Source organism: Gossypium arboreum, chromosome 7 (genome assembly GCF_025698485.1).
Source record: "Gossypium arboreum isolate Shixiya-1 chromosome 7, ASM2569848v2, whole genome shotgun sequence".
Lineage (NCBI taxonomy): Eukaryota > Viridiplantae > Streptophyta > Magnoliopsida > Malvales > Malvaceae > Gossypium > Gossypium arboreum.
The window spans coordinates 99,063,654-99,134,708 of NC_069076.1; the positions used below are offsets into that span (position 1 = coordinate 99,063,654).

Below are 71,055 nucleotides of genomic sequence, written 5' to 3' on the forward strand. Positions count from 1 at the left end.
CACACACGAACCGCCTACAATTGGATTACTAACACGTTAATCTAACTATTCAAATACGAACTACGATTAACCCCTTACAATATTCGCCAACCACACCTACAGATCGAGTAAGCTTATAAGAAACCAATAAGCAACTAATTAACAAATTTTGTCGTGTTTACCACATAATCATAATTTCACCGCAAGTTGTCTTCCGAGCAACAATCACTAAATCATTTATAACTGAGCTACGAAACTCCAAATCAAGTGCCGTTAATTTTCCCTGAAAATAGACTCATATATCTTCTATCCATAAAATTTTCAGAATTTTGGTTTATCCAATCAATACCAGATTTTTCTCAAAGTTTCCCATGCTTTACTGTTTGACTAATCGACCTCTCTTCATTACTTAATCAAATTTCTCATTGTACGTAATTCAAAATATGTTCTTGTTTATTTTATTTGAAATTCTTTTGTTGATTTCTAATTTTTACAATTCTTTACAATGGATTTGATTGGAATAACTTTAATTACATAATTTATTCAGCTTCTAATTCATCTCCCACAATTTATGGTGATTTTCCAAAGTTACGTTCGTCATCATTCCCCAAGCGATTTATTACCAAATCACTCTTTCACACATACCTTGCATGCATGTTATTTAAACATGTATATCACCAATCAATCATCACATATCTATGATTTTACTTAAGTATAATCTCCATTTCATCATTTTAAAGCACAACATGTTAGCCGATTTTTCCCTTTAGCATCTAAGGCACATGCATGCTCATTTGTTTGGCTCAACTTCACCTATCTTCCATTTTTCATCAAAAGAACATGAAACAACAACCATTTCCTTCATTTTAATTCATGACTAAATGCTCACAATGCAACTAAAACCAAAATATGCTTCAAGAGTTAAGGTAGAATCAAGAAGAACTCATGAACCTCAAAATAGAAGCAAGGTACCAAGAACTTACCTTCAATTCTCCTCCTCCTAGTGACCGAATACTCAAGAGCTTTCTCCTCTCCATTCTCTTCTCTAACTTTCGGCTATGATGAACAAAGGTGGACAAAACTTTGTTCTTTTTACCCCTTTTTCTTTTAATAAAATTTCATATTTCATCCATTTAATTCTTTAATACAAAAGACATTAAATGCCCATCATGGAACATTTACCTAAACCATTATCATGGAACATTTACCTAACCCATTATCATGGAATATTTACCTAATTTATTATCATGGAACATTTACCTAACCCATTATCGATTTGTACCATGAATTATGGATATGAAGTGCTCATATTGTTTACAACAACATGATGGCTGACCACTTCATGTAAAATGGGAGGTTTGTCATGCAAATCCTCCTATTTTGCACTCCTATTTATTTGGCCACTACAAATTAGCCTATAGCATTTTCAAACATTTTCACATAGGCCCTATTTCATAATTTCACTCCCTTTTCCTTATGGAACAAAAATTAACTAAAATTACCGGGTTCTATCTTAAGCTTGGGCCTTCTAGAGGTCCACAAACATAATTAAACCTATGCCAACATTCACAGAATTCCTAAAAATTGGGGCGTTACACTTAGTAGATCTCTATGCAGTTTATAGCATTGTTGAGACAATAGGGGTAAGTATATTTAACACTAAACCTAAGAGGATAAGTGTCTTTTAACCAAAAATTACAATAAAATAATTATTAAATTGTAATTTCAATCCTATTAATTTGATAGTTAAATTCTACAATTAGTCCCTATATTATTCACAAATTGTTAATTTGGTCCTTTTATTATGATATTAGTCATTTTTAGTATTTGTATATTTCAAATTTTACAATTTCAATCCTGGCCCAAATGATAACCTATAAATTATGCTATTTTCTAAAATCTTATACGGCAAATGTATTATCGCATGTATAATGTCATATAAGCTATTTCAGTGTTGTTTAATAAACTAAAAATTAAGTGTTGAAAAACTAAGTATTGTAAATTTAAGTTATAAAATCTATTTGATATATCACTTAAAGTCAAGTACAAAATATAATTAAACTGTCTTATATATATTTTTTGAATTATGGAAAAATATTTTACATTTTATCCTTAATTTTAAATATTTAAAATTGAATTAATTAATTAATTAAAATTATTTTCCATTAAATTTTATTTGAAATTTTTATAGGGTTATTTTTATTATGGACTATCAAGCACATGTAAAAAAAAAATCATTGAAAATATTTTTTAATGGTTTATTAGATAAATGCTTAGGATGTGTTTGATAAACTAAAATTAAATACTAAATTTTTACTATTAGATTTTAAAAGTGTTGAGTTTATATTAAAAATTATTTGGCAAATTAGTTAATATAAGTTCTGAATATAATTATGTTGATTGATAAAAGTAAATAGTGATTTTTAAAAATAATATTTTTAATTTTGATGTTACTAATATAGTATTTCATATTATTTTGGATGAAAGATAAATATATTAATTTGAATATTTAATTTAAAAAAGATAATTTATTTCAAATTTTTAATAAAATAAAATTAACTAAGTATTTTCTATATTAAGTGATAAGTAAAAATTAAAATGATTATCAAACACATTTAAAATATTAAACATTAAAAATTTTCAATGTTTATCAAACACACCCTTGGGTAATAAATTTAATAACTACTGTTTTGAGTCAAGACTGAAATTTTAAAAATCGACAAGTATTGACACTAAAAATGATCAAATTAAAAAATAGTTACTAAATCCATAATCTACACATAATAAGAGACTAATAACAAATTTTAACTTACTGAATTTAAATGCTACTATTAGCTCAAAAATATCAATACTTAGAAAATCTGAAATGAAAGCTAGTAATATTGAAAATAAAATTTACACAATAATTAATTACAGTGGTTTTATGTCAATTGCCTACCTTTGTTGACTTCTCTTGTTAAGGATTTCCTCAATTCTCTCATTTAGAAATGATTTTCTTCAATAACAATATATAACTTTTGTAATCTTTTATCTTTTGAAAGTTAAGATAGAGCCACTAATTTCCCCCTAAAATACGAACGAGAATACTAATATAGTAAACTTAGATTGACTTCTCCAATGTGCAGATTTGCAAGTTAAGCTCTCTTAATTATAAATAAACACTTGAATAAAGACATAAAACTCTACCCGACAAGTATTTATGTATCATGTGTGAATATGAGAAGAATAAATATTGAAATATAAGCTTTTCTATCCTTGAAACTTGTCTCTTGTCTTATTTGGAATATATGGAGTATAGATGCTCATGGATTAGGTTGGAGCTTAAAATTTTCAATTTAGTTCAAGTCAATTATTAAAAAAAAATTAAAACAAATATATATTAATATTACTATAAAATTTTTATAATTAAATTAAAATTAAAATATGTTTATTATTTTTGAACAGTGAAACAAACTATTTAAATAAATTTTGGATAAGTTAAACTTGAATTTTTTTCAAAATTCGATATTGATCCGACCCATTAACATGTCTAGTACAAAAATTGTATTTAAAGTTGTTGGATAGAGTAAATAATTTAGTTTAGCATAATTTGAGTTGTTATATTAATATTGATTTTTTCTTTATTTCCCAACTTGGAGACTTATAGGTAGGAGATAAAAAAAAGTTAAAATATGTTAAAAGTTGTTAACATTATTAAATTTTTTTAAGTTATTAGTGTAATATTTTGAAATTAAAAGAAAACCTTACATAATAGTGATGTAATAAGAAAATGATATTGTAATAAATTTAATAAAAAATTTTAACAGTAGTAACATGTCCACGTGCATTTTTAAATTTGAAAATAGATGAACTAAATTCTTTAAAATAAAATTAGGAGACTAAATTTTAAATATATGTAGAATAAATGAACTTAGAACATGTTTTAACCATAAAAAGCTTCCATAAAATAATGGTTAGATTATATTTTTCATCCCTACCATTATTAATTGAGTTAGTATTTGATAATTGATACTTTAGAAGTTATTTTTTTATTTCACAGTCAACCTTAAACAATTGTCATTTGTCTTTTTTTAATATTTATTTTTAAATATTTTATTATATATTTATAAGATAGTTGTTGACCCATTGACCCTACTTGTAGAGTATACAAAACAAATATTTTCCCATATTAATTTGCATAATCTAATTTGTCAATAAATTGACTTTTTTTTATATCAAAATATATATTTTTCCTTTTGGTTCCTTCTTCTATGCGGTATAGAACGCAGCCCTTTGGAATTCGGATTTTAACAAATTTAATTTAAGGCCAATAATGCATGTAAAACAAACTAAGAAATAAAATAGTCCAAGACTAAGTTGATTTTTTAAAATGATAAATTAATAAAAAGAATATTGTTTTGATAACCACAATTTCACTTCTTTTAACCATATATAGAATTCTGCATAAATCTCAAAATTGTATATAAATTTTGAATTTAAGTAAATTTATATATGAAATGTTAATTTAATTTAATTTTCGTAAATTATTAACACAATTATTGACTTAGTACCATTTTAAATATATATTGCAATACCAATAATTATATATTTAATATAGAAATAAATTGATGTAAATGTGTACAATTGAATAAAATTAAAGTTTTATGTATGTATTTGAACCACAATCAAAGTTCCATGTGCATAATTACACCAAATTAAAGTTCATATATCAAATTATACATTAGATCAAAGTTAATCTATAATTTTGAAATATCTTTGTTTGTTTAAAATCACAGTAGGTGGCTCAAGTAATTTTTTTAGAGGTGTTAATGATTTAAAAGAAAGATCAAATTATACAAAATTGAAACAGATGAGTTACATTTTGCAAAATTAAAAGTTGGGCCGTTTTTTTTTTTAAATTTGATATTAGTAATGATTCATTTTTATTATTGAATGGGCCTAAGACCGGGTTGAGAATGATGAGATGGGGCGGGCCTTAAAACCAACACCTTTCAAATATAACCAATCCTTTCATAAAATGAGAACATCCTTAACCATCGTAAGTTTTAATTTATCTTTATACCCCAAAGGGCCCAATTTGAAATTCCACGAAACCGAGATAGCTTAGAAGTTAGAAAAACAGTGAATTTTCCGGGAAAAGTTTTTCACTTTTTTCCTTTTTTGCAGAGAAGAATTAAAAGTTAAAGCTTTAATTCTCCCATTCGAGAGAGAAGAAGACGAGGACTGAAGATTAGAGATGGGAAGAGCCAAAGCAATAACTTTAATTATTCTCATTCAATTTATATTGCTGCATGTCACAAAATCCCAGGTTTTTTTTTTAAATTTCTCATTTTGATTAGAAATATCTAATATTTACTTCAGTAATTTAATCTAATGCCTCATTTCAATTTCAGCTCCTTTTTCTATATTTCATATGGGTTTCCACTTAATTTCTTTTTTAAATTCCTTAATCCAATTTAGTTGGTACTTACATATAAGTTAGGTTATATGAACTCTTCATTTTCTTGAATGTATCAGTGCTTCATATATATGGATATTGATAGAAAGCTATGATCCTCCAAATATATGGAAAAAAATCGAGTATATTCATGTCGGTTGTATATTGTATATTCGAGACCATTACTTCAGTTAATTAGATTAGTTGTGTGTGCGTGGGTGTGTATATATATATATATATATCCTAACTATCAAAGGGTCATTTTTGTTAACAAGAAAATTTTTATATGAAGATATGCATGATTCATTTCTCTGTATATGTCTCCTAAGCCTGGAGTTCAATGCTTAGTTCTGGGACAGTGTTTGCTTGTATTTGTATTTGTATTTGCATTCTTGAAATCAGGGGCGAAGCCAAGAAATTTTCTCTAGGGGGCCAAAGTTAAATATAAATTATATAAGAGCTAAAATGTAATTTTATCATTGTATTAGCTTATAATTTTACTGTTTTTTTATTAGGATTAAATCATAATTTTATTATTTTTGGGAGCCAAAGTGCAAATTTACCATATATCAACCTAAATTTAGAGAATTTAAAGGGGTTAAAGGGAAAATTTTCCATTTTAAGTGGCCAGGGCCCCTGCCAGCCCCAGCACCCCCTCCCCCCGTTCTGCCCCTTCTTGAAATGAAAACATCAGAATAAGTTAAGATGCACCGTTTTTCCAACCTGACCTTTTGTGTTTTCTCTTCTGTTTATTGTTATGCAGCAAGGCTTTGAAGAATCTTTGGCTGCGAGGTAATGCTGTTTTGAACTTGTTCCAGTTGGGGAGATGGGAGTTTGAGTTGATTCGTACTAGTTGCCTTTTTTTTGTGATGACTAGTGATCATGGGTGTTGGAAAAAAATGTGGTATCTTCTTTCATGAAGTTCTGTTGATGATATCATCATTATCCTTATTCTTTAGGACTCTTAAGCAGGAATCGCATGATACTCATGAAGTACATTGTTCCAGAGAAAGAAGTAGGGCTGCCTGGCAGATTATAGATGATGTAAGAACAAGATGACTCTTTTAGGTTGATGAGGAGTACTTTTTTCATTTAGATGTTCTGCGTCGTGCTGATGAAAATGTTCTTCATGTTCACCTTGTAGTATTTGATGCCATTCGTTGAAGAAGAAGGGTATCAGATTTCAGCTGACTGTAGGCTTCATCCAGACAACGATCTTTTTAGGGATCAAGAGCGACACAAGATTCATTTGGATGTAAGCGAGTGGCGGTGTGGATATTGTAAGAAAAGCTTTCGTGCTGAAAGATTTCTCGACCAGCATTTTGACAACAGGCACTACAATCTTCTAAATGTTGTATGTTAGACTCCTGTTCCTTTTCTTGCAACAAATTGTAGGTCTTTTTCTTGTGCCATAACATAAAGTGCTTACTTTTCTGTAATTCTGTGATTTCAAGTTATATATTGTTTCCAAATTATGGTAATCCTCTATATTATCTTGTGCTTTGTTTCTTTCACTAATGCTTCTACAGGTAAAAGTAACATGGAGGCCCTTGTACTAGGAGCCGGATTGCGTTTTTTTGCCCCCTTTACTAAAAAATGGGCAAACTAGTCCCTGTACATTAGATTAAAGAGCAAATTGGTTATTTCCGTTAAAAATTTCATCCACTTTTACTGTTAAAAACTAGCGTGGTCGATGGAATAAATAGACAGTGGCATGTGACATGCCACATGTACGTCATGCTGATGTATGGGGACCAATTTTTAACAACAAAAATGGAATTTTTAACAAGAGGATCAGTTTGCTCTTTGATCTAATGTACAGGGGCTAATTTGTCCATTTTTTTGAGTAGAGGGGGTAAAATGCAATCTAACTCCTAGTACAGGGGCCTCCATAGTACTTTTACCTGCTTCTGCACTACATTTCTTGACATGAATAGCATTACGTATTAAATTGTTTGCTAAACGTCATTCAGTTTAGGGTGTCAATATCTCTCTAATCTTCATAAACAAATTATGGTTCATTTTTACATTGCTGACAAAGCTTAACCGATCAATTCAGAATCAAAGTAAGTGCTTGGCTGACTTATGTGGAGCATTGCATTGTGACTTTGTGATAAATTCCAATTTGCTCAAGGCCAAGTGCAATCCTGCTGCTGCAACGAGGAACCGCCATCTTTGTGAGGTTGTTTCTAATTATTGTCATTCCATAATTTGTTGATTCCAATGTTCTGGCTCATTTACATCTATTCTTTCGTGTAAGCAGAGTCTTGCCAATAGCTGTTTTCCTATTAGTCAGAGTCCATCTGCCAGACGCCTCCATGGTATATAAATATGCCTTTTCATATATCCTGAGTTCTGTTATTTAAAAACTGATAATGTTGTAGTGACGTGAATATCTTTCACTTAAAATGAGGTACGGTCATACTATTGCTAATATCTCTACTTTTATTTGCATTGTCCCTTGAAGAATTGTTTCTGCGCCAATTTTGTGATGCTCACACTTGCTCTGGAAAAGCAAAACCTTTCCCTAGAGGAGGAAAGGTAAGCTTATTTTTTAAATCGTAATTGGTTTAGTTTGGAGTTGGGTTAAAAGTTGAACTTTGCATGGATGACTGGGGTTCAATTTTTGGTGAATATACTTGAGAGGTCTTTCTATTATAGGGACCTAATTAAATTAATCCCTCTACTATTAAATGAATCAATTTAGTCCCTGTACTATTAAAAAGAATCAAATAAGCACAAATTGGAATAGAGCTAACATTTACTGTTTAAAACATATCATTTTCTGTTTAACAGGGATAATATTTGTTAAAGTTTTTATGGTCCTGTAAATGAAAATTTTTGTTTGGTATTGAGCTGCAATTGAAAAAAATAAATTTCAAGATATTTTTCATACAGTAAATGTTAAATCTGTTACAATTTGGACTATTTGATTCTTTTTAATAAAGTATAGGGACTAATTTGATTCATTTAATAATAGGGGGACTAATTTGATCCGGTCCCTATAATATAGGGACCTCCCAAGTACTTTAACCTTTGCTTTTTTTATCATAAATCCCATTATGCTGCCTAGATTAATCGCCTTGTGTTTTAGGATATCCGCAAAATCTCCAATAAATTCAAAGATAGTGTGACTATTAAAATGTAATACTAAATTTCCAGAATGTCATTTTCGGAAACTTCTCGTTATCATTTATTCAAAATGATGTAGAAGTCCTTTTAACTTATTTATACTATTGACGAAATATGATTTAACATTTGAAATTGCTATTGTTGTTTCAGAAGCAAACAAATTTACTCTACATGGCTACATCAATACTACTTATGATGCTGCTTCCTCTTTTCTATCTTCTTTATTATTTATATCAAAGGTAATTTATATACATACACTCACACAAAACGAAGCTTCCAAGATTTCTGCTTGACTGAGTGTCTGCAACAATATTTATGACTTTTATTTATTTTGCAGAGACATGAAGCAAGAAACCCAAGTGCTAAGACGAGTGTCACAAGTTGGACGGAAAGCAAAACCTTCATAGTTGGTAATTTTCTTTTGCATTTTGCTTTTGAACTTTATCAATCAGTTGTTGTGGTAGATTAATACCAATGGCACCAGCTTTGCATATTAAACTTCTGATACAACTCTCCACTTTTCGGTTAGCAACACTTTGATTTGAACAGCTTCCAAGTTTTTTTGGGGGGGCATAAAAACAAATTTAGTCCCTAACGTTTATCTATTTTGTCAGTTTGATCTTTATTCTTTTTTTTAAGATCATTTTGGCCATCAACCTTCAAATTTTAGTTAAATTGCTTTCTTTTAGATGAAAATATTAACTAAACCATTAAATTTTAACAGCACTGATGTAACCACTTATGTGGTAGTCCATATATATTTCACTGTTAACACAGATAATTTTTCTAAAAACTTTTATGAACTTTTTTGAAATTTGGTGAAATTTTAAATATTATTATTATTTTTTTTGACTTTTTATGAATTATACATGGACTACCATGCAGGTAGCCACGTCAGTGCCATTAAAATTTTAATGGTTCAGTTAACTTTTACATCTAAAAGAAAGCAATTTGACTAAATTTTAAAATTTGAGAGCCAAAGTGATCCAAAAACAAAAGAATTAGGGTTAAAGTGACCAAAGAGGTAAATGTTAAAAGCTAAATTTATTATTATGCCTTTATTTTTTGGAGTCTAAGATCCCCCAATATGGGAAGGTAGATTAGGCCTCGACTATTCTAGAGTCTGTCTACCCCAAATGGGGGAAAACTTAGGAAATTCTACCATGAGCTTCATTAGAAAAAGCTTAGGAAAAGTTTTTACCAAAATATTTAACGATTTACCAATATTTCTAAGGATTTACTTTTCCTAAGTTTTTTAGTGAAGCTCATGGTGGAAAGAGGGACCGAGCTTTTTGTCACTTGAACCAACAAAGCATTGGTTTCTAAGGGTTTGGTTTTGCAGATCTTGTTTTTGACATTCATGTTGGTGGGGAGAAAAACTTGGTTTAAAAGGAACTCAATTAAATATGAAAGGTGGTGTGGGTGGGGCTATATATATATGTATATGAATATTGGTTAGAAAACAATCAGAGGCTGTTTTCACTCCCTGTTATCCAAATAAAAGAAGTACAAGAGCTGTTTAGTGTTAGTTTAGCTCATTATCTTGTGCTTAACAAATTGTTGCCATAATTTAATCGGTTTAGCTTATGCTTGGCAGGTAACTTGTTTAGTGTTATCCAAATAAAAGAAGTACAAGAGCTGTTTAGTGTTAGTTTAGCTCATTATCTTGACCGTCCCCTTAACTTTCCTTCGTTTTTGGTTGCAGTGAGGAAGATGATAAAACGATGAATATTACTTCCTTCGAGTCAGAAAGTTGAAATACAATGTGTTTGCATCCTTTGAATGTCACGGAAATTTCAGTGGCATGAATGCCAATGCCAGTGCCTCTTGATACCGACGTTATGTTTTTGATGATGGCAGCAAACAGGTGTTGTACAATCTGATGGAATGAGTTAACTTAAATCATTTGAATCGCTTCGAGACTGTTGTAGAGTATGCCGCAAAGCTTGGACTATGGTTAGTTCTATAAGGGTTATAAGGAGTTTCTGAATAGAGGCTAATAGTGTTTTGGAACTGCAATTCAACCTTGACTTTTGGACGTTATTGATTCAAGTCAATTGTTTTTTTTCCTTTTTTCAAGTCCATTCAGGTTAGAGAATATAAGCAGATACTAATCCATGTATTTGTATCGTCTTTGTATTAATTTTTCATGTCATAATCGTGTTTAAAATATTCAAACATCGAGCTTAATATTTTGCTTTCTGTTACTTAAGTTTCCGTTGATGGTTGAGAGAATTAGACCTATTAATTGGATTAGATAGTTGTCTGAGAAAAAAAACACAGAAACATGATTCAAAATCATTATATAATATATTTTAGTATTAAATTTAAATAAAGAAAATTCTGAATAATTTGACTCAAATTTGTACGTGGCTAAAATGTGTTATTAGTTCTTCTAGTTTGATAAATTTGAGATTTAATCACTGAAAATTCCAATCTAATCATACAAATAGTAAATATTTTTATCAAAATTTATCAATTTGACATTTTAATTAGATTACCCACATGTGACATGATTAATAGAAAATAAATATAAATATATTATATTGATAAAATTTAACGAAAATTATCAACGAAGATTATAATTTAACTAAAATTTTAACTTTTAAAATATAGAATAAATCTCAATTCTATAAAATACAAAAACAAAAACCATAATTTAACCTTTCTAAAATCCTTTTTTAAATTGCAATAGTGTCTACCAAATAATTTGATTGTTGAACAAGTATAACGTTTGAGATCAATCGATGAACTTAAAAGAAAATAATTTAAACACAAAAATATTTCAACATGTAATATAGCATACAAAATTATAAATTGATATCTGTTACTAGAATTTTACACAAAAGCATACAAAATTGGTGTTACATTCAAAATTAGGTTTTCCTATGAAGTCAGATATTTAACCATGTAAGGGCCGTCAAGCTCATACCCCAATTTCCTATAATAATGCCGGGTTCCTACACCAGATATCACTGCTATTTTTGTTGATCTATGCTCCCTTCTTGCAATACGCTCTGCTTCTTCCATTAGAAGTGTACCATAACCCTGCAAAAAAGAAGAAGATAAAGCTACTTACGTTACTCGGATTAGATTTGACTCTCAAGTATTAGAGCTATCAAGGGTACATTTCCGCTAAATTTTAAGGATGAAGTTAGACATCTTTGCTCGCAAGCTACTCAAGTTTGACTTTAAGAAAACTCAAGTGTGTTTTGGTCATTATTGAGCAGACTTTTGAGTATCTTAATACTCAATTCAAGCAGGCTGCTTGCAAGTCATGTTTTTAATATTTTAGTATTAAATTACTACCTTTCCCTTAATATGTACATTTTAAACCCAAACCCTAAAATTTGTTATTTAAATATAAAAATTTGCATATGAACGAGCTGTCTCAAGTCTCAAGTCCAAACTCAAGCTCGAGTATATAAATCATGTCAGCAAGCTCTAATTGAGCCCAACTCAAATAGTTCAATTTAGTTCGAGCTGAGCTCAAGCTTCTGTAATAGTACTCCATCGAGCTAGAGCCAAGTTTCAAGTAGTGAATCTCGAATATAGCTTCTCATTGTTCAAGCTCGGTTTGGCTTGAGTACAGCTCTATTCAATTTTATTGAAGTTTTTCATTGTGTTTGGTGGGTTATATTTCCATGCTCGTATCCAAATACGCATTGGATATGAGTGTCGAACATGAATATTTCAAAAACATGTGAGAAACCGGAGCAGTATAGGTTACTTCATGACCTTTCTATTTTATTGTGTTCAAAACAAAAATTAAATTCGAAATGTAGAACTTGAAGTGTATCCACCTCATAGGGAAACTTTTATTCAACTTCCTTTCTAGGGTAATTTTTAGAACTAAAGATTTTAACCATTACCTGGTGTTGTAACTTGTCAGCATCTCTGCCATGAACTGGAACAGCAGTTCCATATACATGGAGTTCACGGACAATAGAACATTTCCCCATTAGTTCAGGGCAAGTAGTATTCTGGCCACACTTACGCAGTCGCAACAACCCAACAAGAATATCCTGTATCATCGTATCATGTTTCAGCACAGACAAACTGTTACATAGAGAACATTATATCAAATATGTACACACAGTGACACAAACAGCAATAGAGAGGGCCTTGCAGTACCTGGCGTGTATCTTCATAAGACAGAAATGTTTCCCAGCTTTCATTTGCTGTATAATCACGTCGAACAAGCTCAACTTCTTCGGGTTTAATTTTGTGGTGAATATCCTGTATTGAAATAAACATGCCATTATTACACTCTCAACAGGTTATTGCTTTTTAGCATGAACAGATTCTGAGGAACAACATTGTCTTGTTACCTGAATTCCAGCTTCACGCGTTCGAACATCTCGGCACTTCAAGCCCAAGTCATCCATACGAGCTAAAGCTAGTTCACGAAGATTTCCCTTTTCAACCCCAGAGGTAACCAAAGGCATAGGAATATCACGCTGGACCCTATAAACACGTGTCCAAGGCGGTACCATGGCCAAGATCCTTGCCACAATGTCCACAAGCTGCTCAGGCGGGTAATTTCGGTACCTGCAAAGTAAATAAATAGAAATTTTATTTCCTGTCGAAACTTGAAAGAAACCGAAAATTCATAGATACCCATGAAATCATTAACAAAGAAATATAAATAAGTAACGATACCTGCCAGTTTTCCAAAGCTCATAAAGGCCAGTTCCACGGATCACAAGCGTGGGATATATTTTAAGCCCATCAGCTCGAAATAAAGGGCTCTCGAAAAACTCCTTGAAACTTTCCAAGTCCCTCTCGACACCAACATTAGGAAGATCGGGCATCATATGAGCAACAACCTTCAAAAAAGCAATGAAAAAAGTTCAGCAAGGAGTGGATCCAATTGAAAGAAGCTGAATGCATAAATGCAAAAACTGATAATTAAGCCACATATGGCATACTCCGTGATAATGAAAATTTGTTTTAGTTGATTTGATATGTGATTTGTGCCGGACAAAAAGATTGATTTCATTTTTTCAATGGCTGTGCTGAGAGGGAAAAGACAGGAGGGAGGAGGATGAAGAAGATGAAGAATCTAGGGGTGTAAAATGAATGGAGAGTTTAGTAAACAATTCATGAACAGTTCGGCTTCTATTCGTTTAACAAGCTAAATAAATGAACATGAACAAGATTTTGAGACTCATTTATTGAAGGAACCGAACACGAGAAAGTCATGTTCTGGCCATTTATATTCATTTACATCCCTAAAGAGGATAATGGGGGATTCTTTATACTAAATAGAGGTAACTAGGGGAAATGTAACAATCGTTTCGCTTGAGAGAAACGGCAGAGCGTTGAGACAGATACCTTGAAACCAGCATCCTTTGCCAAGCAAAAACAATCAGCCACTGCAGCTACGGTGTGTCCTCTATTAGTGTCACGAGCAACATCTTCATATGTGCTTTGAACTCCAATCTCCAATCGTGTACAACCATAAGAAAGCATTTGACGCAGGTGAGGACCAAGGCAATAGTCTGGCCTACTGTAGACCAGAAACAGAAGAATGAGAACTCCTATTAAATATGTGGTGTGTTTCAATCAGTGAAATAAGTAAAAAGCAAACAATTTTTCTTTACATATTTCAGACACATAAAATAACACATTCAACTTTACAATCTTTTGTTAAACAACTACTGACTCCTACTTAATGATGTAACTCGTACTTGGGTACGAGTGTTGGATAAAAATACGTGCCCGATACAAGTAGGTTTATCCCCCCCCCCCAGTTAATTTCCCCTTGTATTTTGAGGATCCTTGGAGGATCATATCCCTATACTCATGTTGGACATGGGGTACTTCAAGAAAAATGAAGAAGTGGACCAAGATAGCTGCCTAGTTTTATGCGACATATCAAGCAGCAATATATATATATATATATAGAAAGTATATTAAGGAAAGCATTAATACTGGTAAATGTCTTCCAAACAAACACTATACCAATTTTGAGTCTGAACCACTAAAAAGTAAATTACACATGAAAGTTCTCGACTGCAAAAAAAGATGAGAATATATCTCAAAATGCAACATGATAACTCACGTTTCAATTGTCATTCCAATGCACTTTACAGCACTATGCTCAGAGTAGGTAACTGCCTCTTCAACATTGGCAGAAGTGTGACCTGACAAAGCATCATGAAGATTCCTAATAAAATAGTCTCGGTAATCTGCCGGCAGTGACATGAAGGTGCCACCCATCAAGATGAATTCAACCTACAAATATCCAATAATCATTTTAACAAATGCCAAAGTGTTTTCAAACTATAGATCTCAATGCAATAAAAACAAAAGCAGATACTTAATCCAGGGAATAATTCGAACCTTATCTACACTGTGACCCAGTCGCTTCAGCTGATCAATCCTGCTTCTTGCCTGGACATATGGATTATACCTGGAATCATCATAGACCAAGTTTTTCGAAGAATTTAGACAGACAGTACTAAGCAAATGCAAAAATCTCATCTCTTTTCTTCTTAACAATCATGAAACCTCACTGCTGCTAAATTCAGCATGACATTTGGATTCTCAAAAGCTAGTCTAGCAATCAACAGAATCGGAAGCTAATTTAACCAAGCAAAAACGTGGCCCTCTCACCCCCACCATTCCAATTCAACCTAATGCCAACAGCCATCTCCCATTGATTTCAATGAATGAAAAACTAACTAAATATTCTATTTTCAAAAGTTTCTTTAAGGTAGCTTTTGGGAATTTAGATTCCAAATTTTCAACCTGGATTTTAAAAATACTGCAAGTTGTGTGATACATAACACATACAAAAATAACATTCCTGATTATTTCTCAAATCCATGGACTCATGTACCTATTTAGTATAGAATTTGAAATTCCTATAGTATCTATGAATTTGACAATATTCATATTTTTATACTACTCAAATTTCAAATAAATAATTATACTGAATCTCAACTAATTCATCAGTATTTCATTCTTACAATTAATATTTCAAATGAAATCCTAATCGAAAATATTAAATTATTGTTCGCAAACCTAACGTAACATGAAATCAGTAAATCAACGAGCTCGACGAAGCAAGGGAAAATGAACATCAAATAGCTTACCTCGCTCTAATTGCTCGCATGCTAGTTGGCTCATATCCCGTATACGACTGAGTACTATACTCAAAATCCGAATCCGGTCCGCCGGGGCAATAAACACAAATATTCCCTGTAGTCGCAATATGCGGGCACCGATGTGGCTTCGACATAACCGCCACGACCGCGATTCCGGAAGCGGTTCTAACCGGTTTGGCGCGAAGCTTAGGGAGTAAAGACACGCGCTCCGACTCGGGAAGTGCAGCGATCATCTCTACCAGCTTCGGTGCACGTGCGAGTCCATATTTCCGACACGCGGCAGATTTGATTGCGTTTAGATCCACTCTTTGGTTCTTCCTTGAGAGTTCTACCATGGAGTTGACAATTTCAGCAATGGCTCGTACTCGGGCCTCTTCCTCGGTTAGACCGTGGGCTTGAAATCCGCCCCGACCGGGGCGCGGGAGCTTCTTCAGCTCCGGATCTATGGCGGCAGTTGCCATTGTACTATGAACGTAACTGAATTTCTGAAAATAATGCTCGACGCGAAGTAAAGAAAGGGGTTATAACTCTAATAAACCTCAACACGACAGCGTTTGCTATAACATCTGACTTATATAATAGGTCAAATTAATGTTTTGCTCACTCTATTGTGCTTACATTTTGGATTTAATTTGTCCACTTTAATTTGACACAATTGGATCCCTATTTTTATAATATCATAATTAATTCAAATTTGATAAAATAATAATTAATTCAAATAATTAATATGGTTAATTATTCTAATTGAAATTCAAAATAATTTTTAAAGACACCTTTTCCAACATAAAGAAAACTATTAAATATGATTAATTAAAAGGTAACTTTTAAAAAATTCATATCAACATTTTTAATTTTTAATTATTTTAATTCAATCTTCCTGTCTACCAGTTATTAGATTTAACTATAATAATATAAGAGTATAAAATCAAGGGTAGACACCGCTTAGAAAAATTATATATTTTATTTTTAAAATATTTATATATTATAAATAAATAATGATAAAATTATACATTCACCTCTTAATTCATAACATTTTAATTTAATCTCTTCTAAAAATTATAAAAATATTATTTAATATAAAATAAAATTACTTTTTAACTCCTTTTAATTGAAGAATCATGTTAAATTAAAATATGAAAATTAGATATCGCAGAGTAAGAGGAGCCAAAATCATAGTTTTGGCAATATAATATAGAGTCCTTACTCCATGCTCCATAATCTACAAACTTGACTTGGTTCAAGCGACAGCGTTTCAATAATTTTGAAATATTCTGTTTTGGCTTCGGCGGAAACGGAGAACTGATAGGAGTCGGCGACGGTGGAGATGGAGGCGGCGGCGGCGGCGGCGGCGGCGAAAAGGAAGATAGAGGTGGAGAGCAAAGTGATCGAGAAGGTCGGCGAGGTGATAAGGGAAATAGAAAGAGCAAAGCACGTCGAGCAAGTGATTTGCGCTCTTCTCTCTTTAGCTGTTCTTCTCTTCCCCATCGATTCCTCTCTTCTCTCAGGTCACTCCTTTTCGCTCTTCTCTTTAACCTTATAACAATTATTGTCGGGAAATGTTTCTAAAATATTTATACATATATATAATTTTTGTTTTTTTGTATTACTATCATGGAATTACAGGGAGCATTGACGAGCATTACAAAGACCAGGTTTTCTTCTTATATTCGTTTTTTTAAATTATTTTTTTTATTTTCTTTGAATTTTCATTATTTTTGTTTGTGCTTTGTTAAAGGTTATTATTGCAAAAGTTCATGCTGCAAATGAAAGGGATGATTGGTGGAGGGCATTTTATCAAGGAGCTGCTTTTCCAACACTGGCTCGTGTTTTGTTGCTTGGTAATTTGTATTCTTTTTCGAAGTTATCACTGCTTTGGCAAGAATCAAATCCACTATTTTTCTTATATAAAATCTGTTGTTTGCAGATGTTGCTTCCAATTGGCTCACATGTTTCCCTCTTTCAGCAAAGAAACATACCTATGATGTTTTCTTTGTCAATGGACTTTCAACTGAAGTTGTACAGGTTTTGGTTCCTCACCTACAGCTGACCAGCAGTGATGTTTTCGATGTTAATGTTGTTCAGTCAAATGTAGAAAGGTAAGCTGGGTCTTCTGTTTAAATGGATTGCTATATGTGTAATTTATTGGATTTGGTATATAAGTGTAATCATTCATTGTACCACATCTGGAATAGTTGAAAATGATACTATTGAAGAGGTTCCGTTGTTTACTCTTATGAAACATATTATGAGATATGATAGTAAATTCATAGCATACCTTTGGACATGTTTTGAATTGATGACAGGTTGCTTGTTCTTTGCCTTCTCGACAATGATGGGGTGTTTAAAATGGCTTTAGACTTAGCTGTTTCACCCCATTCAGAAGATACTATAAATGAAAGGCTCAAGTCAGTTGTGTCTAGGGTAGCACATATCGTAACATCTATTCCCGACAAAGCACGATTGAGAGCCCCGCCTTTACTCTCATCACAGTATCCTTTATTTCTGCGGCACTAGTTATTCTGTTTATTTATTATTGTCTATCCATATGTTTATTTCAAAAATGCCTTTTATTAATGATTTTCCTTTACAAAAGTATTATAGTTTGTTTTTCAAGCAGATCACTATTCAACTTCTGATTGGCATGGAAGAAAGGCAGGCCATCACTGATAAAAGTGAGATGGATGTTAACCTTTCATTTCTTGGAGAAATATTTTCCCGTATCGTTCGACGTGGATCTTCAGGTAGCGAGATATTTCAAGCGGTAGTGTTAGATTTTCTTTCTGTCATTTTGCTTATTCATCTCCATTTTAGTGAACTTGTGCTCCACTACGAGTTATATATCGATTTTGTTAAGTGAAGAACAATTTGTATGAGTGTGACTTTCTACTCTTATCCATTCTTTAGTTTTTACTCCTCACTCTTTCAGATAGTTCAATAAGTAATACTGTGCTAAATAGATGAGTGTCATTTGGTATAACCTGAGTTTCTAATTTGTGAATGCAGAAATATTTGTTCATCTAAGAATGCATCTCATGTCATATATGGTTATTTGATTACATACTGGTGTTTGTGCATTTACTATTTCCTAGTTCTAAATATTTATCTTGCATCTTAAATGCTGCCAAAGATGATGAAACTTTTATGTAAGTTGAAGCTGGAGAAGCCAAGGTAAATGTGAAGATTATGCATGGTGATACTAGGATCTTCATCTTGAAGAGGCAAAAGGAATGTGTAATTTAAATCCAAGGTTATGGTGTAGGGTTAAATTACTAAAGGAACATTCAGTGTTCTTAATTTGAAAATTATGGTAAACAGGCATGAGGGTCCGGAATCATGAATGTTTGTGCACTATAGTTTGGAATGTCACATAGCATTAACTACGTGAAATTTAACTGTGCTTCTTTTAAAGACATGCTACCCAAGTATTCTGTTCATTACATTACATTCAGCTGATAGGGATTTCTTTAATTTCTTTTTTTCTTTTTCCTCTTTAGGTAAGCAAGATGGTGGTGAAATTGACACTGAAGTAAATTACATTCATTGCTTGCAGATGTGCTGTTAAGTGAAGTAACTCCCCAGGTTCTCAGACATGTTCGAAGTTGCTTATCTTCAAACACTGATGTATTTGAGTCAAACCCTGAATCTCAATTTTGGTTGAAGATAATGGAAGCAATAACAGATTCCTACACTGTTGAAAGAATTGCAGAACAGCTTTTGCGTCAGCTTGCAACTGAGCATGCAAGTGATATTGAAGCTTACTGGGTTCTTTGGATATTGTTTCATCAGTTACTAAAATCTCAGTCATCAGTCAGGTTGGTGAACATTTGCTAGTTTATACCTTCGATCAAGTTTAGCTGATTATTTTAATTGGGTTGTTCCTTTCATTGCATTTAGGCCATTCAGAATCAGAAGGAATGACAATCTTATAGTCATGAATCATTACAATTAACGGCACTAATTAGGATAACTTGCATGCATATTGATGGTCTGAAATACAATAAATTGGAGAATGAACCTTTACAATAAATTGGAGAATGAACCTTTCTTTTCTTTTCCTTCCTGTATATTTATCTATAAATAAATTCAAATTGGATATTAATAATTTGAAATTTGAATATCCAACCGTAATCATATTGTTGTTTTCTTTTGGTGAGCTGTGCTACATGCAATTGCAAATAGTTGTGTGATGCAGAAGTATTTCATAATAGATAGATAAATAGTGTAGCAGATTGTTATACTTTATTGTAAATCGATGCAATTTAGAAATTCACTATATAGGTGGCACATTGTACTGCTTTGTTTCTTTTTATAGCTGATCTTGCTTTTCATACTTTTTTCTCAGGTCCATGTTTGTTGACAAGTTTTTACTGTGGAAAGTATTTCCTGTTTGTTGCCTGCAGTGGATCTTGCAATTTGCTGTTTTTGAATGCTCACCCATTAAAGATTCGTGGACTAAAGGTCATGAAACCACCAATGGTCTCTTAGACATAGTGCAACGCCTGGCTGCCGTATGGTCAAAAAGGGACTTTGTACAATCAGCCCCACTAGAGCAGCAAGCTTGTATCCTTTACTACTTCCACAAATCAAATTAGAAGTTCTCAATTTGGTTGACAATTATTGAACATGCAAGATATAGAAACTTAAAAATTTACCAGGGGAATCAAAGATTCATATCTTGTTTTAGTTATTTTCTTCTAAACCATACCAACACCTCCAACTGCATCCGTCCATCCATTTTCATTCCTTTCTCGCCTTTTTATTTGTCATGTTCTGTTTCCCTTTAACTTAAAAACAGATATAACTGCTGCTTTAGGCCTTTGTCTGGAGAAGATGTCCAAAGAGGAACTAGATAAAACAAAGGATGCAATGCACTCAATTCTTCAAGGAGTCAACTGTAACTTCTTGTAACTTTTGCTTCCAAATTGTCATGGATTTTAGCTGGTAACTTACTTTTGCACTAATACTTTTAACAGGTAGGCTGGAGAGCCCTGCAGACCTAGTGCGAAAAATGGCTAGCACTATCGCTTTAGTGTTCTCTAAAGTAGTTGATCCAAAGAATCCTCTATATCTTGATGACAGCTGCAATGGGGAGACCATTGACTGGGAATTCGGATTAACCACCTCTGAGAAAGGGAGATTGTCAGTCTCAAATGCAGAGAAACAAATTGATGAAACTGGGACGTCAACCAGCGCCACTTTAAGTAAAGACTTAGCACGTGCAGCTGATGGTGGGAAAGGAAGTGGGGTGAAGAGTAAAAGCAAGAAATCCTCAGAGTTCTGTTTGGTTGATCCAGATGAGATTATTGATCCAGCTACTCTAAATTATGAATCAGTCTCTGATGAAAATGATGATGATGATGCAAGTGAGAATTCTGATTCATGTGACTCCTCTTTGCAGCCATACGACTTGACAGATGATGACACAGATTTAAAAAGAAAAATTTCACAGCTGGTTGATGTGGTTGGAGCCTTAAGGAAATCTGATGATGCTGATGGGGTAAGTGGTTTGAGTTCACCATTCATTCTTTTCTTCACGAAGATGATTCAGTTTGCATTATCTATGAGGTATAAATTTGATATGCAATATGAAGACTCTTCGGGTAAAATTTGCTAGAAAATTTGATTTCGGCTACCTAATTGAGTTTTTATTTTCCTTTTTATCCTTTTGGTTGCTCAAGTTACTTGGTTTATAAGCTTAAACATATATTAGAAATTGTTCCCTTGTTGGAAGTTATATGGCAGATATTGATTATGAACACATTTAACTTATTTCTAGAGAATCTTAGTGGAAGGTCTTAATTGGTAATGTATGTTTTAACACTGCAGGTGGAGAGGGCTCTAGATGTTGCTGAAAGTCTTATACGAGCATCACCTGATGAACTAACACATTTAGCAGGTGATCTTGTTCGAACTCTTGTACAGGTTCGTTGCTCTGATGTAGCTGTAGAAGGCGAGGAAGAATCAGCTGAAGAGAAGCGGCAAAGAGCTTTGATAGCATTGGTTGTCACACGTCCATTTGAATCTCTTGATACCCTAGACAAACTATTATATTCACCGAATGTAGATGTTTGTCAACGCATAATGATACTTGATGTAATGACTCTGGCAGCAGAGGAGCTTGCTAATGCTAAAACTATGAAACCTAAACATCAGAAAGGGCCCCTCATATCAACCATTTCAGAACCTCAACCCTGGTTCTTGCCTAGCAATACAGGGCCTCCTGGCACTGGATCATGGAAAGAGGTCTCAGACACAGGAACCCTTCTGAACTGGTCGATCCGAAACGAAAGAGAACTTCCACTAAAACCCGGTCAGGTCAAGAGAGGAAAGACTTGCCGGTGGAACCTTAGATCAGGAAATATACATGAAAGCCAAACTGAATGGTCTCAGAATAAGTTTCCTCTCTATGCAGCAGCATTTATGCTTCCAGCTATGCAGGGATTTGATAAGAAAAGACATGGTGTTGACTTGCTTGGTCAAGACTTTATTGTCCTTGGAAAACTCATCTATATGCTTGGTGTTTGCATGAAATGTGCTTCCATGCATCCCGAAGCATCTGCATTGGCTCCTCTTCTTCTTGATATGTTAAGAGCCAGGTACTTGACTCAACATCAATATGTAAATGTCCTGTCATGATTCCAGATCTTAGACGTAGTAGCTTTTATGGCATCAGCTGACTAGTGTCTAATAGTACATATAGATTGACAACCTCATCGGATATTTTTCTCATGGTCATGATGGATGTATGTGCATGCATGCAACTGCATTCATGGTGGTTCATATTTACTATTCATAATACATCAAATCTTTATGCGTACATAATTTGCTAATCTGCCATTTTCCACGATTTTGTTAACTCAGGGAGGTGTGCCATCACAAAGAAGCATATGTCAGGAGAGCTGTCCTTTTTGCAGCATCATGTGTGCTCATTGCTCTTCATCCTTCTTCTATAGCATCTTCCTTGGTTGAAGGAAATATCGAAATCTCTGAAGGGCTTGAATGGATTCGTACATGGGCCCTTCACGTTGCCGATTCCGACCCAGATAGAGAATGCTATACGGTAAGCAAAGAGTTCTTACCACATTTTTCAGTTTCTTATCTCATCTCTGCTTCAGTTTCAAGAGATATCTCTCTGATCTATGCCTTTTTAAGAATGCTTAAATATTTTGTCCAAGTTCATTCATTTTTGTAAATGACTAATCCAATCCCATTTATGCATGTTCGGACCGGTGGTTGAACCTTCAGACCACCGGTTCCCAATTTATCTGGTCCAACCGGTTTGTCTGGATCAATTGAATAAATTATTAAAAAATCTTAAAAATATTTAACAAATAGATAAAATAGGTTCACCCAATGGTTCAATCGGGTAACCGGTTCGCAAGTCAATCAGTCCAACCCCTTATTCTAGATCAATACCTTGGCCATTCCCAATCCGGCCAGCCAATCCAGTCTAGTTTTAAAAACAGTGTTCATAGTATTTTTAATTTTTGAGCTTAGGCTAGTAGCCCGGCTCTCGGACAAGTTTAGTGCCTAGGACTGCATTTCATTTACTTGGTTGATTTATTAGAATCATTATGTTGTTTAATGCCAAAGTTTAATTCTGATTTTAGATGGCTGTATCATGTCTCCAACTACATTCTGAGATGGCCCTTTTAGCTTCCCGAGCGCTAGAGTCAGCCGAAACTACATTCAAAGCCAAGACTATTAGTCTTTCATCCAATCTTTCGAAAGGAACAATCAAAATCCCCAACTCCAATATCCGATACTACTAGATCCATTGCTTGTCAATGTAAGTCTTTTCTCACTACATTTAAACTTTTCCCATTTTGCATATAATTATATAAACTGCTCGAAATCATCTTCGTGTTTATATAAAACCTTGTTTCAGTTTATTTCAGTTGGTTCATCTTAAAATGTTTAAATTTATGATAACTTTTCCCTATTTATAAGCTCTCTTATGTAGGTAGAAGTGCCATAGCAATTCTTGTATTATACTTTGAATTTACATTTTAGTCTCCTTACTTTAAAAATGAGCAAACGAGTTATTAAACATTAGATAAATGAGCAAACTGGTCCCTCATTAAATGCTTACGTGGAACTTTATATTAATTAAAGTTGAGCAAAAAAGGAATAATCCATTTGGAATTTTGAGTTAAAAGCACTTAATATTAAAACTGACCCATACATTGTGAATCTTCATCTACTTTGTTTAATTCGGATCAAAAAACTCAGAAAAGGCTCTCCTCCTTTATCACTCCCAGTCCTTTTATTTATTAAACCTTTTGACTAACAGTTTTTGTTGTTGATTGTTATTGTTAACGGTTATTGAGTTATTATGATGTTGATGTGACAATCCATGTCGGTGTTCATAAAATTATTAAAAATTTTAGTTCAAAATGAACTTGGATAAATGAGCATCCAAGTTTGTTCGAATCTCGTTATCCATTTGTGTAGATTTATTCTGGATATAGTTTTTAAATTACAACAAATTTTAAAAACATATAAAAATTACAAAACATTATAAAAATTACGAAAATAAATGAAAAAGGGTAGTTCTTGCTATCTTACAATAGGTAAATCCTATTTTTTAACAAGTTTTTAAGTTCTTACCGTTGTTTTCTTCTTCTTCTTTTTTATCTAATTTGATAGTTGTGACATCGGTAATTGATATGCTTTTATAATCATTTTCGGATGGAAGATGTAAAATTATAATGTTGAAAAACATATTTATTGTTTTGATTAAACATGTGCCTAAAATAAGAAAACAAGACTTATAATAATGAATTTGTTTAGTACAGATGATAAAAGGATAAGGTTTTAAATCATATGGCCATGTGTTCAAATTTATGGGATAAGAAAAGTTTTTTACATTAACTTGAACAAATGGATTTATAGCAACAAAAGCAAGGACCATCGTCTTTAATTTTTTATATAAATTAAAAGACTATGTTTAGAATGAATTTAGATAAACAGATGCTAAACTATAATTGTTGAAATTGGATTGAATAGGTCAATGGAGTTAGTTAACCCGGATCAATATGAATTGAGATAAAAATCAGTTGAGTTGGTGGCTGACCCAGTCGAAATAGTTTAATAGATTTTTTTTTTTAAAAATTGAATTTATAATAATTTATCTAATTGAAATCGGATCGATTGAATTGATTGCCTGATCATTTTGATCATCGGTCCGATTTCAAAAATCATAGTTCAAGTTTAGATGAATTAGTTATCTATTTGTCTGGATTTATTCTCGAGCATGTTAGCATAATAATGATCAATGATAGAAATTGTTAGCCAAAAAGCTTAATTGATAAGTCTTTAATATTTTAGGGTTTAATTATTTCATTTTTCATATACATTGCGTCGGTTTTAGGCTTATTAAAAAAATTTAACCAATATTTATACATTGTATAATTTAGTATTTTTTTACAGTTTTATTTTTCTTTATGACATTGAGGATTAAATTTAAAACAATGAGAAAAGATGAAAATTATTATAATGAACTTTTGGTTGTTTTTATTTTTGGTATATTTTTACCTAACTTAGAGTTTTTTTTTTTTTGCTTTTTAGATGAAAGAGTTTTAAAAAATGTAAAAGAATATTAAATTACACGATATTTAAATGTTTGAGAGTTAATTTTTAAAATCAATACTAAATTGATACAATATATAAATATTGAGAGTTAAAGATACTACGTCAATGTTTGAAGCTGCAACACATCTTTTCTTTAGTGATCAAAAAGATAAAATCAAATAGTTGAATAATTATTTTGTAAATATTCATAATTGAGTGACCAAAAATGAAATGTATCAATAGTTGAATCGCTACAAGTCGAATTTACCCAAATATAATAGAACTTGAGTAAAGCAAAATTTAAAGATTGATATTGTAAGTGGGAGCCAAAGCCAGAAGAATCACAAGTCAGCATCAATGGCGTTTTCCCTCACTTCTCTCTCCAAATCACTTTCCTCTCTCCTCCGTTCCCAACATTCACTACCAAATCTCCCCCAAAACCCACCAAATTTCGCCCCGCCGGTTTCTCAATCGGACCCCAAATCAACATCCATTCGCCTTTCTTCCTGTTTTACCACACCGGCCGATGAAACTAATGCCATAACATGCCCATCATTAGCCTACGCCAATACCCTTTTCTTCAAATCGGGTCACTACAACGTCCAGGTGGTGGTGGCCGACAACGAACCGGAGGATAAGCTGTTGGGCCGGTTCAGGAGAGCCGTGTTTAAAGCCGGTGTTATACAGGAATGCAAAAGGAGGATGTTCTTTGAGAGCTCACAGGAAAAAAAGAAGCGTAAAGTAAGAGAAGCTTCTAAAAGGAACCGCAGAAGGTTTAGCTTTCCTTCCCCTTTTTCCCTTGTTTCTTTCATAGCTTTTAATTTAACCACAAAAAATTCAGTATTGGGGTTTATTATCTGTGCTTTGAGTTTGATGTTTGTAGTTTTGGTGAATTTTCATAGTCTTATATTGGGATCATCGTTTTAACTCAATAGGCAGAAAAAATTTTCTGATCTTCAAATTTGAATTTTGAATTTTTTTGAGGGCTGAAATGAAATTTTATCATTGTATTAATTTATAACTCTACAGATTTTAGAGGGACTAACATCATAATTTTACCATGTTTGGAAGCGCCGGCCCTGCTTTCGAATATGCTTTTTTTGCACAAATTTTTTTTCTTGTGTTCGCAGACATGGACGATTTATTTAATTTTTCAAGTTAATATTTTTAGTTATAATTGTTTAGTTTTATGTTTCGGAACTGGACTGATTGGTCCTGGAATATGTCGAGTATCGGGTCAGGAACAAGAGATTAGTCTAATTGACTCGCAAATTAGTAGGAATCAATTAGTGGTTGAACTAGTTTAAGAGATATTTTCTATTTTCTATTTTTATAAATTTTTAATCGAACTAATCGGATGGATGGTTTGAGCGGGTTTGATCATCCGTCTGTTTTTGAGAACCTTATTTTTAAATTTTAATATTTTGATTATAATTCCTTTATTTTTATAAGATTTTATGATGTATATTGGGTGGAACTTTGTAAAAGATAATACATGCATCTCTTTTTTTCCAGAAGAGCTTATTTCAAGGTGGAGTGCTAAAGTATTAAATGAAATTTGAGGGTGAAAGTATCATGGAATTTTTGCATTAGGAGTAAGATTTAATTTTATTTTTTACCTAGAAAATAGATAAATTAGTGACTGTACATTAGATAAAAGAATAAATTGGTTTTTTAAAAATTATTTATTTTTACTGTTAAAACTAGCCTAATCAAATAGTTATATGTGGTGAATGATATATAGCTTCATTTTCACATATAAAAGTCCATTTTTTACAGTAAAATAGATGGAATCTCTGATCTACTAATTGCTCATTTAATGAGTAGAGAAGTAAAATGCAATTTGCTCATTTCTCGAATAGAAGATTGCTCCTCCTCATTGCCATGTCAAAACTTTGGTCTCTTTGTTTTTAATGCTTAAATTTTCAAATATATATATTTTTTCCTTCTTTCTTTTGCCTACAATAACAATGTTGCTATATATATATATCCTTAAAATTCTCATATCTATTGTCTATTTTTGAGTGAGTTGTCTCTTTTCATGTTGCCTAATTTTCTTTTGAATACATGGTGGTTGGTTTAAACTTTTATAGAGAATCTTGTTGGTTTAATTATGCCCTGAGTTTCTGTATTATTCGAACTTTTGAAATTTAGTCTTTCTACTTTCATTTTTAGGAATTTAGTCTACCAATTTATCTGATTTGAAAATTAAAATTAAAACCAAATTGATAACACCACTAATGAAATTCTATTAAATCTGAATATATGACATTTTAATATTCAAAGTTTTGATTTAAAATTATAATTCAATTGATAGCACATATTTAAATAAATTTAACATAGCTCAATTAACTTGTTATTAATTAGACTTCATTTTTAAATTAGCCAGGTAGAGAGATTAAATTCTTGAAGTTAAAAATCTTAAGGATTAAATTTAAAATGTTTGGAGAGAATAGGGACTGGAGACATAATTAGACCAATGTTTTTGTGCTTTGCAGGTTTCTTTTTGGTCTATTTATGCCTCTAATCACTCTACTCTTAGGACTTTCGAAATTTAGTCCCTTTGCGTTTTAATTTTAAATTAAAGTTCAATACTTCTATTAAATTTGAATATATGTTATCAATTGGACTTTAATTTTAAATCAAACAGTATTCAAATTTAACAAAAATACATTAATAGTATTATCAATTGAACTTTAATTTTCAAATCTATTTTATTAAATTGTAATTTTTTAATATAAGTTGTAAGGGTTAAATGTCCTAATCTTATCAAATCTAATTAATTTTTTTAAAAAATTAAATTAAATTTAAAACCGAATTTCTGATTTTTTTTATTAGTTTTTTAACTGGTTCAACTGACTATTACTTATTAGTCCAATAAAAAAAAAACTCTTAGTTGAGTGGTATATACTGGTCTGGATGAATCACCGCTTCTCCATTCAACCGACTGATCCAATCGAATCAACATTGGTTTTAACTAATATGGAAGTTATGGATGGCAATGAGAGCTTTTTGTTTCTTCATTTTTCTTAAAAAATACTTGTCATAACCATATCTGATGCATGTTTGAACATGAGTATATAGATTTGTCTGTTCTAAAGCTCCTTCGAATACATAAAATTCAAACACCTAATGGTTTTAGGCATTCACATCCAAATCCGAATAGCATAGTTTATTGAATGATCTGTTTTGCTTGTTTTCAGACGCCCGAAACCGAAGGATTCGGCACAATCTAGAGAGGAAACCAGTAAGAAGGATGAGGATGAAGAAGATAATTGGGAGCTTCCTGAAGGAGACTTGCCTTATTAAACCATATTTCATCTTAAATTCTATATCATTCAACCTAATTTCAGGTTATAAATTCTTGATTTTGGCTTAATTGAATTCTTTCCAGTTTTCAGGATTTTCATTTTAATTTATGTTATTCCGAGTTTTCATTTCCTTTTTATGTATATATCTATGATAAACTTGGGTACAGATATGATTTTCAAATATATGGAACTTAAAAGGTTAATTTCAATGATCAATTATCCTATTATAGGTGAGTTGCGTCTAATTTGATCAATTTTAATTTTGTATTTTTAAATTTTGAAATTAAATTTTGCTGTGTTTTATATTATGTGTAAGTTGTGAATTTTATTTCATGTTTTCCATCTCATTATTATAGTGTTTATACTTTTTAAATTTCAAATTTCAGTTTTGACTTAAAACGGTTGTCATTAAATACATTAAGTAAAATAGTGTGGTATTTTTGTAGGTAATATATAAAAATAACAAGTTGATATGATATTATACATATAATAATATATTTTTCATATAAGATTTTGGACATTACATGGATCGTTGATTACCTATTAATATATAATGTCTTCTTCATTATAATTTGACCATGTAATGTAATTTAATTTAATATTTGTCTATAGATTTTGTTTTACTTGCAAAAAGAAATTGAAAATATCATACAAAAATATAAAAATCTAAAAATAATAAAATATTTAAAATATGAGTTACAGTTAAAAATATACAATAATATTAAAAGTTAAATGCAAAATGATTATTTAATTTACAAAATTTTAATATTTTAAAATTATTTTAAAATTAAATTTATGATCATTATATTATTATATTTTTAATTTATTCTCTACTAAATTCAAAATTGTATTTGAGTATCCCTGATTTTCTTTGAGTCGGTTATGGGAGTGAAAGTCTTATTTTAAGTTAAATATTTAGGACATTCCTATGTTACACGGATTTAATTAAATTATTCTCCTATTATTAAATAAATTAATTTGGTTCCTATATTATTAAGAAGAAGAATCAAATAAGTTCACATTTACTATATAAAAATATCTCGATATTTTTTTCAATTGTCGTTTAATTCAAGAAAAATTTCATCTATAGAATCATAGGAACTTTAAAAATATTAACTTTGTTAAACAGTGAATGATATAAATAGTAAATATTAATTTTATTCTAATTTGACATTATTTGATTCTTTTTAATTGTATAAGGATGTTGAGTGTTTTAGTGTGAATATCCCTCAAAATGATTAAGTTGTCTATTTATATGACACAGTTATTGTTCATGAATGTGGCGTCGTAAATAGGTCCATATGCATGCCAACACATACTTTATTCTAAGATCAACACTTATTTTCTATGAGTGGGTTTTTTTGCATAGTAGTGCGAACCCACATCGTACAAGCCCGTGAAAGGATGTGAACACCTCACATGTGAATCCAAGATGCGAACCATGTAGGTTATGGGTCATACCCAATCAAGTAATTGGGTAGTGGGTGAGTAATGATGAACACCATAACAAGAGATTAAATTGATCTATTTAATCAAAGAGGGATTAATTTAATCAAGTCCTGTAATAGAGAAATGAATATATTATATATTAAATTTCATGTATTAAAATTATATTTTATAATATTAAGTTAAGAAATCATTAGTAAAAATGAATTGAAAGCAACACAAAGCAAAATATGATGCAAAATCTATATTACTATATATATATATATAAAAGGAAGCCCTAAAACCTTCTGTTCTTTCACACGCAATTATATATATTTTACATTATTAATATAATAGTTAAATTTCAATTTCTATCCTAAACTACATTTAGATTTAATATTTAATTTTTATGCTTTAATTTTATATTATTTGACTCTCTATGCTTAAAATGTTATTAGTTAGTCTAAATATTTTATTTTTGTTAAAATATTAACGTGATTTTTAAAATTGTTGATATTGTTAGAATTATTTATTAAATTCATATCCATTACAATGTCATTTTTTCATCATATAGTTATCAAGTGAATTTTTATTTCTTTTAGAATGTCACACAAGTAAATTTTTTATTTTTAAAAAAAGAATTTTAACAGATTTACAACTAAACCTAAATTTTTAATTTTGAAAACTAACTAGACAAAATTCTTGAAAATAATAGTATAAGGATTAAATTCTGATAAAAAATTTAGAGCATATTATAATATTTAAAATTTACCTCTATAATTTTGTCAAAAAAAAAACCCAATGGTGTGGGGCTACCTGTCCAAAATTTGAGAGGATTTGGTAAAATATTAGGTTTGAAAAACGGGTTTAGACAAAAATTAAGTCCGTTTAAGTTATGGGCTAAGCTCATGATTCAACATTTAAAACACCTAAGCCCAGCCTAGTTTAACCTGTTTTCTATGTTTATAATATAATATATTATTTAATTTTTATATATTATTTAATTTCTATCACATAAAAGCTAATGTTTTAATGTAAATATGAAAAAAATATTAATATCTCTATATATAATTTTAATAAATGAAAAGTATATAAAAGTATTCAATAATTAATTAAAATAATATAAATATAAATTTTAAAAATAAAAAATAATATAAGTAAACCTAAAATAAATTTGAGTTAATCATTTATGAAGCCAAACAAATTTGAATAAAATTTTAACACATATTTTAAATCGGCTCAAAATAAACATAAAATATATTAATACCGAGAAGAGATTCAACTATCTCATGATGACCACTAGCCAAATAGAATACAAGTAAATAAAATACTATTGTCGTGTCCCTGTCACTTGCAATCCCCGTCTATTATTGCGTATAAAGTTGTAACAGGGTAAGCAAGGAGAAAAATTCAATACGGTAACAAGTTTATATTTTGATTATTTAATTTTAAAAATTAATAAAATAATAACTAAATTATTCATGCAGACACAAAATTATTTTTATGTATTTTATGTCAATAAATAATTTTAAACTTATAAAACTATTAAAAATAAATAATAAAATTAAAAAATCATAAAAGTTCATGAATTTCAAAAAATTAGCATGGAGTAGTAGATTGCCATGCAGATTGAAATATTAAAAATTTAACGTTTTAGTTAGTATTTTCGTTGAAGAATATCAAATTGACTCTTTTTTGAAAGATTGATGATTAAATTTGACTCTTTTCAAAAGAATAAGGGCTAAATTTAACTAAAAATGGGAAAAATTAACCCCAAAAATGTAAAAGTTGAGACTAAAATTGAAATTATGTCATTTTTAAAATAGCATGATGATATGGCAGTTAAAAAATTGTATAATAAAAATTTAACCATCAAATTTCACATTATTAGTTTAATCATAATTTTAAAAATTAATTCTCAAAATTTACAAATGATCTCAATTTTATCTTAATTCTAAAAGATTCAAAAATATATATAGAAGTACATGAATATTTTCAAAAATATATGATAAATTAAAATTTTATATTAATGTTAATATTAATATTAAATAAATATAAATATATTAATATTAAATAAAATAAAAATCCCCCGACCATCTTTCCGTCCTTCCCTCCACCACTACCGTCACAAGTCCATGGGGTATAAAACCTTTTTTCCTAAACTAGCAGTACAGTACGATTATTTTATTGAATGTTTTTGTACTCAAAAGAGTAACAACAACATTAGGTGGGTAAAAACTATTGAGAGAACTTACTTTTTAAACAATAACAAAAAAAACATGGTTTTAATTTTTTTTTTAATTTTACTCGAAATTTGAGAGAATTTATATAAAAATATTAGGCACTGAAAAATAAGATTAGATAAAAAATTAGACATTTTTAAAATGTGGGTTAGACTCGGACTTAAATTAAGCTCGAGCTTGATCTATTTTTAAATTTATAATACTTTATATTATGTTATTTCGTATTTTATGTAATTTAGAAAATAGTTAAAAAATAAACTTATACTAAAGATATAATACTAATCTAATATAAACATTAAAATAATGTTAATATGACTATATAAAAACATTTAATAAATAAAAATATATAAAATTATTAAATATTAAAATAAAATAAATATGTTTAAAAATTTTAAAATAATATGGGTAAGTCTAAAATGAGTTTGGATTAGTCTTTTGTAAATATAGACAAGTTTAGACAAAATTATGTTAATACCATATTTCGAGTCGAGCCGGATTTACATAAATATAAAATATGTTAATATCATACTTAAATCTAACCCGAACCCGATCTATGAGCACATCTAGTTTAAATTTCATACGAAATATATTTGAATCCTTGTAATTAAAATAAAAATACCCTCCCGGATTTGGGGTAAGCCTCATCAAATGAAGTATTGGAAGAAGTAATGGGCAACAATTGCAAATCCCAGTCTTTTTCTTAACTGGGAAACTTATCAGAAAACTTTCTACATATTTCAACACTGTCTCAGCTCCAATCAACCCTAGTTTCCTTCTATAAACTTCCACTAACAAGATCACTTAAGATCCCATCCAAAGTCAATCCTTTTAAATCTCCAACTTGTAAAACCACTCCTCTTTCGCCTTCTCACCCATTGCACTTCTCCAAAACAGCTTCCATTTTCCTTCAGTTAACCCTAACATGAATTTGCAGCAGCAAAGAGGGAGAGGGACGGGAGTGGTGGTGGTGGGTTTTCTATTTTTTAATATTAATATAAAATTTAAATTTATTATTATTTTTGAAAATATTTATGTATTTTTATATATTTCTTTATTTTTTAGAATTAAGACCAATTTGATACTATTTGTAAATTTTGAAGGTCAATTTTAAAATTATGATTAAATTGATATAATATGTAAAAATTTAAGACTAAATTTATTATTATATTAATTTTTAACTATAATGTGAGCTTACCATTTGTGATTTTGACAAAAGTGGCTAAAATAACCGATTTATATAACACAAATGCTTAAATTACAAACTTTTTATTTTGAGTGCCTAAAATAAATTTCTTTTACAGTTGAATAACTATTTGTGGAATTTACCCTTTTAAAAAACATATTTTAAAAAACATGAAAATGTGATCAACAAAAACAAAATGTCCCAAATTAAAGACATTGATATGTCATTATTACAGACAAGATCGTACATTGAAAATAAGATTTTTTTTGATAATATACCCTTACATTAATATACATTGTTTAAAGGATCTCATATTATTTTTAGTTAAATAAGTCTCTAACTTATCATTTTTTTCATGAAAGTCCTTGATTTTAATATTAAAGAAAATTAATTCGAATTTTTAAATTACTTTCTATTTTTATGTTGATTTGATTTTGATCATAATAGTTTATTAAATAGAAATAAAATAATATTAATATTCTTGAAAGTAAAACGAAATAATACTTAAATTGTTGAAAGTGCTTATATATAAAACACACTTAATCACTCTTTTGAAAATTTTAATTATTTTTTAAATTTTCTATTGGTGTTAAAAGTGTATAATTTCATTACATTAACAAGAAATTAAGATAAGAGCTTAATTTTACTTTAATGATAAAAATGGCTTTTATGGGTAAAATCATAGGGGTTTATTTAACTATTAAAACAATTTAAGGACTTGCTTAAGGAATGTGTAATAATATGTTAGGCCTAAGCACGAGTTATTGGCTCAAAATATCTCACTTGAGCTTGGACAGCCACGTTTACTACTTAATTCTCATAAAAGAAATATCATAGTTGGATGGCCTTCTATTATAATTTATTGCATTAACAAATTTTGAAAAATAGTAAGATTTGTTTGTAATAGTGAATAAATCTCGTCTCTAGCATGTTGATGACATGAGTTCAAAATTTATAATTCTCTTCTTCGTTGTAATGATAGAATAAAAATAAAATGATTGCATTTATTTGATTTGATTGTTATTTTTAGAGGAGAACAATATTTGGTTAAAATGAAGAAAATTGACTACACTGACACAATCGGTTTAGTCGATTTCAGTTTAGACGATTTAGGTTGTCTTTTCAATTATGGATTCTTTTTTGTTAGTTATTTTATTCAGTTATCGATTTTTGAATTTCCAAACCGTCTTGACCGAAAAAACCTGACTTAATTTAATACTTTTGATTATTTAAAATAGGATATATTTTGCTATTAGCCCTTGTAGTTTTTGAAAGTTGTGGATTTAATCCATGTATTTAATTTGATTAGTTTTAGTTCCTATATTTTTCAAATTTTCAAATTTTAATCCTCACCAAACAATAATTGTTAAATTTATTAAGTTTTGCTATTTCTAAAACTGATGTGGTAAATATGTTATCACATATGTAACGTCATGTCAACTTGTTATTTTCACATATTACTTACTAAAAATCTAATTAATGGGTTAACAACTGTCATTTGTATAAAGGCTGGAATTTCAAAATTCAAAAGTATGACAATTTTAAACGATCCAATTGAATAATATGGATTAAATATGTAATTGTACGCATAGTATATGCCCAGTAATTGAACTCAACAGAATAGATTTAACTGCTACGGTTTGAGTCATGACTAAAATTTCAGAAGTTGAAAAGTATAGGGACTAAAATTGACTGATTAAAAAGTATAAGGATTAAAATTATTTAAATTAAAGTACAATAATTAAATCCACAACTTTTGTAAAATATAAGGACTAATAGTGTAATTTAATTTTAAAATATTTTTAAAAATATATAAAATAAATATATATTATTTAAGCCCAATAACTAAAGTCAGCTAAAATTAATTAACCAACCAAACTGATCAACAAAAAGTTAGTTCAATTACGTTGATTCTTGAACTTTAATTTGATTGAGTCGATCTTTGTAGATTATAATTAGTTAAGTCTGTTTAATAAAAAAATTGGTAAAAAAAAGAATGTTGTCTCCTAATTATATTTTGGGTAAACTACATTTAAGGTCATTAAATTATGAGTACTTTTACGTTTTGATCACTTAACTTTAAAATGTTACAAAATGGTCATTGAACAATTTGAGTTTTTTAATTTAAGTCAATGAACTATTCAAAAGTTTTTATTTAAATCATTGGATTGTTAGTTTTTTTTTTTTTTTAAGTTTGAGTAGTAAACTCCAAGCGACGATTTGACGATCGATACAGTGGATCAATACACATCAACAAGTAGAAAAAATACTTTAAATCTAAGTCGATTTGACAGTCAATGCTAGAGATCAGAGAAGAAAACTATTTGTATTTTGGTTCGCAAATTTGTGACATTCAAAGTTGTTTCATGAAAAAAGATTGAATTATAGAAAAGAAGGGAAATGAGAGTTTTCGATTGGTGCAAACAAAGAAGGTCGCACTGATTTTAACAACCTAATGACTGAAATGAAAACTTTCAATTAGTTCAGTGACCAAATTGTAATTTTTTTAATTAAATGACCAAAATGAAAAGTTACCTATAATTTAGTGTCTAATGGTGTAGTTTCCTCTTTTTTTTTTTTTTTTCTTTTCATTTGATTGTCGCTTGTCACTATTAACTGTCCCCATTGGTCTATTTGATTGGGAAAAAACAAAGAAGTACATCCAAAAGCAAAGCCTTGAAGACAAGGAAGAAATAGACCAGTCTTAACCCTTTCACGAATTGCAATAAGCAAAAATGGTCACCCCGAATCCCACTTTCTTCGCTTTCTCAGCCAAGTTTATAGCTTAAACCAAGGTTAAAATATGCCTATAGTCCCGTACTTTTCTAAAATTAGAAATGTAGTCTTTATAATTATATTTTCAGGAATTTAGCCATTTTACTTTCAGATTTCAAAATTCACCATCAACTTTTAATACTATTAAAATTTTTGGTTAAATTGAAGTTAATTATAACATCCTTATTTAATTACATGACTACTAAGTGAGTAATTTTGTATTTCAAAATATCATAACAACAAGTTTAAAAAATAAAACAATATTAACAATTGAACCTGAATTTTAAAATCTGAAAAGTATAAAGATTAATTCTTAAAATAAAAGTACAAGGACTAAATTTCTAATTTCTGAAAAGTACAAGGACTATAGGCAATTTTAACCCTTAAACTAATTGCTGTTGCTTCTACTTCACCCTTTCATGTCTATGTAAAGTTTTACTGTTCAAGGGTCCCGTAATAAGAACCCAAGCTCGTAGTTCTTTTATGTTATTCAAAAACCATATTCCTTGATTTTTTTTTCATTACTTTATTCATCAGTTACAATTACTAATAAGCCCCAAAATTGAGGGAAATTAAAATGAATGCATTGGCTTTTGGTTATGATTTCAAAGAGATTCAAGACAAGGTTTCTCTTCATTTAAGACCTTGGCATCGTTCATTTCAATTCTGGGTTCGAGCAGCTGATATTTATACTGGCTATAAGGTCCTTTCTTTATCTTCTTCTTCTTCTTCTTGTTAATTTGATAGTTTTTGATTGTTGGGTAATTGTTGAAATGATAGGTGTTTCAACTTCGAGTGAGTTTGGTGAAGGATCCACAAAAGAAACAAGCAATGTGGGATAAACAACATGAGCTTGCTGCTGATAAAATTTACGCTATGTGTTATGATCTTGGTGGGTTTTTCCTTAAGGTATACACATTGATTGGTTTGAAAATGGTTCAAATTTAAATGGGTTTCTTTCTGTTTTTTTAGTTTCTTTTCTATTTGATTCTTATTGATTGATTTAGCTGTTCTTAGTTCTTTAAACTACAGTCTTTGCTTTCGTGTTCTTTCAGTTCAATTAAAATGGGTTTGTCTGTTTTTACTTTTTCTGTACTGTTTGATTTTTATTGATTGCCCCTTCTGTTGATTCTGCTGTTCTTAGCTCTTTGCAAATTACAGTCTTTGCTTTTGTGTTCTTTCAGTTCAAATTTAAATGGGTTTGTTTGTTTTTACTCTTTTTTGTACTGTTTGATTCTTATTGATTGCTCCTTTTGTTGATTTTACTGTTCTTAGCTATTGGCAAACTGCACAGCATTTGCTTTTTGTGTTCTTTCAGTTCAATTAAAGACTGAATTTTACCTGTATATTCAAATTTGTTTATGTTCCTTTTGAAATCCTGTTTTACTTACTGATATTTCCCTTTTCACTTTGGTACTGAATACTTTTATTGGTAAATATATCATGGAGACTCCTGTACTAGTAGTTAGATTGCGTTTTGCCCCTTTTACTCAAAAAATAGGCAAATTAGTCCTTGTAAGTTAGGTCAAAGAGCAAATTGATCATTTCTGTAGAAAACTTCATCCATTTCTACTATTAAAAACTGGCGTGGCTAACGGAATAACCAGACAAATACACATGGTGTGCCACGTGTACCTTATGTTGACGTACAAGGACCAATTTTTAACAGAAATGGATGAAACTTTTAACAAAAGGACTAGTTTGCTCTTTGATCTAACGCATAGGGACTAATTTGCCTAATTTTTTAGTAGAGGGGGTAAAATTCAATCTGACTCATAGTACAAGGGACTCCATGGAACTTTTACCTACTTTTATTCCCAATAATCGAGTCATGGATGTTGTTCATCGGTAGGGTGATATATTGTAATTTGTTGTCTGTTTTAATTGCTTGGTGGATGCTTGAATTGAATTAGATTGCTCAGATTATTGGAAAACCGGACCTAGCCCCAGCAGCATGGGTGAAAAGGCTTGTTACTTTGTGTGATCAAGCCCCAGCAACACCATTTGATGCTGTTCAACTTGTTTTAGAGGAGGAGTTTGGTCGAAGCATCAGTGAAATTTTTGAGAATTTTGATGTAAATCCTCTCGGTTCAGCATCGATTGCGCAGGTATTACTTTTTCATTTCTTTACCTGGCTTGAAGTTTTATATGAGCATGCTGGGAAGGGTATAGGTTTATGTATTTAAACATATAAAATCTTTGAAGGTTGAACATTTTCATTAAATAAGCTTCATGCTTGCCAACATACAGCAGGATATGGCACATTTGCTGTTTTATTGCTACCATAAAGTTTAACAGTTTTGTGGGGTTCTCGGGTTCCAGAAATAGGATAATGATTACAAGAACCGAATGGATATACCTTAACATATGTTCGTATCTGAATTAGGTTCATCGAGCAAGATTGAGAGGTGATAAGAACGATGTTGTTGTTAAGGTAAGTCTCCTTGAAAATGATTTTAAAGCCTCATATGTCCATGTGATTTTGACCATTCAAGTTTATGGCAGGTGCAACATCCGGGAATCCAGGATCTTATGATGACCGACATCCGTAACTTGCAAGCATTTGCACTGTACATTCAAAAGACTGATATCAAATTTGATCTGTTTTCCGTTACCAAGGAAATGGAAAAACAGGTATCTGTATTCACACTGATGTTCCTTGCAAAACACATCTATCCTTCTTTTATGTACTTTTCAGATTATGTAAAGTGAGAGTATCGCTCCACTTGGATTTGGATTTCTTTGTTCTTCTGCATGTCGTTAATTATTTATCCTTTCTGTTGTCAAGATCGGATATGAGTTTGACTTTCTAAGAGAAGCCAATGCTATGGAGAGAATTCGCCGTTTCTTATACGAGAATAACAAAAAGACTCCGGTCCTGGTTCCAAGAGTGCTTCGGGGTTTGGCTACAAGGCAAGTTCATTTTGTTCTAATTCTTCATATTGCTTGTACAGGTTTGTCCTAGGACTATCCAAGGATATGTGGAAAAGATGTTTGAAAATGCATTACATGTTGTAGTTTAGGACTTGGTGTTGTCTTTATTGGTTTGATGGACAAGCATAAAGGCTGTACCGATGTAGAGTAATGAGGTTTGTTATCCAGGTTAATGTTGCATCATTGACCCTTAAAATGTTTTAGCTTTTTAAACAAAACCATGGCTTTAAAAACCAGACCGGCTAATTCAACAGGTTGAACCAGGAATCTGTTGGTTTGGCAGTTCAACTTTATAAGTTGAATTGGAAAATTTTAAAGACTGAACCATAAAAAATCAGAAATAGATAGTCCAACCGGTTTGACCTCCTATTCGCTTTTTTCGACGATGGATAAACCATGTAACGTTTTACCTATTTAGTTAAAGGTATTGGGATCCTGGAAGGACAATAATACAGTTGATAGACTATCAAGCTGCATTCTTTAGCAAGAAAAGAGGAATGGCTTTTGAGACAAAGGGATTACGGATCTCAGCTCCTTCTGTATTTATGTCTATTTTTCTTCATGTTTTCTTGATGATGCATTTTATATTGTTTTTTTTTTCTTGTTTTATTGCTTCATTACAGTGCTGTCATTTCAGTAATGCGACGTTTACCTGTTTAAACAGGAGGGTTTTAGTGATGGACTATATCGACGGAGTCCCAATCTTGAATCTTGGTGATGAAATGGATAAAAGAGGAATAAATCCTGGTGGTAAGATGGCAACTTTAGCAAAGCAGTAAGCATCTTAAATACCAAAGAGACTATTGGGTCTCTTGTCTCATTTGTTCGTACTGTACCAGCTATACTCTACTGCATTTATCTTAAGTAACTCTTGTGAATGCAGGAATATACTTAAGAGTTTGACACTAGCTTATGGACAGATGATACTAAAGACCGGTTTCTTCCATGCAGATCCCCATCCCGGAAATATACTGATCTGTAAAGGTTCAGAGGTGAGTTGTCTGTCTTTTTTCTTTTAAGATTTTAAGTTCTATTATAAACTTCTTTCTGTAGAATTGCAAAGATGAAGTAGAATTGAGAGATGAAGAATTTCAAAGAGAAAAACTCTGTAATTTTTCTTATTCCATAAACATGAAACTGCTAGAATTCAAGGGAGAAAAATGAAAACAAGTTTGCCACTGTTTCCTCAATTATAATAATCAAATCGCTCTAAATGCGCAACCTTCATACCTTGGAAATATTTTAATGATCCTAGGTCTTTGATCTCAAACTCCTTAGCAAGTACTTCTTTTAGGTAGTTGATTTCTTTAGTATAATCCCCAGCAACAATAATATCATCAACATAAACAATGAAATAGCAACTTTTCCATTAGGAGAGAAATTTGTGGATAAGGTATGATCAGCTTGACCTTGGGAATACCCCATAATTGTTAATTTCATTTGTGAACTTGTCAAACAATGCTCTAAGAGATTGCTTGAAACAGTAGAGAGACTTTCTAAGCTTACAGACTTTGGTTGCATTGCCTCCTGTATCAAAGCCCGATAGGATTTCCATATTCACTTCTTCTTCCAATTCATCATTGAGAAAAAAAACATTTTTTACATCTAACCAATGAAGAGGCCAGTCTAGATTGGTTGCTAGAGATAGAAAAACCGAAATAATATTAAAGCTTTGTTTAGCATTGCATTTCAAACTTTCTTTTCAAGCCAAATCAGCTTTTCGACTCATAAGCAATGCTAATTGCTAAATGACTAACTTTTACCTTCAAACTAGCTTTTCGAGCCAAACCAAAAAGCTAGAAAATCCAGGTTTTGGCTTTTGCAAAAGCCCATTGGTGAGAAATTATAAATCCACTCTTCTCATTTATGATGTATATTCAAATTAAATGCTACAAAAAAATTATATTAATTGGAAAAACCAAGGAAATAATCCAAGGAAGTCAACGGCGATAATTGGAAAGACCACCTCTAGGGGGTGTGCTTCATGCGCTGGCATGTGGATGAGTGTGAAAATCCTTTTGGCGGCGTGTGAGACTGAAGCACAAAGAGAGAGGCTGCTGAACTTTTGAGTTTTGCCAAAAATAAGGCTAAGGATCTCTTATAGGTGGCAGTGAGAATAAAAGCACGGGCTAAGTGTGCAAGTACCAAAATTTTGAATTCTAGCGTTTAAGAGTCTCTTAAAAATTCAAAATTGGACCTCTAAATATGGAATTATAGCACCAATACCATGAATAAACCTGAGTATTTTCAAGAGAGTTCAAAATTTAGAAAAAGGTTTAGAGATAAAACTGATTCTTACTCTTGAATTGAGGTGGAAAAATACATTTACAAGCAATCTAGGCCTATCTAAGGAAACTAGTAAGTTGTACATAATTCAAAAGTCCCTAATAATCAGTAATTACTAAGATCATGCCATTTGGTCAAGCTAGGCTGTTACGAATCTATCTGCCTAAGCTGTCAGTGTTGTTAGCAAGCTATCAACATTTTCACTTTCAATTTATGACTTAGCAATTGCTCCTACATTGGGGCCTGAACTAGGCAACTGTTTACACATTAGGGCTTGAACTTTATTTTAACTAACTTGGACAAAAGAGGTTTAAGCCCCAGTGTGGGAACCATTGCCAAGTTTAGGGTTTAACTTGAATAAAAAAAGTTCAGGCACCAAATGAGAAAAGTTGTCAAGTTCTGGGTCTAACTTGGGTAAAAATAGTTCAGACTCCAATGTGGAAAAAGTTGCTAATTCAAGCCTTAAAAAGTGATTTAACCCTCTAATTTTCTTATTCCATAAACATGAAGCTGCTAGAATTCATAGGACAAAGTGACATGTTTGTCACTAGTTCTTTCTTAATTCTAGTAATAATCAAATCCCTCATATTGAGATACAATCAAATTAAATCTCTAAAAAAAAAAAAAGAAGAAAAATTCTAGGGAGAACCTTCCTATTTTCTTTATTCGAACAAGGAAACTAGGGAAACTAATCCTTAAAAATCGTAGGGATTAGCTTTGGATTTCTACATTTTCCAATTCTTATTCATTTATAATCTTCCATATAGCATACTTCTGATTGAATTGAGCTTTGTTAGTTGTAACTTTCAAACTCTCCATGCTGATTGTGCGACTATTTCATTTTGCTTTTTCTGCTTAAGTCAGGTTGCATTGCTAGACTACGGGCAAGTGAAGGATCTACCAGACCAGTTGAGGCTTGGATTTGCTGATTTGGTTCTTGCCATGGCTGATAGTAATCCTGTAAAAGCAACAGAAAGCTACAGGTGTTTCTATGCTTTTAGTAACCTTTCAATACAAATTTCAGTTGGTTGACCAGACAAAAACAGAACTTAATTCCGGGTTGTGTCATTTCTGTTGCATAGAATAAGAATAATAGGCAACTTGCAGGATGGTCAACATGAATCTATGAATAACTTTAGTAGCTGTTGGTTTGACGTTGTTATCCTTAACTTTTTCAATATCTAATTGGTTTTAATTTTCTTATATTTGCTTTTAGGGAACTTGGGATAGATACTGTAAGCAACTGTAAGAATGAACAACAGGAAATGCTTCGGTTGGCACAGACGATGTTCGATACAAAACTACCCCCAGGAGTGGTAATGTTGCAACCATTCTCAGAAGATGCTTCCATAAAAAAAATCGGTGTACAGGTAAGGGAGCTGATCATTGTTCGTTCTTACTGTTTGATGATATTCAGAGTACTCATTCTTACAAGATTTGTCCCTTCATTTAGCATTTATGTTTATTTGTTCGCCTTTGGCTTAATGGTAAGGTTGAATTCCCGGAAACTTTGAGATTCTAGATTTGGGTCCCACCCTATGTTATCCATGTGTGGGTTGTCAGTCTAGATTTTTTCTGGTTTATGTTCCACCATGTGTGAGCTCTGTCCTAATTGATTTTGGACTAGGTCTGGATATATTCCGATCATCAGTCAGGTTGTGCTTTCTAATTTGCTTTTGGCTGTAGTTATTCAGATGTATTGATTGTAATTGTAATTGTGCTTATAATTGTGCATGTATCCTCTTCAAAATAAAAAAAAATAAAAATTGTCTATTTGTTTCTTGTGATTATAGTGAATTCTTTTTTCTTGGTTATGCCAGTCTTTTCCAGAGGAATTGTTTTCTGTTCTTCGTACGGTACATCTTCTAAGAGGACTTAGTGTTGGTCTCGGAATCAACTACTCATGTGCGGAGCAATGGAGGCCCATCGCGGAAGAGGCTTTGTACAATGCTGGAAGGTTAAAAGGTATCCTTTTTGAACTATAAGCTAAAACTAGTGTCACATTTGTACTGATGGCGTCTTATCAATGGGCCAAAGGCCCTTTTCGGAACTACATTTTTGTCAAGAAACATCTTTCCACTTTTTTCCCGGTCAGATTAGTGATTCATCCAGCCTTTTGATTCATTACTCGTGCTCTATCTATATTTTGAGCAAATGTGACATTTGAATGACTTCAAGTGCAGTATAAGTGTGTAAAATTCTGACCAAAAACTTACCTATAATCCTTGGATTTGCATATTGAATTGTCTTCCATGTAATTTTCAAGTTCGGTTGGTCTTATTTCAGGTGCGAACCGGACTAAAGTAAGTAACCCGGGCAGATTTTTCTGGAGATATTAATTAGCTTGAAGAACAAGGTAGGCTTATCAGTCATTTGGCCAGCTCATTTGTATACATTCATTTGGCCTGTTCATTTGTGATCTAATACAAGCTTCTTTGTATTTAAATGCTATGCAGAAAAGGAAAAAAAAAACAGGGCTTTAACATGCAACAATTACTGTTAATATTTTAACTGAGAAATCCACCAAACAGTGGAGAATCAGAACTTAGGGCTGTCGGTAGTTACATTCTTGCTACAGAAGCATCGAAAAAGATGAAACTTGGCAATTAAGCATGGTTTAGAATGTAAAAAAGGAAGAGAAAATACTAAAGAGCAATAGTTTTTAGTGATTTTAAGGACTCTTATTAGCATTTAGAGGTTTGTAGTATCCAAATCAATTCATTGAAATTAGTTAAAATGATAGAAACAAAAGGATTCAAGAGTTGCTATCTGAAGATGTGCTTTTACTTTATGTTGTTAATGGGAATCTATGGCAAAATGAAGTTCAACTTTAGCTTATGGCTGAATTTATTTTATAATCCATATTGGTTTTATGATTCATGTTTGAGATTGAAAAAAATTAAAACTTTGAAATGTTTTGAGAAATCAACTGGAATCAAAATGCAAAGGAGTTTTACCTCATTTTAATAATAATAAAGGTAACTATTTAAATTTAAAACAATGTTTTGGAAATCTGCAAAGCAATTTTGCCCCTTTTAATAATAATAAAGTTAATTGAAATGAAATCAAAATGTAAAAGAATTTGACCTCGTTTCTCATTTTAATAATAATAAATGTAATTAATTAAATTTAATAATAAAATGTCGGAATCAAAATGCAAACTAATTTTGATCTTATTTTAATAATAATAAAGGTTGTCATTTTAATAATAATAAATGCATTTATTTAAATTAAATAGTAAAAATTGGCCGATTTAATAATAATAATAAGAATTTTGATTTCATTTCTTATTTTAATAATAATAAAGGTAATTATTTAAATTTAATAACAAAAATGGAATAAGATTTTTGCCATTTCACTTAACCCTGTGATTAGTATTTAATTGGTACTTCAATTTTAATTCTATCACATTTGGGTACATTTATAATAATACTGATTAAAACGTGATGATATAACACTAATAATTAATAACACGATGACACGTGGTGGCATCTCATTATAATATATGACGAAAATTAATAGAAGTAAAAAAAAAAAACACTAAGATTCATTGCTAATTTTAATATATTTTTTATTTTTTATAAAGTGTTAAGTTTTATATTATTATTTTGAAATTAAAATATATAAATTTATAAAAGAAATCATAAATATTATTTTACACTTAAAATGAACATGGATAAATGGTTGTGTTTTTAATAATTATATATATTTTAATTTCAAAATAATAATAATAATGTAAAAATTTTGGTTATTTTTTTAGTAATTATATATTGTTAATGAGTTTTTAACTTCACAAGTAAGGTTTAGTATATGACACATGTCTGTTTTAATTCATTTTAATTTTTTAATGATAAACTACACCCATAGTCAATCTAAAATAAGGGATATAATTATTTTAATTTATTTTTAATTTAATCACTCTAATTAAAATAATTTTTCAAATTAGTTTTTGCCCTAAAAAATTCTGTTAATTGACATGATACATTAGACCAATTGAGTGGTAGATATGTGGCATATTTTCTGGCTTTAACTAAAACTTAGGTACCTCTCTATAATTAGTCCAATTTCTTTTATTATTATTTTTTGTTTCTCTTCTCTCTCTGTTCAGCACCCTCCCTTCTTTAATCAATCATTTTTTTATTTCAAATGGTAGATAAATCGAACAAAGCATTATAAAATGACAAAAAAAAAAGAAAAGGACAATGTGCATTTGAGCTCTGCTGGTATGAAGGATAAATCGAAGGTTTTGGTTCTAGTAATGTGTTACGGTTAGTATAAAAATAGTTGTGACTGTAAAATTAAATATTATAGTGATATTATAATGTGAGAAAAAAATTAAACATACTGCATTGAAAGGAAACGTGTATTCAAAAAAAATAAAACGTGCATTCAAAAAAAATAAAAAATTATCAAAAGCTTTTGTCACTGTTGTTGGAGTCCGAGAAGAAGTTAGCAAGCTCTATAAAAAAGTATCTTAATTAAAGTGATTAAATTTTGAAAAAAAAAATTAGAGAGACTAAAAAAGAATTAAATTTTGAAAAAAATTTAGAAAGACTAAAAAAGATAAACCGTATTTTAGAGTGATATAGATGTAGTTTATTCTCTTTTTAATTTTTTCTCGTGATAGCATTTAATCATTGTTTGTTAAGGTTTTAACTTTCTTGACAATACACTGAATAATTTTTATTATATATATTTTAATTTTAAAATAATATTAATTTATTAAGTTCTTTCTATTTTAAGATTCATGATGTATAGTGTTCGTGGTTGTCAATCCCAAAGTTCGAACTTAATTATAATAAAAAGTAATTTCTTTTTCCAAATGAATGAAAGAATAAGATGTTTTGATGGAAAACCACAGGGACTAAAATCAGAATTGAACCAATTATAACTTATCCATTTATTAGATTGTTTTTTTTTTAAACAAACGTTATCCATTTCCCTCCATCTCACAACGCTCTTCCTTTGCCAAACCCAAAAGATGCAAATACTTCAAACCCCTATTTTCTTCTCATTCTCTAAACCCTTAAACCCTTCATCATCAAAACCCTCTTCTTTTAATCCCCCCAATCCCCGTTCCTTCCCTTTCTTCTTCAAAACCCATTTCCCCAAACTTTCATTTACCCCAAAATCCTTCAGCTCCGACGAATTCCCCGTCGACGAGACCTTCCTCGAGAACTTCGGTCCCAAAGACAAAGAAACCGAGGACGAAGCCCGTCGCCGGAACTGGATTGAAAGAGGATGGGCACCATGGGAAGAAATCCTAACCCCAGAAGCTGATTTCGCTAGAAAGTCACTCAATGAAGGTGAAGAGGTCCCTCTCCAAACCCCTGAAGCTATCGAGGCTTTTAAGATGTTGAAACCTTCTTATAGGCTTAAGAAGATGAAAGAAATGGGGATTTCTGAGGATGAATGGTATCGAAAACAGTTTGAGATTAAAGGGGATATTCCTGATCCTTTGGAGACGTTGTGGGCGGGACCATTGGCGTTAAGACTCGTGCCGCCACGTGATTGGCCGCCTAGGGGATGGGAAGTGGATAGAGAAGAGCTGGAGTTTATAAGGGAAGCGCATAAATTGGAAGCTGTGAGAGTGGATTTGGAGAAAGTGGAGAAGGAGGTTATAACTGGTGAAGCAGATATGGAGTTGGATAGATATAAAGTGTTTTTGAAGCAATATAAAGAATGGGTCGATGCTAATAAAGATAGATTGGAAGAGGAGTCTTATAAGGTTTGCAATCTTTTAAACGACTTAACTTTTTTTTCCTTTCTTTTTGGTTTTGGGTGGATTGGGTGTTTTTTGTTTAAAACTTTTGGCAATTTTGATTAATCCATTTGAAATGGGGTTACAATGAATTTTATGGTTAAAGTATTTCATTGAACAGGCATTTAAGTGAAATTAATATTCTAAATCTTAATATTTTATTGGCATTTGATGCTCTTAACTTTGTGAGATCAATCATGAACTGATGTAATGAATTCTAGCTTATCGGGGAAGAGAAAAATGGGCTAAAAGTATCATGGAGTCCCTTGTACTAAGAGTTAGATTGCATTTTGTCCGATCCACTTAAAATAATATCAAATTAGTCTTTGTACATTAGATCAAAGAGCAAACTGGTTGTTCTGTTAAAAGTTCCATCTATTTCTACTATTAAAATTAGTCTCTATATGTCTGAATAAGATACACATAGCATACCTAGTGAAATTGTTCGGTTATTCCGTTAGTAATGTTAGTATTTAGCAATAGAATTGGATGAAATTTTTAACAGAAAGGATTAGTTTGCTCTTTGATCTGAAGTAAAAAGGCTAATTTACTCATTTTTTGAGTAAAAGGGGCAAAATTAAATCTGACTCCTAGTATAGAGGTCTCATGGTACTTTTACTGAAAAATGGGTTTTCTTATAGGTTGACATGCTAACAAGTTTCTGTGCTGGGTTTATTTATTGGGTTTATATTTCTCTATATATATTGTTAAGCCCTTATATGCTAGTTTGGTTCCTGTTTGTTGATGCAGTATGACCAAGATTACTATCCTGGTAGGAGAAAAAGAGGGAAGGACTACAAAGAGGAAATGGTAATTGAATTGCCTTTTTTTTTTTTCCAAGTTGTTTCAAACTATATACAAAGCTATTGATGATGCATCATTTATTGTATTTTGACAGTTGGAGCTTCCGTTTTATTATCCTGGACAAGTAAGTTTCCAAACTCGTTGTTTCTTATGGAAAATGCTTTTCGAGTATAAGGATCACATAAGAAAGAACAGATCTTTGATGAATAATTTCTTTATAGATTTGTGAAGGTAAAGTGACTACCTTACACCTATATCAAGGAGCATTTGTCGACATAGGTGGTGTACATGAAGGGTAATTGTCATCACTTGATCTAATGTTGTTAGTAATTTCACCAGATTCTAAGTTTTGATCTTTTACCTTAAATCACTTTTGCTATAAACTTTCTTGCTGTGTCTATCTTAAAGACTTTTATCTAACCAAGATCACAAGTACCAAAATAAATCTCTTCTAAAGGCTAAAGCTCCCTATTCATTCACCATTGAATTTGTTCTCATCTTCAAATATGTGTGCTTTTGTGCTCCTTCCATCAATCCAATTATCTGCATTCCTACTATTATTTAATTTTAGCTTGCTAGTAATGGGAAATTATGAGATTCTTAGACCTTTGGAACTCCATGTGGCATATTGCGGTAAAAGTACCATAGAGGCCTCTGTACTAAGAGTCGAATTACATTTTGCCCCCTCTACTAAAAAATGGGCAAATTAGTCTCTGTATGTTAGATCCAAGAGCAAATTGGTCTTTTTGTTAAAATTTTCATCCATTTTTGCTATTAAAAATTGGTCCCTATATGTCAGTATGAGGTACATAGGGAACACCATGTGTTAGGGGTGAGTGTTCAATCGAATCGAATCAAGTGAAAAAAGTTCGAGTTAGTCGAGCTGGCGAATCTTATTTTATCAATCAAACTCAATTTGAAAATTTTTTGAATCGAGTCAAGTTAAACGAAATTCGAGTCAAATCGAATATATTTGTTTGAGTTAAATTAAAAAAATAAATCAATTCAAACATATTTATAAAAATTTTGTTTTTAAAAAATAATCATAATCAAGTGTACATGATATGCTCAATGAAGACATAGATGAAAGAACTAAAGATTCCCTTCTTTGAATAAAGACATTTTATATAATTATGACTCTTTGAGCTCTGAAGTGCCATTTTCTATTTTCAATGCTAGATTCAACTTATCTTATGATGGTGAATTTTTACTTAATGGTACTTTGCCTCACCCTCAAAGATAGTATTCTTAGCTAACATCAGGTTTAGGATATTTCTTGTCATATAATTTTTATTCTCAATAGACATGTTTTAATAGTCTTGGTAATGGAAGTGAGGTTCCATAACCTAGACACCGATATGATTCTTTGAGTTAATGAGAAGTAATTTGTAGTTCATTAAATTGCAGAGCCACAGGGTCCAAAGTTAGCTCTAACAACCAACTTCATCTTTGTGGCCCGTGACTGGGAAAGCTGCTCCAGTTAACCGGCTTTCACCAGAAACTTTAAACCATAAAGTTTTAATTCTCTTATATATTTCTATATATAAGTTTAGGAACTAAAGATGCCATTTTAACTCAAGTTTTAATTGTTGTCTTATTTGGGGTACAGATTCAGTTAAACGAAACACAGGATGAAGTTAAAAAACTTTAAAACGTTAAGTTTAATAGCAAAACAACGTCGGGGGTGGGGGTGGTAACAGAAATTGAAATTAACCCTAAATCCAAAGTGACATCATTTTGATAATTCGGTTTCAGTTATTCAAGTTGTAAAAATTCAACTTGATTTGAACTCAAAAAACCGACTTGCTTATTTGAATTGACTTGAAAAACCGAACAACTTGATTCAAATAACTTGAAATTTGAATTTTGTATTCTGTTATTTTCGAGTCGTTTCGAGTTTTACTCACGTCACTGTCTAGTTATTCTATGAGCCACACCAATTTTTAACAATACGATGGATTAAATTTTTAACAGGAATGACCAATTTGTTCTTTAATCTAATGTACATGGACTAATTTGCCCAATTTTTTTAGTAGAGGGAGCAAAATGCAATTTGACTCCTAGTACAGGGGATTCCATGATACTTTTACCGGCATATTTCCAAGGCAATACATCAATTTTGAGTGTACATTTATTTAACTATGTGATCAAGAATGATCTCAAATATTATGCAGTAGCTGATTAATGGCTATTGTAGAGGCTTGATTTGCTATATAGCTGATTTGATATCAATTAGTTCTATTGTTAATTACTTGATCTTTGATTTCAGACATGGCTATTTGGCTAGATTAAGTCTATGTTTAACTGTGTGGCGTACCTACTAGATTAATATGTATAAATTAGTTCTATTGTTGATTACTTGATCTATGATTTTGCACATGATTAGCTAAATCAAGTCTATGTTTAACTGTGAGGATTTCCTACTAGATTAATATGTTGTATTTATATATTTCAGGTGGGTCCCTATTAAAGGTAATGATTGGTATTGGATTCGCCATCATATAAAAGTTGGTATGCATGTTATTGTTGAAATTCTGGTGAGTATTTTCTGCCTCTTCCATTTTCTTCTAATAAATTTCCTATTCAAATTAATGAAAAATCTAGTAATTTTATGTCACTTAACTACATTTTACCCTTTCTGCAGGCCAAACGAGATCCTTACCGGTTCAGGTTTCCTATCGAAATGCGTTTTGTTCATCCTAATATAGACCATCTGATGTATGTAATTCTGGACATTGGTAGTTCTTTCTTCTATTATCGACCATGTGATGTAAAATGGAAGCCACCTGCCATCTAATATCACTAGGAGTTCATAGTGTTGCTTAAGTTTATTACTTTCCAATTTTCCTCTTTGTTTTCTGATTTGCATCCTTACTTCCAGATTTAATAGATTTGACTTTCCACCTATATTTCATCGCGATGAGGATACTAATCCAGATGAGTTACGGGTATGTGACTTGTTGCATCATATCTGTTTCAATTATTTTTTTCTGTATTTGAATCAAACTCATTGAGAGGTAAAAGGACCACAAACCCCCTCTGTACGATATGCGGATTGCATTTTAGCCCTTCTACTGAAAAAATGGCTAAATTTGTTATTTTACCTTATATGTAAACACCAAAACAAACATTTCACGGTGCAATTTTAACAGAGGGGCTGTTTTGCTCACCCATCTAACATAAGGGACTAGTTTGCCCATTTTTCAGTAGAAGGGCTACAATGCAATCCAGGATATAGTACAAGAGGTTTTCTGACACTTTTACCCTCATTGAGACCATCTTTTATGGTGTCGATATGGGAGAAATTCTGGGTTCTCCTCAACTTTAGAATTGTTATCTTGATTTGTTTGGTTTTTCTAACATACACTTTTCAACTTCATATTCACTCTCTAATGATGGTTTTGCCCATCTAATTTGTTTGTATGGATGGTGGGGAAATGACCTTCTATACCACCATTTCAAAGCTGTTGTTCTAGTTATTCAATTAAAATGACTTCAAAAGATAATGCAAGTGCAACTGAGCTATTTAGTATCCCCGTGTGATTTTGTTTCGAAATTATTCTATTCATTTTCTGGAATATCAAATTTGTACCCTGATTATACTTCAATCTCATTTTGTTCCTTTTGCAGCGGGATTGTGGGAGACCTCCTCTTCCTAGAAAAGATCCAGGAACTAAACCCGAAGTGGAGCCCCTGTTGTCAAATCACCCTTATGTTGACAAGGTAATCCGACAGTATTGTCTTCATTGATAATTTGTAGTTTGCTTCGTAATAGTTTGTTCATGCATGTGCATGAATGCATGCCATGTCTATGGACATTGCGAGGGCTGATGAACCTTCTAATGATAATATTTTAAATACCCATGTTAACAATTGAATGTTATTATCACCCACCTGAACGCTCAAAAAGAACAAATGATCATTCTTTTTACAAGACCTGTTTTTGTCTGTCATGCAGTTGTGGCAGATCCATGTTGCTGAGCAAATGATTTTGGATGATTTGGAGGCAAATCCGGAGAAATACAAAGGTAAAAAGTTATCAGAATTAACTGATGACGATGACTATGATGAAGAAAACAACGTTCAATATACCAAAGTTCGGTTCAAGAAAGGTCTTTTACCAAAAATGATTGTGGTGAGCTTTTCTTTATTGAATTTCGATATGGACCTTCTGCTTATATCTACCTGCTAATATGGTCATATTTCTTGATAGAAAACTAGTGTTAAAGAACTCAATTTGGAAGCTGCCTTAGCAGAGCGCGAGGTAATTATTTCTTCTTTTTGTGCTTCCTCTATTCTTGACGTTTTTCTAGTTTTTGCTGTAATATTCAAGAGAAATTTCTTTTTCAATTTCTTCATTTTTCACATTCAACTCCAAATACATGTTAAACCTTTTTGGTAAAAGGACCTCTCCAGTCCCTGTCAAAAAAATTGGAGTAATTTAATCCTATCAATTTCGAAAGTGAGCAATTACGGACAATTAATTGAAGTATTGTGGGTTGAATTTGTTAAGTCATGACCAAATCGATAGAATGTGTAAATTTTGGGAGCTAAGTTTGTTACTATACCGGCCAAATTTATGTAAAATTGACGAAAAACATTAATGTTGTAAGTAATTGTTCTTAGTTGTCCACTTTTGAAATTGATAAAGATTAAATTGCTCTAGTCTTTTTGAGAGGGACGATTTGCTCAGTATCAAAATTGAGGAGGACTGCAGAGCTCTTTTTACCAAACCCCTTTTAAGACAAAAAAATCAAACATATCCAAGACTAGTAACGTATAAATCTTTACAAATTTCTGTCGTTTTCTTTGAGTTGCCACATAAATGAACTTTAGGCAGAGGTTTTACCTTTTTCCCTTGAATCCGGTACAGCATCACAATAAACTCAGAAGAGAAGCGAAAGAAAGAGGAGAGAAATATAAGATCAGCCAATTCAGGCGAAATACTGAGATGGATGAATACGACTATCTACATTGGCGTCGATCGTTTGAGGAAAGAGAAGCTTTAATCAGAGACATCAGCTGGTATTTATTCCCATTGCTCTTATTTCTTCTTCTTCTTCTTCTCCTTTTTCTATATAGATAAATTACAACTGGTGAAAGACTTTATCATAGAATGGCGTATTTTCTCGGCTTCTATTAGTGCTATTTCAAATGATGCATTATCAAGATACTTGAATAGTAAGAATCAGGGTAATATAACAGTGTTTTACTCGTAATAGAATTATTGTCGTTTCCATCTGATTGACCAACTGCATTGATACATTATCTTTTTGGTAAACTGCAACCAATGTACGTTTTGGCTATTCAACTTAAAAAAATTACAAATGGTCACTGAATTATTTGGAAGATTTTATTTAAGTTACTAGGCTATTAAGTTTTTTTCAAAAAGTACTACTAGCGAGTTCCAAGTGATGATTTGATGATCAATGGGTGGATCAGTATCCATCAACAAGTAGAAGAGCATGTTTTAGATTCAAGACAATCTAACGGTTAGTGGCGAAGATCAGAGAAGAAAGTTGTTTGAATTTTGATTCATTTAAAGCTGTTTCATGAAAAAGCCTGAATTGTACAAGAGAAGTGACCAAAACAACCAAATGATTCAAATGAAAACTTTTGAATAATTTAGTGATTATTTTGTATCTTTTTCAAGTGGCCAAAACGTAAACTTACTAATAGTTTAATGACTTTGAGTGTAGTTAATTCTATCTTTTCCATGGAAAGATTGTATTGGAAATACCGAATCCAATTCCTTCTGATTCGTTCTGCACTACGTCGTGCTTACAAATACATCGTCTTTGCTTTCTACTGATAGACTGATTTTACACAGCCGTCAAGCTCTTGGTTTGCCATTGGAAGAGCCAGGAAGATATAAAGATGCGAGTTTTTTTGGGAAGGATCAATACGATCCTTCGAATCCTTTGTACCGGTATGATTACTGGGGAGAACCCAAGAACTCAGAAAAAAGTAAACAAGAACGGATGACAGATGCCCACAACAAATCTATTGTCGGAAAAGGCACCGTATGGTACGAAATGTCTTATGAGGATGCCATCAAGCGGAAAATGAAAAGAGAAACCAGTTCAAAAGGAACAATGCAAATGGAAGCTGATGAAGATGAGAAGATAGATCAAGTAAGTGATTCTGATTATGATTCTGATGATGATTTTGATTTCAGCATTTTAAGTGATTCCAGTTTTGAGTTCCCAAATCAACCTCTTGTTAATGGGACTGAATCTTCTAGCATATCAGATGAGGGTATGTTTGAGAATTAACGTGAATAGTTATGTTAATTGGACTCGGGTGTGAAAGTTGGGACACGATTATGTTTGAGAACTAAGTTTCTTCATGTATTTGAAGGATCGTTAGGTAATCATGTTTCGGTACTGATATCCGAATGTATACCGGATACGGATATCAAACACGCTTATTTCTCAGTCATAGTAACATAGAGGATCATGCTATAATTGATGTATAGTTTACAGTTTGAGAGCTGGTGAGCTTAAAATTTTGATCCAATTTAGAACAGTTTTACCCTTCTTTTCTTGTTCTACGAATAGTAGATGTTTACTTGTTTCGGTTAAAACTGAGTTTATCTTGGTTTTATTATTAGTAAGATTTATTTAATTTTGGCTAAAGTATTTAAAAAAATCATTTGAAAATCAATTGGACTCTTAGTTAAAAACTGCAATCAATTGGACTTTTAATTCAAAAATGACAATAGATTGGGCTTTATCAAATTGTCATTTTTGTTAAGATCCTTGATGGACCATTAAGCGTTAATATTAAAAATTTTGATGATGTGTCGGTTGATGTGGAAATATATTGATGTGAATCGTTTATTTGATTTTTAATTATTTTATGACGGTTTAATTGACTTTTTTAAAATTATTTTAAGAGGATTTAATTGATTGGGCTTAATTGTTTTTAGGGATTATATAAAAAAATTAAAAATATATAAAAATTATGAAAATAACTTAGAAATTATATAAAATGAAAAAAATGAAAAATTAAAATTATTATAAAAGTTTTAGCCTAAAAATTATTAAAATATTATAAATTTTTGAAAATGATAGAAAATCTATAAAATTATTAAATATCATAAAATTTTAAAAATATATAAAAACTATTAACTATTATAAAATATTATAAATATGTTATGAAAAAATGAAAATATTAAATAAAATTTAAAATTATTAACGGAAATCACAATTGAAGGGTCTAATTGATTGTTATTTTTAGATTATGGATCTAATTGATTGCACTTTTTAATCAAGGATGCAATTGATTTTCGAACTATTGTTAAGGGGCTTTTTTAGTACTTTAGCGTTTCATTTTTAAACTAATTTTATTCTTTGTTTAAAGATTTCAATTGAATGATTATTTATAATTAAAAATTGAATTTCATATTGAATTTTATTCTTTACTTAAGGATTTTTATAATTTTATCATTTTAATCCTATTCTTTTGCTTTGAACATTTAATTTTTACTTTTAGTAAATGTATAATAATAAATTTGACTTTTATTTATTTCTTTTGATATTTTGATCTTAATTTTTTGTTTTATCACTTGACTCTCAATTTTTAAAAATAAAATAGTCAAATTACTTTTTTTAGATGAAAAATTGACTAACTATTAAAATTATAATTCTGACGTGCAATGATAATCGGTGAATAATAGCATATAAAATTTCAATTTAAAATAAATATTCAATAAAACCTTAAAAATAAAATTCATTATTTACACGATAATTGTAAGTGAACAATATCATTGTCAAGAGGTAGAAACCAAATAAATAAAGCAAGTACACTAAATGCAAATACCATAAACAAAAGAATGTTGTGGCTTCTACTACATCATCAAGTCACAAGAATCATTTTCAACAATTAATAATATATGTTGGATTAATCCTAATTTAGAATTAATAATACAAATGCACCTTTAGATTTAGGTTTAGTGTTAAAATGCACAAGAGTCACTATCGCACCTTCCCTAACACTTCCTCCCAGTGGTAAGACTATAGTTATTAAGCTCATACTTGGCTATTGTGGTTGATCAAAAAGTTTTTACCTTAAAATTAATCTTTAGTAATATTTAGGGATGGTTATGGACCGGAGTGGGTGGATATTGCTAAATTCATCATCGTTTCATAGTTGGTACGCTCTGCTCTATCATCTACCTCGCTCACTATAGATGTATAATTTTGAAAACCACCACTACTTTCATGAATGCTAGATGCATCTATCATCGCTTTACCCCACCTTGCTCCGCTTTAATTTAATTTTGACTATTTATCTTTAATATTTTTAATTTTTTAAAGTTAAGTAAATATATTTAAACATAATTTTTTTATATTAGGTTACTACATTTTTTTTCTCTTTTAATAGTTTATATATATATAAGGATAAAATGATAATTTTATATAGTGGAACAAGTCGGACAAACCGTTACCATAATTGCTCCATGCGTGCTATAAAAAAAGTCCACCCTAGCCTACCTCACCCTACAACTAATTTTCAAAAAAAGAAAATCGAAATCTATCAAGCAGCTCAAGTTTTACCATCTCTAGTAACCTCTAACTAAATTGCTAGCGTAAGGGACTGACCGATGTTGAAACTAACAAAAATAAAATCCAAGTCCCAATAAATAAATAGATTGACATGTTATACTGTTTAAAAGTTTTATAGTTTAGGTAAATTACATTAGTAGTTATCCAACTATTAGTAATATGAAAAATTATAAAATGATCAATTTTTCTTTTTGGTCACGAATTGTTAATTATTAACAGAAGATAACTTGAAAGCTTTTAAATATAATAATAACTTTAACCCTAAACATTTATATGTTATATCAATTTAATCTTAATTTTTTCAGTTAAAGTCACCACGTGTTACAATCATAGTGTGACACGTGGCAAAAAATGATAAAAATAAAATTAATAAATGTTATAAAAATATTAAATTTTAATAAAAATATAAAAATATTTAAATTTTATCTAAAATTAGAAAAAATTACAAAAATCGTAAAAAATTATAAAAATTCTAAAATTTTATAAAGATCGTAAAAATTATAAAATTTTATAAAGTTGTAAGAAGTTTATAAAAATATAAAGAAATATAAAATTAAGTAAAAATATATATAAAATTATCGTACTAAAAGAAACATTTTATAATGTTTCTATAAATTTTATTTATTTTTATTTTTAATCAATTTTTGCCACGTGTCACGTTGTGTTGCGACATATGATAGCTTTTAATAGAAAAAAATTAGGGTCATTAACTTTAACAGTCAACGGTTAAGGTTAATGGTTAAAAAGCTTTTTTTATGCAATTTATAATTTTTTCTAATTTTTAATAAATTTTATAATTTTATTATAATTTAATAATTGTTATAATTTTTATTGATTTTTATTTTTATAATTTTTTCCACATGTCACACCATGATTGTGACACAAGGTGACTTTAATTAAAAAATTAAGGACAGTTAACTTTAATGGTCAACTATTAACATAATAGTTAAAGGGCCTTTTTGAGGCATTTAATAGTTCAAGTAATTAATTGAGTGCAAAAAAAAAAAAAAAAGACTTAATTATTTTTCTTGAAAAAATTTAAGGACTTTTTTAATGCATTTTAAAATTTAAGTATTTGTAGACTTTAAGCCAAAATTAAATTCCATTTGGAAAATTAAAATCTTATCTGAAATGAATTTGAATGTCATTTTCACAATTACTTATTTTCCAGTCAACCAACCACTTTAATCAGTTAAAGTAAATGTTCCCATCAATTCAATTGAAGAACCCAATTCCAATTATAAATTAACACATTTAAATCAATTTTGAACTATAAAACATGATAATTGATTATGGAGTCTCATAAATTGAAGACCAATCAATTCTAATTTGATTTCTCTTTAAAAGGATAATAGGTTTAATTCTGCTATTAGTTTCTGTATTTTGTGGAAGTTGTGAATTGTGTTTCTTTACTTTTAAAATTTTGAAATTTTAGTCCTAAATCAAACGGTAGCAAGTTGAATTCGTTTGGTTGGAGTCAATTACTAGTCTTGTCTTATGTCTACAGTTATAGATTTAGTATATATTCTCCAATTGGATCATTCTAAGTCCCTTTTTTTTTTGCAAACTTTTAAGTTTCAATCTTGATGTAAATGATAATCATAAATCCATTAATTGAATTTTTAGTAAGTACTATGTGAAAATAACAACCTAACATGGCATTAGACATATGATATTTTATTTGCCCCGTCAAATTTTGGAATTAACAAAACTTAACTTGATGAATTTAATAGTTACTGTTTGATGATGACTAAAATTTTAAATTTTGAACAGAATATGGACTAAAAATAACCAAGTTAAAGTATAACGACTAAATCCCCAACTTTCATAAAGTATAGGAGCTAATAGCAGAATTTAACCAAAAATATATAAATATACTCTTCAAATATTTATGTTAGCAAAAGCAATCCCAAAGCTTACTTGATATTAAATTTTAATTTAATATTTTTGGCTGTTAGTTATTGTTTTATTTATGGTTAAAATGTGTTGTTAGTCTCTATACTTTTATAAAATTTGAGATTTAGTCCCTAAATTTTAAAAGCTAAAAATTCAGCCCTCTTATTTTTTCAATTTAAAAATCTTAGTCCAATCATTATCATCATTAATTGTTTTCATTAATTTTTTTCAATTTAACATGTTTATTTTCCGTCGATCATATGTCACGTCACATGAAAATAGCTTAATCAACATGCCAAATTGACAAATTTGACACAAAAAAAAAAAAACTTACAATTTTAATGATTGGACTTAAATTTTGGAATAAAAAAAGTTGGAGAACTCAATTTTTAACAATTTAAGTACAAAGACTAAATCTCAAGATTTCTTAAATTTAAGGACTAACAATATATTTTAACCTTTATTTAAAACTTTTAAATATTACGAATGAAGCTTTGGTCTGGAGTTTTGGGTGCTCATATTCAAGTTTTATAATGTCGAAATATCACGTATAAATTTTCTATTTAATTATTCTCACTTTAAGTTTTACCATATGAGAACTTCACTTAAAATTATTTTGGTTTAGATTAGAATATATTTCAATTTTCACTTTATATTAAGTTAATTTTAATTCTAAATAATTAAACATGTATTATTTAGAATTCTACTTATATGAATATCTAATACTTGAGTTTAGGAGCCAAGCAAAAGTTATATATATATATATATATTTTGATCTACTTATAATTAGATTTTAATTATTCCAGTTGGTCAATCTAAATTTTAGAAATTTTCAAGTAAATTTGGTTAGATTAATTTTCAATCCAAGTTATTTCGGGCTCAAGTAGTTTTACTTCAAAAAATTCGAGTTTGAAATTTAAATTTTTAAATAAGTTCAGATCATTTTGAGTTTTAGTCACTTCAGATTTAGATCTTTTTAAATTTTAGTCACTTTAATTTTATATTATTTTGAGCTTGAATTAACTCTGAATCCAAATCAATTTAAATTCAAATTTGATGTGTTCGGGTTGTGAATTTTTATAATAAAGTTAAATTTAAAAAGTAATTTATCTAGATCTACTCCTAGATATTTAGGATGCCGCTAAACCACCATTGAGCTCTTGTTTATAGGAAGACTTTAGAAATAGCTTGGCCTTTTTTATTGAGTCAAATTATAAATTAAGAGAAAGGGATTACATAAATAAAATTTGAATTTTAAACATTAGAGTGTCGATAAAGAAACTTAATCATTACTCTCTTGTATTGTTAGTACTCAATTTTAACAATTTATATTTGATATATTAATAATTAGATTTGTGAATTAGGCATGTCTGGTCAAGTTGGTTCGTGTTAAAACGACTTTTAAAAATTTGAGTTGTTTTGGTTGATCCAAATGTAGATTTGAGTTATTTCGTATACATGTTGTATCAATTTTAACCATATAAGTTTGAGTTTTGCTTCAGGATTTTTGTGTTTGTGTGTGTGTCGAGTCATTAAACGATGAATTCGAGTTGTTTCAATTCAATTTATTATTATTATTTTTTGTTTTGGTGGCTTTAAGTTCAGTTCATTTTTAATTAAATAATACTCTTTTAGGATTTTGATCATTTTGAGTATGATTTATTTCAAGTTTGGATAACTCGAGTTAGGGTTAGTCGGGTTTGAGATTTAGATTTTCATATCGGGTTATTATGGATTCAAATCATTTTGAGTTTTGGGTTTTAGTCACTTTAGGTACTGTAATTATCGATATTATAAGTTTTAATCAAATCATATATTTTTGACACAATGCCTAGAACTACTCATAATCTTCCCTAACTCATAAATAGGAGAATAATACACTTCAGCGCATTTGAACCCATGTCACCCTATATTGAGAGCAATGCTCATGCCAATCAAACTAAAACTGAACCAGCTTCTATTTTTTTTTTTGAAAAAGCTTAAATAAATTATGAAATTTTTTTTGTATTCATTTTCATTAAATCGAATGATAGGAGAACTTTAATTAAGGAAACAATTATTAGGACCAAAATTCACGTCTACAACCTGGTTAACCCCCTGCTATCCGAGTCACAAAATTCAAAACAGTAGATGTGAAGGTTCCGTATAATTGCAATTTGATCCCAAAAAGAAAGGTTAAATTCTACTATTAATCTCTATACTTTGCACAAGTTGTGAATTTAGTCTTTTTATTTTTATTGATCAATTGTAGTCTCTATTCTTATTGAATTATTCAATTTTAGTCCTATACTTTTTGAATTTTAAAATTTTAGTCTTAAGCAAAATAGTATCAGTTAAATCTATTTGGTTAAATTCAATTACTAGTCCTATATTATGCGTACAATTGTAGATTTTGTCCAAATTCTCTAATTGGATCATTCTAAGTCCTTATACTTTTCAAATTTTGAAATTTTAGTCTGAACACAAATGAAAGTGGTTAATCCATTAACTGGATTATTAGCGAGTAATATGTGGAAATAACAAGTTGATATGGCATTACACTTATGATAATATGTTTGGTACATCAAATTTTGGGAAAAAAAAAACAAAACTTAACTCTACTCAATGGCGGAGCTAGAAAATTTAGATTATGGGGGTCAAATTTTGAAAAAATTAAAATGCCTAAAAAAGTCATATAAACTAATGCATAATATTAATACTCGATAAATCAATATATGGTACAATTAATTGTAGGGCTATTACAAAACTATTAAAAATAACGAAAAGAAAAGATAAATCAAATAATTTTGATAGCTCGTACATTTTTCATAATTGTCGACCATGTTTTTCATATGTTAAAATTATTGAATTATCTTCCCTTATCAATGTTGTAAAAATTTTAGAGAGCTTATGAGGGAAAATAAAAAAATTAAGAGAAAATGATAAATATTGAATGGTAGATAAAACAACATAAAGCGAAAACCAAAGATTACATTAATTCCTCAAAGAGCCAAGAAAAGCTTCCTCAACTAAGCCACGTACTGATTGTGGATATTCTCCAAACTGTTGAATTCATGTGAAAGTTGCCGACACACACTTAGCCATATAGTCAGCAACTATATTTTGGGACCTCGAAATGTGACGAATAAGGACCTTCCAGTTACGATTTAACAGACAATGAATAAGACATAGTTCCACCATATTGCTATCAGAAGCTCCACCAACTAAAATCATCTCTACTGACAAATGATTATCACATTTTACTTCTAATTGACAATATTTATTCCACTATAATAGGATTAGACCCTTTAGTATGGCTCTTGCCTCAATTTTAAAAATAGTGTCCTTACATAGTAACATCGAAAATCCACCTAGCCACTTTGCGTCAGCATCCCTTAACACTCCCGCAATGCCCACAAATGAACCATTTCGCAACACTGCTCCATCCTTATTAAGCTTAACCCATCCTCTGTTTGAACTTGACCATTGTTTGGTTATCATGCAATCTCACTGCACTCAACATTCTATAACTCCTTGTCCAACTTGTGCCTGTATCCACAATTTCTTGAACACAACTATGGCCTATCGAAAACACATACATGTTCCTATTTTTCCATAACAACTAGTAGACTATTGGAAAAAGCATTTGCCATTCGATATTCTGATATCCACAACCTCCTATGTTTTGCAAATTCCACAACAGCCAGTTTTGAAAAGGTAAGGAGAAGAAATGTACCTAATTATGATTCGGCACAATCGAACACCACATCGCTTTAGAGAAATTACAATCATGTATTGCATAGATACTAGATTCATCAACATGGCTGACAACTACTGTCATTCGCCATATGTCTCATTACTCTCTCTTTCTCCATTAGTTAATATTCTTCCCTTCCATAGCATCTATATGAACATCCTAACCCTTTAAGGCACCTTGGATTTCCATATCAGCTTCCAAACATTAGAATTGTTGACCGAATTGAACTGATGATTTCCATTATAGGTCTTAGTTGAAGAAAAAACTTCCTTTGTTGCCCATTTCCATGCAAGATGATCTGGTCCAGTGTTCATCGATGGTTGTACTACTGCGCCTATTTTTAACATAATGTGGTCGGGAAGCAAACTCCTCAAGTAAACCTAGTCCCAATTACCATGTTCGTCCACCATGTCATTAACTCTTAATGTGTCATCCAGTTGCACCACCCAGTATGCCACACTCTTAACGAACCCATCTTATTAATCCAATCATCATTCCAGAAATTAACAATGCGACTATCCCCTATAGCCCAATAGAAATTGCTAATAACCTCTGGCCAAAATTTCATTAGTGATCTCCATAAGAAAGAGTAGTTACTCCTTGCAATATTATTTAACAGTACTCTACATATATTGTACTTGTTCCTCACAATTTGCACCCTTAAGGCTTCCATCTTCGTAAGCAATTGGAATCCTAATTTCAACAAAAATTTATTATTTTGGTCAGTTAAGCAACGTATACCAAGGCCACCAACATCCATAGGTTTACCAACAATCATCCCAACTAATCAATGCTGGCTTCCTAACATCAGTAGTGGACCCCGAATGAAATTTTGAGCCAATTTTTTTATCTCTCCACAGACCGATATAAGCAAACAAATCGTTGCCATGAAGTAGTTCGGAATAGATAGAAGAACTGATTTTGCTAGCGTTACTAATAGTCGTAAAACTAACTAAAAATTTGACTTAAGGCAAGCGCAACTATCTAGCAGTAGTATAGTTATGATGAGATGGAATATCGTATCCATGAGGACTAAAAGTACTAGTAGTTGCTCTCTTTTTATTATCTAGCCTAAGAATTTAAGGGTGTTTTTTAAACTAAACTAATTTTCTAATTTATCTAAGATCACGACAGAGGTGAAATTTGGAAAATACTTTAGGAAAACCAATTAAGTAAATAATACCCAAGAAAGAATCCACCAAGACTTCACTTATTACCTTTGACTTAGACGATTTATTCACTTGACTTATTCCGTAGAAATCCCTAATTTATGATACTATCTCTCTCGAGACTAGAAACAACTGACTCTAGGTTGATTAATTGAAATATCTTTCTAATTAAAACCCCTATTGCCGCATTAACTCGATCTATAGATTCCATTATTAGATTTGACTCTAATCTGGCAGATTTATGTCGTCCTATCTCTAGGATTGCATTCAACTCTGCTTAATTATGAATGATCTACTCTTAAACAGGGACTTTTGCTCCACTGAATAAGCACATCAAAAACTTGGATTAATATCCTGAAATATTAAAGCAAGGGTTAAAACTCACAATTAAGAATAAGAACAAATATTTATCATATAAATCAAAGAGTAATAAGATTCGTCTTAGGTTTTATCTCCCTTAGGTATTTAGGGATTTTAGTTCATAATAATAATGGAAAACATCTCAAAGTTTGAAAAATAATAAAACATAAGAAACCCAAAGAACTTTTAGGAAATTGGATGGAAATCTTCAGTCTTGATGTAGATCATTGCTTCTGAGATGATTCTGATAGTTGTTTTTAGGTATTTTCTGCTTCCAACTCTGTGTGTCCCTCTTAATCCTCTTCTAGGGTGTTTATATAGGCTTTAGAATGCTTCTAAAATCCTCAAAAGTGCCATTTTCCGAATAAAACTAGGCTTGGGCTGGGTAGAGACACGGCCGTGTGCATGCCCGTATGAAGGTGCTCAGGCCGTGTGCAATACTGAGTTGGTTCCTAGTCGACACGGCCATGACACACGGGCATGTGGTCTACCCATGTGTCACACACAGGCGTGTGGATCACCCGTGTGGAAGTGCCTAGGCTGTGTGAAACACTGATTTAAGCCCAATTTATCTCTTTTTGGCCCATTTCTCGCTCCTTTTACTATCCTAAGGTCTCTTGAGTATAAAACATGAAATTAAAGGACTAGGAGCATCGAATTCACTAAAACCAAAGAGAAATCATTCATAAATATGCCAAGCATAGGGTAAAAAATATGTATAAATTACAGTTTATCAGTTACCCAACCTGACAATGATAATTTTTTTGCAACCCACTCATTTAGCCTATCACGGACCTTGTTAACCACAAACTAATTTGTTTAGTTTAGAGGGAGGTTAATATATTTCTATATAAACTAATTTGTTTTAAGAGTGTTTTCTAATTGTGGGATCATTTTTCTTGAAAACTTTATGGGTTCAAATTTTTAATTTTTAATTAAAATTTATTTTTATAAAGTATTTTTTAAAATATTTTTGTGAGGTTAATTCATCAACGTGGCTCCGCCATTGACTTCAGTGATGTTTGAATCCGACCAAACTGGTTAGTTGGATTGGGAACCAACAAAGGTATCAATCTAGAGAATTGTAATAGGTTACTTGAACTGATTTTTTATTATTTATTATTTTTATTTTTATAAAATTTTAATAATTTTTAATCCGACTAACTAATTATGGCTTGATTAATTTGATCATTTTCCTATTAAAAAATCAATTAACTAAATAAATTTAATAATTATCATTTAATGAAAATTAAAATTTAAAAAATTAAAAAGTACAGAAACTAAAAATACTGAAGTAAAAGGATTAGATGCATAACTTTGGTAAACTACAATCATTAATAGCAAAATTTAATAATAAAAAATCCCTCATAATGTTTGCATGAGTCAAGATTTGCCAATTGCACCCTTCCTTTCACTTCAATTATCATTCATTTCCTACCTAAAAATCTAGTACCTGTTCTTTATCATGCCCTTCTCTCACCACTACTTTTCGTCCGTACGATTCAATCATCTTGGCCCATGATCTTTCATCTGCTTCGTGGACCCCACCCTCTTCTGCAAAGAAACAAAATCAACGGCTTAGATCTTTACATCTGTATGTTAATGTTTTAAGGTTTTAAGCAATAGGGTCCCACCAAAAAATAGAAAATATATTTTTCAAAAACCTATTTTTTAATATATTTTTTTATCTTGCCGGAATTATTGAACTCTGTCTCTTTGCCTCCTCGATTCTTCCAAAAAAAATAAAAATGAAAAACCTAAAAAAAAAAAGTTTTTAAGTGCTTAATGGACACTTGGCGATGAATTAAAAGGCTATAAAAATGCTTATATAATTGATGTAACGTGCCACAATTCTACTGGTTTATTATGCATTTGGTCTTACTATCAAGGAATACTTTGCTTTTTCTTTTTCTTTTTTTTTTTTTTTCTGTTTGGTTGGAAGGAAAAAAGTAAAAAATTTTCCAGCCGAGAAAATGTACTTATTGAAGTTCATTTGCCCAACGCATTCAAAATCATGGCGACAAATAATGGTGGGTACTTAGGCATAGGGAATAATAATAACTAGAGACTCTTTTCTCACATTCTTAAATCTCACAAAAAAATAATGAAAATAGTATAATTAAAGTGGTTTTAATAATAGTAAATTTTTTGGATGTGTAAATTGTAATTAAAATTATATGTTATTTTAAAATAAATTGATCTAAATAAAATTTAAATTATGAATTATATGGCTAATGAATTCTTAGCACTGTTGGGAAATGTTAGGTTTTGGAATTTGAAGGTTGAAATTTTGACAAATTTTGGAATTAAGTTTTGGGAGGATTTAATTAAAAATTTTGAAAGTTAAATGAGAATTTTTAAAAAAATTTGGGGCTAATTAAAATTTGTATGTGAGATTAATGAAAATTTTCAAAAACTTTAAGAATGTTTAATTAAAATTTAAAAACAAATTAAGAGTTGAATGAGAATTTAAAAAAATTAAGGAGTATAATTAAAATTTTCAAAATTTTAAGAAATTAAGAAGAATTTTTTAAAAAATTGTGTCAAATTAAAATTTTTATGTGAGATTAATAAAATTTTCAAAAGTTAAAATTTTAATAAATTTCAGTGAAGTGATTGAAATTTTTCAAAATTATCAAGGAAGCCATTATTAATCATTCATCTCTTAAAATTTGAGCTTTATCATATACAATTGTAATATATAAATTTATTTTCTCTTTATAAATTTTATTCAATTATTTTAGATTAATTCAATTTTTCATTCATCGTGCATGTATATGATTGAATTCTATATTTATTATTAATTAAACATATTTGTATACTTATAATTATATTAGTAGTACGAATTATCTGTCAAATCGCAAAATCACCCAAAATTATCCAAGGAACTGAAATTTTCTATTATTAGAAAACAGCACAATAATCTGATGTGGGAAGTAAAAATTTACAAAATTATTCAAAAGCTAATGGCTAATGGCTATGGAGTTTGAGGGTACTTCCAATTTTATTTTTCATGTACAATATTATATGATAGATCTGCCACTAATTGATTAGATTCTTTGGCAACATTTGAAGTAAGGGATTAAAAATTATGTTGAATAGTACAATAATTTTGAAAGAGAGTTTATTTAATAATTAAAAAATTGACATGCCAAATTTCTTTATCAATGAATTTGGACTATTGTAGAATTATATCCAGTCAATTCAATTATTTATTAAAGTTCCTTTTATTGTAAAAATTAATCTTATTATTTAGGAATTTTTAAATAATTTTATTTGGAGAGGAGGAATTTATTTATATTGGTATAAGATTTTAATTATTTTATTGTTGAATTTATTGAATAATTGTATTAAAATTTTAAACTATTTTAACATATCTATCATGTCGATCTCAACAAATTTATATATTAATATTTATTTAATAATTGAAATTTTTATTTATATAAAATATATATTTTAAAAATTATTTTATGTCATATTTAATATTAATTTATGATATGTGTGAATGAAATATGAGGTGTGATGATGAAATTATTAAAATTTAATTATATAAAATATGTAAAATTAAAATACGATAAATGGACCTGATAATATTAGTTATAGGTTTATCCTAAAAATGGTTAGAAGCAAAGGTTAAAAAACTTGCCAGTTCAAGCCAGGCAAAGCTAAATGTCACCTTTGAGGGATCTATTTTTGTAAATATGCCCAAACTACCAAGTCATTTTTAAAACCCAAATGAAAAATACAAGGGCGTATTGGTAACAAAATTTCCTTAAAATAGAAAAAATAATTAAATAAGAAAACAAGTCATTTTCCATATTTTCCTAAATCACGGGGACAAAAGAAGAAAAGAGATATCAGTCCTTTTGAGCTGCGTTGTTCGTTTCTCTAATCACACACGTGTGGAAAACATTCACACGTGTCCCCTTTCGTCTTCTTTATAAATCTATGCATAAACTAAAAGATATACCCAAAGAGGAAAAATAAAATGGAGGGTAGAGGAGGATGTTCTATAGCTAGATATGAAGCTTATGGGGTTTATGATATGTCGAAAATGGACCGGATAATGCTCCGGTTCAGACCGATCGCACCCAAACCGGCTACCGGCGGTGGTAGTGGGGAAACCGGTGGTGGTACGGAGGTTTGTTATAAACCGGGGAGACGTAAAAGAAGACACACGAAAGGGAGTATTACGAAGAGAAAACGAAGGTTTACTACTTTGCCGCTTATATCTGAAACCCCAGATTGTAAAGACTGCATTTCGAAGGAGACGAAAACGATGGTGGCGCCGCCGTCTTTGTGGTTGAGATCCGGCGAATCTGATGCTGCTGCTGCTGATGATGCTGTTTGTCGAAAGGAGAGTTTCGGCTTCGTCGGCGGTGGTGGTGAATCATTGGATCGGGCGGTAAGGATGGTGGTTGGGTCGTCGTCTTCGTCATGTGTGACGGTGGAAAGCGTAACAGAGACTTGGGTTAGCGGTGGTGGTTGGTTGGAGTGTACGGATGAGGAGATGAAGGTTAACCTAGGGAAAGACTCGTGTCCAGGGTTTATTTCGGATGTGTTTGGGAGGGTGACTTGGACCAATGGAGCGTACAAGGAAATGGTTGGCGGCGGCGGCCGGGATATGACGACGGTGAGGTTGTTGATGAAGCAGAAGCTTCCACCGGCGACGATATTTCCGGCGTTTACTTGTCGGGTAAGGGTGCAATACAGTTGTGGGAAGGATAGGAATTCGTTGACGTTGCCGTGTGATGTATGGAGAATGAACGGCGGCGGAATTGCATGGCGGCTCGATATCAACGCCGCTCTTTGCTTGGGCCGGTGAGAACAAAAAAAAAATTTTCTTTGCATGAAGAAAGCTTAGCATCTATATATTCTGGTCATGCCACAAGTCCGAGGCTTGTAGGAATTCTGTGAACGAAAATGGAACTCCGATAACGTAATTAAACAACGAGGTGAGCAATCACCGCAACTGGTCTTGTAATTAAATTGTAGTTTTTTTTTTTTTTTTAACTTTTTTCTTCTCTTTGTTAATGACTGGTTAAGACTGGATTCTGGGTGTTTTTAAAGATTTAAAAGGAACTACAAATACCCTATATTTTATGTAATTATTTTTTGTTTGGTATATTTTATATATGTTTTATTGTTTAAGTTTAGTATTTGAAGATATCTTTTTAACAATATCAACTCTAAAATTTATAAAGATGAAATTTAAAATCGATTATAATTTATATAATTACTTTATCACTCTTTTCTTTGATTTATTATTTAATTTTCGGGTTAAAACTTGTTATTGATATTTATTCAAAATTTAAGATTTAATATTTATGTTTAAAAGTTAACAATTAATTTTATTTGGTTTGTGGGTTATTTTTGTCTAAATTTATTATTTTAATATATTTATTTTTGTTAATAATATGTAAGTTATTTAATCAACAATTTAAGTTGACAAATTTTAATAGAAAATTTTAACATGTTAATGATTAGATTAAAATTTTAAAATAAAAAATAGAAAAATTTAAATTTTAACTTTTATTATATAAAGACTAAATTTTAAAATTTGTAATTACAGTGACTAACTACAAAATTTAACCTAATTTTTGTGTGCTTTAGTTGCATACTTGTGTCAAAACATTTCATTGGACCACAACACATGATTGAAAATAATACACAATAAATAATGAAGCTACTAGTAACGACAACATATATATATATATATAATATGTATGAAATTAAAATAAAATTAACTTGCATGGTGAGTAAAAAAGTTTAAATAGGTAAATATATAATATTAAGGATATTAAATGTATTTTAATTGTTTATCATGATTTTATTTTTTTAAGTTGACATCGAGTTTTATATCAACTCAATCAATGATATTATCAATATTAGAAACTCTATTATAATCATATACTTATGTGGAAATTATGTATTTAGAATACATGTGTAATATACAAATAACGTGAGTGAAATAATGTGTAATAATATTAATATATATATATAAATCAAAATAAAACTTTGGTTAAAGTACTGATAAAGAAAATATTTTATAAATGCTAGTGGCATGGGTTTAATTTTTAACATTTGTAACTTTTTATTAATTTTTAAAACAAGAAAAGACTAAAATACCTTCATAATAATATGACTTATTTAAAATATGTAAGAATATTTTAGTAATTTTATTGATTAAGTTTGTATTGAGTTGACTCATGACACCAACTCAGTCGCGCACTTAAATAATAGTATAAATTATAAAACTAGACATGGGGTAAGTCTTATCACGAATAATATTATTGTTGGGAAGGAAACCCCGATTTATAAATTATACTTCAACAAAGACTCAATTAACTAATTGCTAATTTGCCTTCTGCCTAGAGAATGTATATGACAGTTTTTTTTTTTTTTTATCGTAACCAGGATATCTACCATTGATGTTAGTTTTTAATCCCCTCCTTGTGGGTGTTCTTCGAATAGGTAAATAGCTAGTCACAAAATATGATCCATTCTTATAAGTAGGGATTAAACATATGACTACATGGTTAATAGATGAGGTGAGCAACCACCATACTACAACTCATTGTTGTAAGAATTGAATCAAATTAGTCATTTTACTACTAAATTGATTAATTTAATATTTGTACTATTAAAAAGAAACTAATGATGCCAAATTTCAATAAAGTTAACATTTAAGAGAGTTTGGTTTATCAAATCTTACATTACGACCCGTAATGTTATATTTTAGAATGAGATTGATGCCCACTAAACTAACTAATATATCGATTAAGGCAAGTGCACTTATCAATTAATAGTATAGCTATGGTAAGCAGAGATATCGTTCTTTCGAGGACTACAATCACTAGTAATTATCGTCTTTCTATTATTTAACTGTAACGCCCCCTTTACCCGAGACCGTCGCCGGAGTCGAGCACGAGGCATTACTAAACTTATTTGAGCACTTAAACAAATTCAAACAATTTATATCACACTTTCCAGACAAGCTGTCCAACTGCGTTACAGATGCAAAAAAAATCATATCTCGAGTTACAAAACTCGAAATTTAAATCCGTAAATTTTCCCCAAATCTAGGCTCATATATCTACTTACTAATTTTTTTCTAGAATTTTTGGTTGGGCCAATTAGTACAGTTTATTAGTTGAAGTCTCCCCTGTTTCAGGGTTCGGCTGCTCTGACCCCTGTTCACTACGAACCAAATTTCTCCATGTACAGAATTCAAATAACCAAGACGTTTATTTCTATTAAAAATAGACTCAATAAGGAATCCATACATATATAGTATGACTCCTAATTAATTTTTTATAATTTTTAATGATTTTTACAAATCAGAACAGGGGAGTTTAAAATCACT

General features: G+C 30.5%; 7 protein-coding genes across 9 annotated transcripts; 6 read left to right on the plus strand and 1 right to left on the minus strand.

Moving 5' to 3' along the window:
• The first annotated feature begins 5,010 nt into the window (after positions 1-5,010).
• LOC108467897 (uncharacterized) lies at positions 5,011-10,726 on the plus strand. Its single transcript, XM_017768716.2, has 10 exons — positions 5,011-5,287; positions 6,180-6,208; positions 6,376-6,460; positions 6,561-6,770; positions 7,476-7,598; positions 7,680-7,737; positions 7,884-7,957; positions 8,699-8,787; positions 8,886-8,958; positions 10,254-10,726. The coding sequence occupies exons 1-9, from the start codon at positions 5,216-5,218 to the stop codon at positions 8,953-8,955; spliced, it is 810 nt and encodes a 269-aa protein (XP_017624205.1). The 5' UTR covers positions 5,011-5,215; the 3' UTR covers positions 8,956-8,958; positions 10,254-10,726.
• Positions 10,727-11,331: 605 nt separating this feature from the next.
• LOC108468257 (elongator complex protein 3) lies at positions 11,332-16,206 on the minus strand. The gene is made up of 9 exons (XM_017769150.2): positions 15,652-16,206; positions 14,897-14,966; positions 14,616-14,788; positions 13,886-14,060; positions 13,211-13,377; positions 12,880-13,099; positions 12,683-12,787; positions 12,421-12,573; positions 11,332-11,596 (listed from the first exon to the last, which is right to left on the minus strand). The coding sequence occupies exons 1-9, from the start codon at positions 16,122-16,124 to the stop codon at positions 11,435-11,437; spliced, it is 1,698 nt and encodes a 565-aa protein (XP_017624639.1). The 5' UTR covers positions 16,125-16,206; the 3' UTR covers positions 11,332-11,434.
• A 547-nt stretch (positions 16,207-16,753) lies between these two features.
• Positions 16,754-28,792, plus strand: LOC108455292 (uncharacterized). The gene is made up of 14 exons (XM_017753881.2): positions 16,754-17,168; positions 17,287-17,315; positions 17,399-17,501; positions 17,588-17,759; positions 17,967-18,152; positions 18,265-18,404; positions 19,214-19,475; positions 20,006-20,223; positions 20,459-20,557; positions 20,637-21,160; positions 21,490-22,259; positions 22,525-22,723; positions 23,274-23,452; positions 28,440-28,792. Exons 1-13 carry the CDS (start codon positions 16,988-16,990, stop codon positions 23,433-23,435), a joined length of 3,045 nt encoding a protein of 1,014 aa, XP_017609370.1. The 5' UTR covers positions 16,754-16,987; the 3' UTR covers positions 23,436-23,452; positions 28,440-28,792.
• On the plus strand, positions 25,499-28,792 carry LOC108455310 (30S ribosomal protein S21, chloroplastic-like). The gene is made up of 2 exons (XM_017753892.2): positions 25,499-26,009; positions 28,440-28,792. Exons 1-2 carry the CDS (start codon positions 25,594-25,596, stop codon positions 28,543-28,545), a joined length of 522 nt encoding a protein of 173 aa, XP_017609381.1. The 5' UTR covers positions 25,499-25,593; the 3' UTR covers positions 28,546-28,792.
• A 7,808-nt stretch (positions 28,793-36,600) lies between these two features.
• Positions 36,601-44,251, plus strand: LOC108469258 (protein ACTIVITY OF BC1 COMPLEX KINASE 8, chloroplastic-like). Of its 3 annotated transcripts, none has more exons than XM_017770153.2 (13): positions 36,601-36,876; positions 36,954-37,082; positions 38,087-38,281; positions 38,560-38,607; positions 38,679-38,807; positions 38,962-39,086; positions 39,772-39,882; positions 39,991-40,099; positions 42,258-42,376; positions 42,610-42,763; positions 43,214-43,358; positions 43,680-43,749; positions 43,850-44,251. In XM_017770153.2, exons 1-12 carry the CDS (start codon positions 36,751-36,753, stop codon positions 43,730-43,732), a joined length of 1,443 nt encoding a protein of 480 aa, XP_017625642.1. In that variant the 5' UTR covers positions 36,601-36,750; the 3' UTR covers positions 43,733-43,749; positions 43,850-44,251. The 3 variants fall into 3 exon arrangements, with proteins under 3 accessions (XP_017625642.1, XP_017625650.1, XP_052886310.1); XM_017770161.2 differs by having other exon boundaries at positions 38,096-38,281; XM_053030350.1 differs by having other exon boundaries at positions 36,742-36,876; positions 36,954-37,065.
• A 2,070-nt stretch (positions 44,252-46,321) lies between these two features.
• Positions 46,322-54,544, plus strand: LOC108455852 (protein PLASTID TRANSCRIPTIONALLY ACTIVE 10). The gene is made up of 12 exons (XM_017754418.2): positions 46,322-47,121; positions 47,905-47,964; positions 48,053-48,082; positions 48,180-48,253; positions 50,414-50,495; positions 50,603-50,676; positions 50,840-50,906; positions 51,589-51,681; positions 51,917-52,093; positions 52,172-52,222; positions 52,832-52,983; positions 53,789-54,544. Exons 1-12 carry the CDS (start codon positions 46,375-46,377, stop codon positions 54,231-54,233), a joined length of 2,052 nt encoding a protein of 683 aa, XP_017609907.1. The 5' UTR covers positions 46,322-46,374; the 3' UTR covers positions 54,234-54,544.
• A 13,074-nt stretch (positions 54,545-67,618) lies between these two features.
• LOC108483222 (uncharacterized) lies at positions 67,619-70,308 on the plus strand. Its single transcript, XM_017786504.2, has 2 exons — positions 67,619-68,644; positions 70,107-70,308. The coding sequence occupies exon 1, from the start codon at positions 67,678-67,680 to the stop codon at positions 68,512-68,514; it is 837 nt and encodes a 278-aa protein (XP_017641993.2). The 5' UTR covers positions 67,619-67,677; the 3' UTR covers positions 68,515-68,644; positions 70,107-70,308.
• The last annotated feature ends 747 nt before the right edge of the window (positions 70,309-71,055 follow it).

Excerpts from the sequence above, each read along its gene's own strand:
- LOC108468257 (XM_017769150.2), bottom strand. The coding sequence starts at position 16,124 with ATGGCAACTGCCGCCATAGATCCGGAGCTGAAGAAGCTCCCGCGCCCC. Across the intron at positions 14,967-15,651 it reads ATGCGAGCAATTAGAGCGAG|GTATAATCCATATGTCCAGG; the intron begins GTAAGCTATTTG and ends TGATGATTCCAG. Across the intron at positions 11,597-12,420 it reads CTGACAAGTTACAACACCAG|GGTTATGGTACACTTCTAAT; the intron begins GTAATGGTTAAA and ends TCTTTTTTGCAG.
- LOC108455852 (XM_017754418.2), top strand. The coding sequence starts at position 46,375 with ATGCAAATACTTCAAACCCCTATTTTCTTCTCATTCTCTAAACCCTTA. Across the intron at positions 48,083-48,179 it reads CGTTTTATTATCCTGGACAA|ATTTGTGAAGGTAAAGTGAC; the intron begins GTAAGTTTCCAA and ends ATTTCTTTATAG. Across the intron at positions 52,094-52,171 it reads TTTTACCAAAAATGATTGTG|AAAACTAGTGTTAAAGAACT; the intron begins GTGAGCTTTTCT and ends ATTTCTTGATAG.
- LOC108483222 (XM_017786504.2), top strand. The coding sequence starts at position 67,678 with ATGGAGGGTAGAGGAGGATGTTCTATAGCTAGATATGAAGCTTATGGG.
- LOC108455292 (XM_017753881.2), top strand. The coding sequence starts at position 16,988 with ATGGAGGCGGCGGCGGCGGCGGCGGCGGCGAAAAGGAAGATAGAGGTG. Across the intron at positions 18,153-18,264 it reads CCGCCTTTACTCTCATCACA|TTTGTTTTTCAAGCAGATCA; the intron begins GTATCCTTTATT and ends AAAGTATTATAG. Across the intron at positions 22,260-22,524 it reads CTTGATATGTTAAGAGCCAG|GGAGGTGTGCCATCACAAAG; the intron begins GTACTTGACTCA and ends TTGTTAACTCAG.
- LOC108467897 (XM_017768716.2), top strand. The coding sequence starts at position 5,216 with ATGGGAAGAGCCAAAGCAATAACTTTAATTATTCTCATTCAATTTATA. Across the intron at positions 7,738-7,883 it reads ATCTGCCAGACGCCTCCATG|AATTGTTTCTGCGCCAATTT; the intron begins GTATATAAATAT and ends TGTCCCTTGAAG. Across the intron at positions 7,958-8,698 it reads CTTTCCCTAGAGGAGGAAAG|AAGCAAACAAATTTACTCTA; the intron begins GTAAGCTTATTT and ends TTGTTGTTTCAG.
- LOC108469258 (XM_017770153.2), top strand. The coding sequence starts at position 36,751 with ATGAATGCATTGGCTTTTGGTTATGATTTCAAAGAGATTCAAGACAAG. Across the intron at positions 39,087-39,771 it reads CTTCGGGGTTTGGCTACAAG|GAGGGTTTTAGTGATGGACT; the intron begins GCAAGTTCATTT and ends CTGTTTAAACAG. Across the intron at positions 43,359-43,679 it reads CAATGCTGGAAGGTTAAAAG|GTGCGAACCGGACTAAAGTA; the intron begins GTATCCTTTTTG and ends GTCTTATTTCAG.
- LOC108455310 (XM_017753892.2), top strand. The coding sequence starts at position 25,594 with ATGGCGTTTTCCCTCACTTCTCTCTCCAAATCACTTTCCTCTCTCCTC. Across the intron at positions 26,010-28,439 it reads TCTAAAAGGAACCGCAGAAG|ACGCCCGAAACCGAAGGATT; the intron begins GTTTAGCTTTCC and ends GCTTGTTTTCAG.